The sequence below is a fragment of the Cervus canadensis genome, chromosome 7 (genome assembly GCF_019320065.1).
Source record: "Cervus canadensis isolate Bull #8, Minnesota chromosome 7, ASM1932006v1, whole genome shotgun sequence".
Lineage (NCBI taxonomy): Eukaryota > Metazoa > Chordata > Mammalia > Artiodactyla > Cervidae > Cervus > Cervus canadensis.
In genome coordinates this window covers 56,473,804-56,545,079 of record NC_057392.1, presented here as the reverse complement: position 1 = coordinate 56,545,079, position 71,276 = coordinate 56,473,804, and the positions used below count along the sequence as shown (strand labels likewise).

At 41.6% G+C, this 71,276-nt stretch overlaps 3 protein-coding genes across 5 annotated transcripts; 1 reads left to right on the top strand and 2 right to left on the bottom strand.

The window, feature by feature from the left end:
• Window positions 1-20,396: 20,396 nt before the first annotated feature.
• CRYGS (crystallin gamma S) lies at window positions 20,397-27,401 on the bottom strand. The gene is made up of 3 exons (XM_043473479.1): window positions 25,849-27,401; window positions 21,141-21,383; window positions 20,397-20,743 (listed from the first exon to the last, which is right to left on the bottom strand). Exons 1-3 carry the CDS (start codon window positions 25,867-25,869, stop codon window positions 20,471-20,473), a joined length of 537 nt encoding a protein of 178 aa, XP_043329414.1. The 5' UTR covers window positions 25,870-27,401; the 3' UTR covers window positions 20,397-20,470.
• Window positions 27,402-27,552: 151 nt separating this feature from the next.
• Window positions 27,553-51,296, bottom strand: TBCCD1 (TBCC domain containing 1). 3 transcript variants are annotated; one of them, XM_043473476.1, is made up of 8 exons: window positions 51,161-51,296; window positions 48,257-48,635; window positions 43,168-43,323; window positions 40,369-40,735; window positions 38,427-38,613; window positions 37,792-38,289; window positions 32,298-32,448; window positions 27,553-28,287 (listed from the first exon to the last, which is right to left on the bottom strand). In XM_043473476.1, the coding sequence occupies exons 2-7, from the start codon at window positions 48,590-48,592 to the stop codon at window positions 32,319-32,321; spliced, it is 1,674 nt and encodes a 557-aa protein (XP_043329411.1). In that variant the 5' UTR covers window positions 48,593-48,635; window positions 51,161-51,296; the 3' UTR covers window positions 27,553-28,287; window positions 32,298-32,318. The 3 variants fall into 3 exon arrangements, with proteins under 3 accessions (XP_043329411.1, XP_043329412.1, XP_043329410.1); XM_043473477.1 differs by lacking the exon at window positions 51,161-51,296 and adding an exon at window positions 50,565-50,700; XM_043473475.1 differs by lacking the exon at window positions 51,161-51,296 and adding an exon at window positions 50,409-50,544.
• Window positions 51,297-51,336: 40 nt separating this feature from the next.
• On the top strand, window positions 51,337-70,863 carry DNAJB11 (DnaJ heat shock protein family (Hsp40) member B11). Its single transcript, XM_043473478.1, has 11 exons — window positions 51,337-51,472; window positions 54,800-55,256; window positions 58,730-58,886; window positions 62,843-62,940; window positions 64,677-64,809; window positions 66,542-66,684; window positions 67,450-67,532; window positions 68,395-68,452; window positions 69,426-69,537; window positions 69,767-69,926; window positions 70,398-70,863. The coding sequence occupies exons 2-11, from the start codon at window positions 55,189-55,191 to the stop codon at window positions 70,460-70,462; spliced, it is 1,077 nt and encodes a 358-aa protein (XP_043329413.1). The 5' UTR covers window positions 51,337-51,472; window positions 54,800-55,188; the 3' UTR covers window positions 70,463-70,863.
• The last annotated feature ends 413 nt before the right edge of the window (window positions 70,864-71,276 follow it).

Genomic DNA, 71,276 nt, shown 5'->3' with positions numbered 1-71,276 from the left:
AGTCTTGCAGCTTCCACCCTCTTGGTCTTGTGGAATTATGCTCTGAGGGAAGTCAACTGCCATGTAAGAAGTTCGACTGCCCTGAGTTTTACATGCTGTGGGGAAGCACAGCTAACCTCGCTGGAGAAACCACATACAGCCCAGGCCACCCCAGCCATTCCCAAACTAGGTCCCAGACGTGAGTGACACCATTTTGGATGTCAAGCCCAATCAAGCCTTTGGATGACTCCAACTCCAACTGCAACCTGACTGCAACCCTACAGGAGACTCTCCCAGGGAGCCCAATCAACCCACAGAGCAATGAGAAAGTGCAGTCAATTGTTGTTGGAAATCACTAAATTTGTTACACAATGATGGATTCTTTTTTTAAAATTAGTTTATTTGGCTGCGTCGGGTCTTAGTTGCAGCACTCAGGATCTTCATTGTGTCATGCGGAAACTTCTCGATGTACCACTTGGACCCACTAGTTGTGGCTCACTGACTCAGTTGCTCTGAGGCATGTGGGGTCTTAGTTCCCCAACCAGGATCGAACCCTGCATTGCAAGATTCTTTACCACTGAACCACCAGGGAAATCCCCACAGTGATAGATTCTAGAACATCTTCATTCTAAGTGCAGCTCAAACACCCCCTCCTGAGTGCAGAGACCCCTGAATGCTTGGACAAAATGAACTATCCTTTCTCATGTGCTCCCGAAGTTCTGTGTCCAGCAGAGGTTCAGGGTCTCCTGACACACAATTTAGGTGGGAAGGGTGAGGATCTGACCTCATCATTTACATGACGCTGCCTGTCACTGTTCACGGCAGAGCAGATGCTCAGAGGGTGTTTACTGAACTGAACTGTCTTCCTCTCCCTTTGTCCGGTCCCTTGCGGGAGTCAGGCAGCATCAGGAAGATACAGGCACAGGCCATCAAGGAAATCCCAGGGTACACAGTGTCAACCAGCGAGCTGGAAGGTGCCGAGTCAGTCTCGGGCAAGCTTCCCAACCAGAGCGAAGAAGAGCTTTTGAGGCCATTTTTAAAAAGCTGAGCTGAAGAGAGAGATGGAAGAGACAGAGGGGACTGCCGTTCCTCCTTCACTGACAACAGACAAACGCCTGTGGGCCGGAGCATCCCGTGTCAGGAGCACACCTCCCCAGCAACCTGGAAGCTTCCCACAGTTCACGAGGGCGGTGAGGGACAGCCAGGGGCATCCGCCACAGGCCAGCTGGGTTGAATGCTGCACACAAGTTCCCTGGACAATGCCACCCAGGCCTCTTAACTGTCGCTGAGCCCCAGCATCAGAAATCCACTGAAGCCCTCATGTGGACAGGAATAAATCTTCTATGTCATACTCTTCCCCCACCCTCCCATTCAAAACACGCTCCCAGATCTCCCTCTGATCACCTTAATTCCCCATCCATTAAACAACCCTCCCAGTATTCTTGGGCTTCCTATGTGATACTAGTGATAGAGAACCCACCTGCCAATAGAGGGTAAGAGATGCGGGTTCGATCCCTGGGTTGGGAAGATCCCCTGGAGAGGGAAATGGCAATTGACTCCAGAGTTCTTGCCTGGAGAATCCCAAGGACAGGGGAGCCTGGCGGACTACAGTCCATAGGCTGCAAAGAGTCAGACATGACTTAGCACCCAGTATTCTTAGCCATTTCCTGCCAAACAATTTTAAGTATGTTTTTAAATTGCAGCTGTCACACTCTGCAGATGGCAAAAGTCTTTATTATAGGACAGAATTCTAATTAAAAAAAAATTTTTTTTTCACTGTGCTGTGCAGCATGGGGGACTTAATTCCCTGACCCAGGGGTTGAACCCTTGCCTCCTTCATTGGAAGTGCAGAATCTTAACCACTGGACCACCAAGAAAGCCCCTATCATAGGACAGAACTCTAATTGATCTACCTTATCCTCTACGTGCCACATGGTGAGGATATTTCTAAGGATTCAGTCTGTTACACTGATGGTTCTCCATCTTGGCTGCACATTAGGATCCTTTGAAGAAGGATCCTAGGAAAGCTTTGAAAAGTGTATTAGTACTTCTGCCTGGGTTCCATCCCCAAACAACGAAATCAGAATCTCTGGGCACAGGGTCTAGGCATAAATATTTAAAAAAAAATTCCCCAAGTGATTCTAATGTGCAGATGAGCTGAGAACCATTGTTCCAACAGAACATAGACATCGATAATGTCTGGGGTTTCAGGCAAAAACAGGCAGTTTCTCGCCCCGTCCTATCTCTCATTTTGGTTACAAATGATCTTTTCGTAAAATATTATCTAGGACAGGAGGAACACCAGAAAAACACATAGTTGTCAAATTCATAACTAAATTCAGACCAGGCACATTTCATGAGTCCGACTCTGTCACTGAATGTGGATTTGTGGGTTTTGCTTTTTTTTTTTCTTGGTGACAACCCTGAAACCTGTAGCATGAGGAAATATCATGCTATTGAGTAAGAACTTTCTCTCATGTATGACTGCAACTGCATAAAAAATTGTGCCTTTAAAGGCCTGGAAATGAAAGAACAAAATGATCATAATTATAGCATTGGATGATTTCTTTTCTTTCAAACTTCTTTTGTGTTGACCATCACACTTGGAAAACTTAAAAAATAGAAGTAAAATATATGTTTAAATACTTGGATTTACTTTCGAAGAGACTGCTTTTGGCCGTCAACAAAAAGACAGGTCACTATGCAACTTGGACAAGTTCCCCGCCCCAGACCTCGGTCTTCTGTCTGCAGATTGTACCAGGAGAGCAGCAAGGCCTCTGGCAGCACCGCGTGCTGATTCCAGGCTCCCACAGTGCTGTTTCTATGAGACCAGTTTAACAAATGTTATCCAATATGCTTCCCTCAGTGATGAGTCGGGGCCAAGCGGGCTCTGAGCCGAGCTGTTTCACCTCCTCACCTCCAGAACGCGCTTGCCCACGGTTCTGCCCTTGCCTCTGCCTACAGGGTGCCTTTCCCTTGCCAACTTCCTCCCTGTGGTCCCCTTCGCCCACTCACAACTGCAGGCCTCCTTCCGGGCCGCCTCTACACGATGAGCGGTTTGCCAGTTAATATACATCAATCTGCCACCTCCGAACAGCTTGGAGAGCCCCATCTGTTCTCTGGAGAATTCTAGCTAGAGGGACCACCCACCACCCACCACCAGCAGCTCATAGGCCAGCACAAGAGGGTTTCTGTGAGTGCTGGGCAGGGCGTCCTCCTCTGAGCACAGTGAGGCTTGGCTAGGAAGAATGAGAGGCAAGCACATCCTTTCACCTGGCTGGGCTTAACGGCCTAACACTGCACCTGATGAGGACCTCCTTCTCACTGTTGGAGGCTTTGTGGGTCTAGTTCCACCCCGAGCCACCCTCCCCTGGAGAGATCTGAGGGCTGAAGACCACAGGGCCCTGGATGCCAGCCCAGGGTTCAAGGAAGAGTCATCCAGCAGGGATCTGGGTTTCTTGTCTCTTACATAGCGTCACATGGTAACTGCTGCCACTCATCGGTCCCTGTGCACTAGCTGCTCCAAACTCCTCATCCCATGGAATGCCTCAATAACCCTGAATGGAGGGACTGTTATCATAACCATGTTTTTAGATAAGGAAACTGAAGCTTAGTCAAGGTAAGTAACTTCCTCCAAACACGTAGTTAAGTGATAAGACTGTGTGAAGTATTGGCTCTGAACTCAAACTACGTGGATATGAATTCTGGCTCTGTCACTTATAAAGTATGTAACTTTGGGCAAATTGCTCTGAACATCAGCTTGTGCTTCTATTAAATGGCATAGTAAGCCCCCATTTATCAGGTCTAATGAAAAGAGCTTCGTTCATAGTCTGGGCTCAAGAAATGCAAATTATATCATTTTTAGCTGGATCTGAACCCTGATTCCTCTCCCAGGTGCTCAAAAATGACCTTCCCATAGGTGTTGAGTTTGTCTGATTTGCTCCTGGACACAGGCTCTGGAGACCTGGACTCCATGAGCCACCATTGCCCTTGAAAGCCCAGCCTTGAGAAAATGAATAACTGAACAGGCCTTACTGAGCAAATCTTATTTTAAAGGCCACCAGCTCCATAGCCTTATACTTGTAGAGGCACCAACTCTCTTCTGTTATCAGAGATCAGTTGCCCTGAGTCAAAGGGATGAGGTGGGATGGGGAAAGTAAATGGAACATTTAGAAGAAATACAAGGAGACCACCCATCCAAACACACCTCAGTGAGAGGGTGGAATAGTTTCAGAGCCTCTTGAAATAGGCAGTCTTACATCCCACCCCTTCTGCCTTCTGCTACCCAATCAAATAGAGACAGGAAGAATGCTTACAAAGTAAATACAAGACCACTTAATCTATAATATATATATAGCATCTGAACACCCAGTTGACCCCTCTGCCATTGAGACTGGAATAATCTAAAGGGTGGATTTTGGTTGCATTTCTCCTGCCCCAACATTTGGGTAGGAATGGATAGCAGCAGTGGCCACAGGGAGTATTCTTGACTTTGTGAACTTATAAATTTGCTCTGCTGAATTATAGAAAACCACCCAGAAGGACTGAAAGTTGTGTGTATTTTCTGTGACTTCAGCATCCAGGCCACAAATAAACAATTGAAATATTGGTGACATCCCTGTGGAAGGAACCTCGGAGGTATACCCTCCCGTCATGTCCTTCTGCAGGCCACTGGCTTATTGAATCCAGAGAAGAGGCAAGTTTATTTCTTTGTGACTAAGCACTATTGTGCACACAGTTTGCAGCCACTTGGGAGCTGGTGGCAAGCCAGCTCCCACATGGCAGCACTGGGGGACCATTGAGGAAACCCTTCCCTTTAACCTTTAACTCCTGTGCCCACAGCCTGGGGCTTTTGGGAGAACAAGGTTGTATGGGTATAAAACTCATACTGAAAGGACTTCTTTCTTCTTTTCTGTCACACTTCACTCTGAGCAAGACTCGCTGGCTTGTGACTAGTAGGTGCCCTAGAGAGAGATACAGGCCTCCTTTTTATCCCTCTGGTGGAAGGTCATCCTTTTCCTCTCAGCTCTCTGGACATTTCTTCCACTAGGCGGCCACTCAGGCGAGAATCCCTCCTCTCAGAGGTCAGGCAATTTTCCCTTCTTGCTCCTTTGGAGTAACCGGCCCTCCCTTGGCAGTAGCTGAACTCACTTGCTTCCTGGGAAGGCTTGTGAGTCCAGCCCGGCTGCCACGAGGTCCCGGGCCCTGTGTGGAATGCTAGGCTGTTCCGTTAGCCTCTGTCCACCTCCCTGTTCCATTTTCCCACTCAGCCTTCAAACCCTTCCACCTGCCATGTTCCCACATGTGGATCGGGAAAGCTGATCTGTGGGGGAGAGGTGGTTGGAAAGAGCTAGAGACAGAGAGAGAGAGAGAACTAAATACAAGAGACACAGAAAGCGTGCTCCTGCCTGGCTTGCCTTTGGTCCTCCAGGTCTTCATTCCAGGTTTTCCAGAATGCTGCTATAATCATATGATGCCTTTTTTAAAAAAAACTTGAGTTACCTAAATTTGCTTTCTATTTATTGTCCCCCAAAGAGTTCTAACATATATCTCAAGCTCCCCACCCCACCTCACGAATGTTCTGCATGTCTGTGCCTCTCTTCTCTGAAAGCTCCCCACCGGCAGGGTAAGTTGACCCCACCCCCTTCCCAAGGCTGCTGTACACAACTTGTGTGGGTTAAACGTCTCAGCAGCCCTCTGCCCATTTCCTTTCCCCAGGCTCTCAGGGCAGGGGCTGAGTTTCTCATCGGACCAGGGACCAGGTATCTTGCATTCATCCAGGTATCTTCAGATGCCTGGAACACTGCCTGGCATAAGGCACATGCTTATTAATGTTGGATGAAAGAGTGAATCAGTGAAAGAATGATTTGTCAGTGCACCAAAATTCGTGTTGTATAAAACTCTCTAAAATAGCTCTGGAAATTTCCATTCTAACTTAAGTCTTAGGCATGCCATTTGGTCCAAGAAACATTGGACTGGCAAGGATGCTGCCCAGAAGGGTGACTGCCAGAAGCCCATTAAACAGGGCTTAGTAACTGTTCTGTTTTGAGAACATTCCCATGCCCCTTCTCCTGGAAATAGACACCATCTCCCTGGACAAAAAGGTGAGCACATGCCCCTGTTCTGGCCAAAAGGTGTCTTTGCCTGGCCTATAGTACTCTTGTTCCCCCCTATAATACAAAGGGTCTGCTTCCTGAGGACAGATGGAGGCCAACATGCCCACTGAACCAGACAAATGCAGAGAAGAGGGACTGATGGAGAGCTGGACATAACCTTGGACCCTGGAGCTGGTAATTCTGTCCTCTTCCTGCCCTGGGAGCTGCCCTTGAGGCCTTACCACCTTGTTCAGGCCAATCTAAGTTGGATTTCTGAACCTGAGAACATAAAAAACCCTGATTAATCCAATATTAATCCTCCTGCAGTAGTCTGGACCTGATTACCAAGGTTTTCCCCCCAAAGACTGTAGCGCTAGCCCTTCCTTCCTACCTGTCTGGCCAGGAGTCATTTGTAGACTTTACCTTCCTTCTGGCCAAGACTGATGTCTGGAGCCCAGGTGACCAAAACAAAGAGACCTCTGGGTTAGGTTTAAACATATCCTTTATTATTAATCTCCTAGAATCAGGATTAAGAGAAAAAAGCAATGTACAGGAAAGTGTGTAAAATAATGATTGATATACTGAAGCTGGGGTGGACGTGGTTATAAAATCAAAGAATGCACATACAAGGGGCTTCCCAGGTGGCGCTAATGGTAAAGAATCTGCCTGCCAAAGCAGGAGACGTTAGAGACATGGGATCGATCCATGGGTCAAGAAGATCCCCTCGAGTAGGAAATGGCAAAGAATTGGACACATCTGAACACGCATAAGCCCTGATGCGCATACTAAGGTCATAAGTACCATCTGTATGTAAACTCTGTTAAGGACAGGAATTTTCAACTTCTTCTTAGTCACTGCTCTATCCCCAATACCTAGAACAGGCTCTCGATGAGTATATCTTAATTGAGCAAGTAGGACAAAATGAAAGGAATATCCCTGAGGAGAGAGATGAGAACATGGAATGGGTGGTGGCCTGTTGGTGGGGAGAGCAGGGGTGTCAGGATAGAGGAGGGCTGAGAGGAGACAGAACGCTGTTCTGTACTGTGTATAGCTTTTACACAGATGGACTCCCTTAAAGAGTACATTTAAAGGGGTAAGACCAGGAAAGCAGGACACCGTGGGGCTAAAAACAGACTGGAAAAAACAGGAAATCTGGATGAGCATCTCTTACCGTCCTCCATGACAGCAGAGGAAAAAAGCTAACTGGAGGATTAGCAGTCCACTGTCTTTACACAGCAGCCCTGTGGGGCTGACCCGCGCTGGCTATAAAGATGGCCGCCTTGAGTGTTCTCTTACATGAGCAAATGAGGCTCCCATAAATAGCACAGCCAAGTCCTTTGAACACTGAGGCAGTAGCCCTTCGTTTTGACAGCCAGCCCTTGACATCTTGTCAACCTCATGGGAAGTCATGGCTGCCTATTCTCCGCTAAGCTGGTTTTACTGACACCTTTGGAAACAGTAGGCACTCTTGGATAAGGAAAAGCTTTCTTTGTTTAATTTGGGCCAATTCCTATTACAATCAACATTTCTTCTATTTCTAGAAGAATATTCCCAAAAGTTTGATTTCAGGGATCCCTTCAAAAGGTGGGCAGCATATGAAAGACAGAATTAATATCCTATATCTTTGACGGAGAATTTAGTAGTTAGTATTTTGACAGAGAAGTATACATTTACATAAAACATCTCATTTAAATCTTATTTCAGCTTAGGAAGGTGAAAAACTCAAGAGATGGATGAAGGTGAGAGTTGTACAACAATGTGAATATCCTTAGTGCCACTGAACTGTGCAGTTAAACATGGTTAAAATAATATGTTTCATATCAAGTGACTTTTGCCATAATAATAATAATAATAACATTGGCCTACAGAAAATGTCTCTCAGATACTTCATAAATTTTAACCTAAAAAAGAGTCAGTGAAAATATCTTAAAAAGAGGGACAAACATGTGTCTTTGAAGGTAAAAAAAAGTCAACTATAAAAATTAAATAAATAACAGCTTTATGCAGAAGATGGGATCGCCTCATTTTATAGAAATTGGGGTTTAGAAAAGCAAGTGGGAAGCAAGGGTTCCAACCAGGCCAGTCTCTAAAACACATATGTACTCCTCACCATTGCCTCCCCACATCTGTAGAGTACCTGCAGTTTACAAAGCAACTCTCAGAAACTATCCCATTTAATTCTCAAAACAATCCAGGAATTATTTTAATTTCCATTTGCTTTGGACTGAACGTCTATATGTTTCCCCTGTAAATTCATATATTGAAGCCTAATCTCCAATGTGGTGGTATTTGAAGGTAGGGCCTTTAGGTTGTGAGGATTCATTATAAAAAAAAAAATTCAAAAAATGGACAAAATACCTAAGTAGACATTTCTCCAAAGAAGACATACAGATGGCCAACAGGCACATGAAAATAAGCTCCAAGTCACTAATCATTAAAGAAATGCAAATCAAAACCACAATCAGTTATCACTTCACACTGGTCAGAATGACCATATATATGACTATTATATACATAACTGAAAAAAAGAAAGTTTCTCATCCGTGTGTCTCCAAAGACACCAGGTTCTTTTTCCAAGAATTACACAAAGTCTTGTTAAAATCTGCAAGCTAAGTCACTTCATTTGTGTCTCACTCTTTGTGACCCTTGGACCATAGCCTGCCAGGCTCCTCTGTGCATGGGATTATCCCAGCAAAAATACTGGAGTTGGTTGCCATGCCCTCCTACAGGGGATCTTCCCAATCCATGGATTCAATCTGTATCTCTTATGTCTCCTGCATTGGCAGGTGGGTTCTTTACCACTAGCACCACCCGGGAAGCCCAACCTAGAAACATTTAATTACCTGTGGCTTATACAAATCACTTAGATTTCAATTGAGTCAAGGCTTAAGATATTATTAAAATGATCTGTCCCAACAAACTATAAAACACAAAATTAGGTTGTGAGAGTGGAGCCCTCAGGAACAGGATTGCAGACTTCCTCTCTGCTCTCTGCCTGTGAGGACACAAGACGGCCATCTGCATCCCGGGAAGCAAGCTCTCACCAGACACCAGATCTGCCCATGCCTTGACCTTGGACTTCCCAGCTTCCAGAACTGTGAGAAATAAATGTCTGCTACTTAGGCTACCCAGTCTATGGTTATTTGTTATAGCAGCCCCAACTGACTAGAACACCATTTCACAGAGGGAGAAACTGGAGTTTAGAGAGGGGAATACAGAGGTGGTGTGGTGTAAGACAGAGAGTGCTGGTCTGGGGAAAAAGACCTGGATCCTACTCCCAGCTGTGCTCTGTTGAACTTGGTGAACTTGGGCAAGGCATACATCCTCTCTGGCCCACAGTTTCCTCCTCTGCCAGGCAGGGCGATGGACTAGATGCTCTAGCATCCGCAGCAGCTCAGATAGTCTTTGATCCCAGGAAACCTCTTGGTGTTCCTTGTGAAGAAATTAGAACTTGAGTTTCGAAGGGGGAGCCAACCAAAACTGACATACACAACTGGCTCTGGTGGGATGTTGGCATTTGTTCCTATGCTGCAGTTCACACTTCTAAGTTTCTACAGTTGCAATGTCTTAATCATAACGACACTGCTTCTAGACTGCCATTAGTATTCCCATCAGAATTGGAAATGCCAAATTGCTAACAGCACCCTGGGGGCTTTGAATCACATGTTATCATCGCTTTAGATAATTTTTTAAATCATATTTAAGTTTATTAAAATATCAACCTTTTTTTCCAGTTAGAAACAGGGAAGTCTGTGCCAGTGTTTATATAAGGGCAGGAAAAAAAAATTCTGTCCCCCTGAAAGAAGCCAGCCCACAGCTCCACTGAGCGGATTAAAACATCTGGGAAACCCACCTCTGCCTGTCTGCCTGTCTGAGGCTTCCCTTTGCTGGAGGGTATTGCCAGCAGCAGTGACAGGTCAGTGCTCAGTTAAAGCAGAAGGTGGAACCAGTGCAAGTAGAGGCCCGGGGCCCCTATCTGTGGTTCAAATCTGGAAGCTATGGTGTCTTGCCTGGTAAGGAAGTGGGTAGGACAGAAAGGGAATGGGCAGCCTGGGTTTGAATCTGGGCTCCATCACTTGTGGCTCTGTGAGCCTGGAACAGTTACTTCAACCCTCTGAGCTTTAACTTGCTCATCCATAACTTCTCATTTAGCATTTCTGGCTGAGAATCACTGCAATGATGGAACAGGCTTAAGATGTAGAGAAAAGCAATGATGGAAGAGGCTTAAAATGTGGAGAAAAGCCATGGTGGAACAGGCTTAAGATGTGGAGAAAATGATGACAGCTAGGTAGGCAGTTTCTCTATTCCCATTTAGTAGATGAGGAAATTGAGGCACAGAAAGAGTAAATAATTTACCAGAATTTGAATCTGTGTCATCTATCCCTAGAGCCTACAGTTAGCCATTATACTTGGCCATATGTCTAAATTCAAAAAGTTCTCATTTATAGCTACATAGCTCCACTGACATGTCACCTCCTGGGAATGCTGCTGTGTCCTTAGGGTTTTTTTCACAGAATACCTTTCATCACTTTGGTAAGGTTGTCCTGGTGCAAGATATGGCCTTCAGCATTGTAAGTCCTGAAACCAACTTATATCAGTGCAATAAAGATGGGACAGTAATTTATGAGTAATAACAACTGGAGGACACAGAACTCTTAGCCCTTATGCCCAACACATTAGTTAGAAGCCAGGTCAGAATCAGATTCAAGTTTGGAAAACATGGACTCAGATGAGGATAGCTGTAAGACTCATGTCTGACAGCTGTCAGCTAGAGAATCCAGCCATCAAAAGCCCGCCTCCTCCACCTCCTGTCCTTGGGAAGGTACCCCAGGCTTCCTCTTCCAAAGTCAGCACTAGGACATTCTCACCTACTCACCCAACCTTGTCCCTGAGACTCGACTTTTCTTGGGTTCCATGGCTCACCAAACCCCTCCTGTTTGTTAACTCATCCCTGCTCAATAAGGGGCTTCCCAGGTGACACTAGTGGTAAAAAACTCGCCTGCCAATGCAGGAGACCTAAGAAACGCAGGTTGGATCCCTGGATTGGGAAAATCCCCTGGAGGAGAGCATGGCAACCCACTCCAGTATTCTTGCCTAGAGAATCCCAGGGACAGAGTAGCCTGACAGGCTACAGCCCTTAGGGTTGCAAAGAGTAGGACACGACTGAAGCAATTTAGCATGCACTCCTGCAATTAAAATTTCCACTAGGATACAATAAAACTCGGAGGATGAGGAGTCTTTCTGTTTTCCAAAGATGGCTTTAAACATCTCTGCTGTTATGCTTGGTAAGTTATGCCTAAGTTTAGGTCTTCAGGAGAAATCTTTCTTCCTAGCCCAGCAGTACTGGCAACGTACACAAAACATCTGACACATAGTAGGTGCACAATAAATGTCCATGTAACAACAGACATCCACCCTGGTGATATATGGATGAGATACAGCCTCCGACCTCAAGGAGTTCATGGTCTAAGGAGGAGAGAAATGTGGAGAGACAACTGTGACTGAGGATACAGAGGACTGGGGCAGTGGTCAGGGTGGAGAGTTGCAGGAGCTCAGATGAGAGCGTGTAACCAAATGGGAAGAGGTGATGTCAGCAGAGGAGACCCTCCCTTCCCTCCGCCAGCTTGTTCCCACACCCCTACCCCTACCCCAGGAAACATCAGAGCTGATAGCAAGGATGAGGAGGAGACTTATCTGGGAAAGGTAGGGAGGGTGATTCCTGGCAGGAAAGAGCAGGCTGCCTTTGAAGGATTATCAGTGATTCACCGATTGACCGATTCACCATGAGTGCTGTGGGTTGGAGGTGTGGATGAGGGAGCCTGGGGGAGTGGAAAGAGATGAGGCCTGTGCACCCCTCTGTGGTCCCGGGGTCTCCCCAAGCCCCTTCCTCTGCTTGGCTGGATGGCCCTGCACAATCACTGCGCAACAGCACCCCAGGCCTGTGGCACAGGGTGCTGCCTCTCGGGGATGTGGGCCACGGCCTGGGAAGTCTGGATTTGGTTCAGAACACTCCAGACCTGAGAAATTCACTAGGAGGGTTTAAATCGAGGAAGTGACACCATCACAACTGTGGTTTTGAAAGAACACTTTGAACACAGGGAGGCTGATGGACGGGTGAGGAGTGAGAGAAGCCTGGAGGCCTGGGGTGGGGAGAGGGGAGGATGAGCAGAGGCACAAGTGTGTGTGTGGGGTGAGGGGTGTGGGAGGGTCAGAAGGGGGGCCTTGGAGGAATCCAAGGAAGTTAGGATTTTGTGATCGAGCAGAAATGGGAGGGAGGAGACAAGGACACAATGAAAGCTGGAGCCTGTGGCTTAGGAGACATAGATGCAGGAGTCTTTATGTGGAGAGAGAGGAAGGTGAATCCACCCCTGACCAGAACAAAATGTCAGGGACCCCTGATGTTGTGGAGACAGGAAGAAACCTGTGGGAAGTGGGGAGGGGGCTGAGCAAGCCTGGCCCTGCGGTCTTTCTTGTTCCCACCGAGTAGGAGGTAGAGGTATCTGGAGAGACCGGGTGTGTGGGGAGCCTGGAGAGTGGTGAGGAGGAAACAGCTGCTGTGGGGGGGTGAGCGAGGCAGCCGATCAGGACGCCGGGGAGGACTGCCAAGCACGGGTTGTTTTCTCCTGGCCTGACAGCTGCCATCAGGCAGGGGACCAGATGGAACAATGAGGTAAGATCCTCCCGGCACAGGAGCTATGCTCTGGGGGCAGAGCAGGTGCTTTTAGACATAGAATTGTGCCCTCTGTGCCACTAGAGGGCCACCAGTGCAGAGACAACATTTGCCGATGAGGAGGCCCCAGGCCGGCCTCCCCAGCTACCAGCAGGAGCAGGCCTAGAGCGAGAGTGCAAAGGGAGGCCCATACACCCAGATGGCTAAACATGGAGACACTGAACAAAGCTGCTCCCTCAACCCGCCTGCCTTCCCAGTGGGACCTCGCAACCTATTCCCCAGCACCACCCCTGCCTCCCAGAGACTAAAAGTGGTGAGCTCTCCCCTGGGTTAGCCTGGCCACCTGTGGACCTGTGAGCCAGGATAGGGCATTAGCTGGACCTGGGCCCAGGACTACCAATTGGTGACTAGACCCTCAGAATGGATAGGGACGGACCTAATCAAGGTCCCCAGGGAGCTGAGGTAGGCAGGTTCCCCTCTCTGAGTCTGAGTGTCATTTTGCCAAACCAGGAATTCCAGGCAATTCTAAGTACCTCCCCAAACCACATCACCCGAGTGTTAGAAAAGTGAAAGAGTTATCTTATAGAAACTGCTTTGGCTAAATGCCTTCTTTGGGTGATAGGAAGTGATTGTCAACAAGGCAGGCCTTCTGGAAGCAACCCAATTTCCTTCAGCTGGTAAATGATAAAGCAAAATGTGGTATATCCATACAGTAGAACACCACTCCGTAACTTAAAAAATAGACTACTAATATGCAACAAGTCAGATATATCTCAAAAGCATCATGTTAAGAGAAGAATCCAGGCACAGAAGGCTCCAGGCTGTGTGATCCACCTTCATGACCTTCTGGAAGGGGAGTTATGGGGAGACAAGACAGTGGTTCCAGAGCAAGAAGGGTGGAGAGGAATGGCTTCAATAGGGCAGAGGGGAATTTGACTGGGTGATGAAAGTGGTCTATATCTTGATTGCTCAGGTGGTTACACAACTGTAGACACTTATCAAAACTCATTAAGCCAAATACTTTAAAAGGGTGAATTTAATGAAGCATGTTGTTTCTAAGTCATGTCTGACTCTGTGCTCTTTGTGACTCCATGGACTGCAGCATGCCAGGCTTCCCTGTCTGTTACCATCTCCTGGAGTTTGCTCAAATTCATGTCCTTTGCATCAGTGATGCCATCTAACCATCTCTCCAGGCAAGAATACTGGAGTGGGTAACCATTCCTTTCTCCAGGGAGTCTTCTGACTCAGGGATCAAACCTGCATCTCCCGCACTGCAGGCAGATTCTTTACTGTCTGAGCCACCAGAGAAGCCCTTAAGGAAGCTACCCTTCCCAAACAAGTAAATTAAAAAATGAATCAGACCCTGTTTCTCTGGTTTCCCAGGAAAGAGACTGTGATTTTCTCCCTCTTCCCTGGTCTAGTGGATCCATTTCAGCCTAAGTGACCCTCTCCTGTAATTACCATTATCCAATTGGTTACCAAACCAGAGAAAGATAGATAGAGACAGAGACAGAGATTTAGACAGAAATGCAGAAAACAGTTTGTATGTTGGAGTTTGTGATACGTAGGATCTTTCTGGGGCTTCCCAGGTAGTGCTAGTGGTAAAGAACCCTCCTGCCAATGCAGGAGACATAAGAGACGCAGGTTCGATCCCTGGGCCAAGGAAGATCCCTTGGAGAAGCGCACAGCAACCCACTCCACTATTTTTGCCTGGAGAATTCCACGGACAGAGGAACCTGGTAGGCTACATTCCATGGGGTCACACAGGATGGGACACGGCTGAAACAACTTAGCACACAGGATACTCTAAAGTGTGGGCCCCAAGGCAGAGAAAGTGTCCTCTTTCCAGGGTGTGAGAACAGGAAGAGACTGCCACAGGCTCAGAGCATCTCCTTTGATAAGTCTGGGTACCTCAGCTTCTACCATGTGATAGGTTCTCATTCAACACAACCCTTTGATAGGAAGCCTTCCATAAGCATTGCATTTTGCTGAAATTTTAATGTAAACTTTTAAAAGACTCCTGTAAGTAGCCACTTTAAAGTTAATATTCTCCCCCTAATTTACTTGTTTTGCACATTTGAAATTTTTCATGAACTGGATTTGCTTAAAAGGATAAGCCTGAAGGATAACGCATCAAACCTCCACTTTGCTTGACAGATCTGTCAGATTGTCCTGTTGTGGCGGGGCCCAATTGGAAACCAGAAAAATGAAAGGCAGAAAGGAAGAGAAGATACCACAAAACAAGGCCTAAACAGAAAGCATCTCTATGTGTCTTTCTGATGCATGCTCACTGACACTCGCACATCCCTCCCCAGCCCAGCAGTCCTGTGGTCACCTGGATTTCACTCAATCACAGAAGCCACCTACTCTGAAAGTATGCGTCCTTCTTATGATGACCTTTACAAAGTTGTCATATCATGGGAGAGACTTTTGGCATGAGCACCTGTTATACCAAAGGGCTGCTGCTGACCATGGGGGCCCAAGAGGTCTATAATGACCCCTACAGTCACATAGTCCTTCAGAGACTCAGTGTATTCACACGTAAAGTGGGAATACTAATACTGTCTTTTTTTCTCATAACCGTGATGAGGGGTACATGTGGAGTTGCATGTGAAAAGGCCCTATCAACTCTGGAATAGCACCTATATAGTACCGATATGCCTGTGAGCCTGAGACCCAACCAGCTCCGTCTCCACGGCAAGGACCCCTGGCTTTTAGAGGAGCCCTCCAAAGCTTGTTAGTGGTTGAGATGCTTTTGTTTCTAATTTATAACCAACCTGCAGGAAGCCTCCTGCCCCTCCCTGGCTCACCGGAACACACAATCTAAAGATTTCTCTTGCTGTCCTGAGTGCTGGACCCTGCAGAACTAGCCTAGTCAGGGTCATCAAGTTCCCCCTGAGCTCCACGCAGCATGTGGTGTGTGCTAAGTGCAGAGGTCAGCACCCCAGACAGGCCCCCATTGTCCAGGCCCACGGGTCAGCGCGCGGGCTAATGTGGCCTGTTCAGGGAGGCGGGGCATGAACAATGGGAACAAATCTCTGCCCATTGCCCTCCCAGGGGACAAAGTGCTGGCAGGCTTTCCCTTGGAGCTCATCAATTCCAGAACCATTCAACCAGGTTGCTGAGCCCCGGAGGCTGCTGACTCACAAAGGGCCACTGGGCTGCTGGGGAAACAGGAAACCATTCACCAAAGAGAAAGGAAATGAGATGGTTTACAGAGGTAAGAGAAGACCAAGGGGGCATCACAAGGCCTGGAAGAAATGAAGTGAGAGAGATCACCTTCCCCTTTCTGTGCAAGTAGCTGCTCCCCTCAAGGGCAGGAGTTCTCTGCTCTCCTGTAATCCTCCCCCACCCCCAAACCCCTCTACCTTCCTCCCTCCTCTGTACCTGTTCACCAGGCACCATCTCGTAGACACTCACAGACACCTAAGTCACTGATCATTAAAGTGGGGAGGGACTGAAGAGACCACCAGCCCAAGGGCTCCAACCTTTTCAGCACCAACCACTCCTCTTACATCTGCTCCTGCAGGGATTCCATATTTGGGAGGATTTTAGAATAACTGCCTTTACTGAGTACTTGCTCCTTTGGATCATTCACTGAATTAAGAATTTCCCTTTATTATCACTTCTAGTGCCAGCAAAACCCCTGGGAAGTGGGTGTAATTATCTCTATTTTACATACAAGAAAACAGAGACTAAGAGATTTGTTTTTGCCTGAAATCCTATAGCTAGAAAATAGAGTTTTGAACCGAGGTCTGTGTGGCTTCAAGTCCCCAGAGACTTCTAGCATTTAAGAAGAAATAGCTCAGGCCCTGAGCTATTTGCCCTGCTGGGTGTATACTCAGGCAAAATGAAACTATATGTCCACTTAAAAATTTGTGCAGGAACGTTTATAGCAACATAATTCAAATGTTCATCAGCTGGTAAATGGATAAACAAAATGTGGGATATCCACACAATGGAATATTATTTGGTCATAAAAAGAATGAAGGATGATACAACATGAATGAATTCTGAAAACATTTGGTTAAGGGAGAGAAGTCAGTCACAACAGACCATTTACTATATGAGTTCGTTTTTGTAAAATGTCCAGAATAGGCAAATACATGGATAGAGACAGCAGATTGGTGACTGCCAAGGCTGAGGGGTTGGGGTGGGCAATGGCAGTGATCCCTAAAGAGTGCACGGTTCTTTCTGAGGTGACAAAAATGCTCTGAAATTGACTGTGGAGATGGTTGCTTATGGCTGTGAACGCATTAAAAACCACTAAGTTGTACATTTTCAACAGGTGAATTGTATGGTGTGTGGATTATATCTCTATAAAGCTATTTAAAAGGAAATAGCTCATGTTATGACTGAAAAGGCACCCTGGTTCTATGTTGTAAAGGTTGAGAGGCAGAAGTTGCATGGTACAGTGGAAGAACCAGAACTTGGGAACCAGTAACCTTGGACAAGTTGTTCATCCTCTCTGAGCCCAAGTTCCTTGTCTGTAAACTGGGGTCAATAAGCCCATCTCTCCCATTGTTATAGTCTACAGCAAGGCCCCCAGCCCCTCTAGGTACACAGTTTTCTGATTTTGAAGTTTGGGGCTTGAGTGAGGAGGCAGAGGGAGGAGGTGCCCGTGGACACAGAGGTTTCCCCTGCATAGAAGGGATCCTTCTCTCCGGATAAAATGGCTAGTCAGGCAAAGGGCTGAAAAGAAAGCTTGGTGATTCACTGTTCTCTGTTGCCTATGAGACCCCAAATAGGACAGACTGAGGAGAAAGTGAGAAAACAAAATGTGTGTGTGTGTGTGTGTGTGTGTGTGTGAGCTCTCTGGATAACCCTGCTGGGCCTGGGGACTAGTGGGACTCAGAACTAGGAGGGAGGTGGGTGTGAGAACTAAGGGACAGCCAGACTCCTGTGGAAGGTGGCTCTTTTTCAAAGCAACAGGATGGGTTGGATGATTCTGATATATTTCTTCCCAACTAGGAAGCATCTGCCAAAATGCCAAGATGCTTTTCTGAAAAGAACTGGGGTATTAGAGTTATGAAAAAGCTAAACAAGTAAAACAACAAAACCCAGAAAACAGAGCAACTTGACAACAGAGGTCTAACACTTAATGTCTTGGGGAAAGGTACCAGGTCAAGCACCAAGGTGGGAAGTGTACTCAATCTTTGTCATTCACAGATTCTGTACGTGTGAATTTGCCCACTCACTTCAATGCATGTGTAACTCCCAAATCACTGCTCACGGTGCTTTTGAGGTCACTCCCAGACATGAACACAGCAGCGAAAAATTTGTCACCCAGTGTGTACATTCCCAGTTGAGGTGGAATAAATGTTCTGCCTTCTTGTTTCAGCTCTTGTACTATAAACAGGAGTTCTTTTTGCAGTGTTTAGTGCTATGTTTTTGTATTATTTCCTTCTTGGTTCATGATTCTGCTGTATGGAACCACCCCAGGGGCAGTGCTAATATCCAGTCCAGTGTTCCCAAACATAAGAAAGCTGTGATGTGCCTTACAGAGAAAATAATGAATCAATAATGTATATTACAAGAAACACATATTTTAAAAGGTTATATAATGATTGACAAGAATGTTGTGACCAAAGGCTCACAGGAACCCAACCCTGTATTTCCTTTAGGAAAAAGTAGTTCAGTGTTTGCTATTCAGTGTTCATACTCTTTATAGCTACTATAAATAATAGATGCTACGTATTTTTCATGTATTATCTCATTTTAATGCCCACAAACTGTTATATCTTACAAATAAGGAAATTGAGGTTATGCATATTAGACTGTGTGACTTAAGAGTTAACACATGCAAGTAGAAGGATTGGAATCCATTTCTGACTCTTCAGCAAGGAAAGGAATTGTCAATGAGGAATGTTCAGGATGGAAGCAGAGCTGAAATAGTCTAAGAATGCTTTTGTCCAGTTTTCTTGAAATCCCCCATTTCAGAGCAACAATATAATAAAAGGTAGAGGGAGATAATAATTCTAAATAATATTGGTGTTCTTCTGAGTGTGCTTGAACTAGGGCAGGTGGGGGGTTTGGGGGGAGGGAGACACTAGCTTCTCACTCTAATGCCAAAATATTGTACCGGAACTGAGATTGATTGATAAGAACGTAAAGTGTTCTTGACCTCTAATATCAATTGCTAGTAAAATTCCTTTTAAGTGCAAGCTGATGGATGTCTCTATAGCTGGGGAGAATGGTTGCAATTGCTTTCTGGATTAGGGCATGAACCAAAAGGCATCTAACATCTAGAAATGATAATTCAGTTTCATCTGTCAAAAGCCATCTTCTGCTTCTCTGAGGCTGTGGTTAGTCATCCTGACACTTGTTTTCCTATCCTGCCGCCAGAGCTGCTTTTCTGGCTGTTTTAACAGACTGTGGCCGACTCACCATGGAATGGAACGTGGCAGCAGTTGATATGAGAGGAGAGACTGGCCCTCACTCACTGTTACCACCACCTCAGTTTCCTGGGCAGAAAAGGAGGAGCAGTATCTCTGAACCACTTCCTGAAAGTATGCCTCTAAAAATGAGTGTCCGTGGTCGTTAGTCATCAGCTAGTCCTCAGCCTCCAGAGAATGTTGATGTTTGATGGGACCTGAGCGAGCATTTGGTTCAGCTTGCTGGTTTATGGAGACCAGAAAAGTCAGCTTCAGGTCGGGAGGCCCAGAGCTCTCTGCAGCTCAGTGCTTATCCTCCCATTCCTCTACCCCAGTTTATCCAAACCCCTCAAAACAGACAAAATGACAAAAGGCAGGGGAAGTTAACAAAATGAAATTTTTAAGAGAATTACCACACAGGGCTTCCCAAGTGGTTCAGTGGTAAAGAACCTGCCTGCCAATGCAGGAGACATAGGAGATGCAGGTTTGATTCCTGGGTTAGGAATATACCCTGGAGGAGGAAATAGCAACCCACTCCAGTATTCTTGCCATGGACAAGAGGAGTCTGGTGGGCTATTGTCCACGGGGCCACAAAGAGTTGGACATGACTGAGTGACTAACACACACACACACACACACACACACACACACACACACACACACACGGCGTTCTATTATTTTCAAATAACAGCCCTGTTTTCACTGGCTATTTCTGATAGGTGTGCTGGCTCTTCAGGCAGAACTTTGGGAGGCCCTGTCCTTCCTAGCTTTTCAATATCTCGCGGTCTTACATTATGCACAGAGATCCCCAGCCAGTGTGTTGAATGAAAGAGTTAGAAATAAAAAGGACAAGGGCTTTGGAAATATAAATGTCCTGTACCAAATCCAGGTTCCTCCACTCACCAGATGGTAAATTTGGGCAACTTTTGAACTTCTCTAGGCCTCAATTTATTTATTTGTGAAATGCAAATAGACACTGCGCCCCTCACTCCCACTTATAGGGCTATTGTGAAGAGAAATGGGAAAATGAAGGCACACAATAAATGGCAGCTCTGATGACTGTATCTGGTGAATTAACATAGACCTTAAGCAACAAGGGCCTCCACGTGGCAGTATGATTTTCTATCCTTTTAATGCAACCCTATTTTGTTTGGCACAAAGATACAGAAGGGTAACCTGAAGGGCGAGTTGCTTTGTGTGACTGCGTGCTGTGGTGGGCATTACTTGACTGGTCCCTGTTTAAGGTGTTTAAGGAGAGGCGTCACAGTAAAGAGCGGATGCATGCCAATTGTTTTATTTATAATGCTTGTTTGGATGACAAGGCCAGCCAGCGTTTGGCCGCGTCTGTATCATCACTCCACAATGCGGCGGAAAGACTGGACAGCTGGGGAAGCTGCACCCCAGTCGACGGGCTTCCGGTACTCCTTCTTGTCCAGCAGGTACTGCCTGCCGCGGTAGTTGGGCAGCTCATAGAAGATCCAGGCGCCCTCCAGCACCTTACAGGAGTGGACCTCCCGCATGTGGAACTGCTCCATGATGGAAGGGCAGTCTTCCGTGGTCTCGTACATCTGACCATTAAAATCCCCTTTCTCAAAGATCTGAATCTTATACTGGCCTCCACTAGACTGAAAAACAAAAACATAACAGAAAACAAGGGGGAAAGAACAGCAAGTGTTACGGAAATCAACAGCAGGCTAGGAACTCAGAGAAGAGAGCATTTCAGGACCCGCCATCTTGAAAGCGAGATGATCTGAACTCCCATCCCCACCGTGTACTGACTAAAACAGTTGACGTCCAATAAGGAAAACTTTATTCCTTAAAATATATAAGGGGTAAAGAAAAGTGGAAATAAATCGTGTCGTCTTACGATGAACTGATCTAACATTTGACTGAAGCCTCATCAGCCAACAAGACACAACCACCCATTAAGAGGTAGGAAAATCTTAAGAAAACTCCTTTACATAAAAGCCTAAAAGGGGTGGAAGGGGAAGGGGAGAGAGAGTCCACCAGCTCCAGACTCACCAGGTGAACAGCCCTGCAGGAGCTGAGGCGGTCGTTGAGGCCCATCCAGTGCTGGTACTCGGGATACTCGCCCCGGGGTAGGATGTACATGTACCCAGCAAAATTGGGCCTTTCATACACAGCCCAGGTGCCTCCTTCCACTCTGATGGAGTTGCAGCGGCTCAGGTACATGTGGAAATCCGCACAGTCACAATCGCTGTCATAGTGGCGGCCTTGAAAGTTTTTATCTTCAAAGAAAGTAATCTGGAGTATAGGGCAAACAAAGCAAAGAACTGCGGGGTGAGGTGGCTGCGCTTACAGAAAAATGAAAATTAAGGGCATATCTCCCCCTTTAAGAATTCCTTTTCCCTTCATTTTGAGGAGAAAAAGATACAGTTCTACTGTACCTCACACATTTGCCTTCTGGCAGACAACTTTAGCTGTCAGCAATAGGAATGAGGACTTTATGAGGGCTTAAGATGAAGCCAAACAAGAGTGCTCTACTATAAGCCATCCTTTTCAGACTCGTTCATGGCTTCTTCCTCACTCTACTTATCACATTCTGTAATACGTTTTTCACTTTTTTATCTGTCTCTCCCACCGAGACTTCTTTCAAGGGCAAGGATCAAGCCTTATTTAAGCTATGGATTCCTGTGCCAGAACTGGACAAAACCCTCAACAAAGGCTGGAAGAAGATGAGTGAGTTCCAAATACAGAAATTCATTTTAGATGATATAGAGGAAATATATAAAGAGAAACAAAACATAAACTTTAGCTTAAGAACTTTAGATAATATAGAATATACAGATATGAATATATATGTTCTGTACTATTATTTTGTTGCCAATAGAGTCATTGCAAAGTAACAAAACAAGGCAAGAATGTCCTTTGCTTCAAGCTCTTATCAAGTTGCACCACAATCCTCAGGGTAAACCTCCAAGGCCTGTGACAGCACTGGGAAATATGCAGCCCTGGGAAACAGGGAAATACTACGCCTGGCTGGAGAGCTGCAGCTCTACCATCAGCCCTGCTATTTTAATCAAGCCATTGCTCCAGACTGCGGCTTCTCATTGGTCAAATAAAAGGACTGGACTGGAATCGAAGCCCTGGCTGTAAAATAAAACTTCTCTCTTTGAACTAGGCAGTCGAGTTCCCAGGAAGTCCCAGGGCTTCATGACGCAGTTTCTGAAAACCACGAGACCAAATGGACCACAGAGTTTGTCCCTTCTTATTCTATAATTCCACACCCATGATCATTGCTAGGTTGTAATTCCAACTGAAATCACAGGTGTCATTCCCTGATGTTGTGCCGCCACCTTGTGGCTAAATGTGCTTCATCGGTTTAGGAGGGAAAACCAGGTCAGCCATTTTAGATGACAGCAACAGAACCAGTTGAGTCTGGAGAGGACTTTGGAAGAGAGGATGTCTGGGGTGAGGGCTGAAGGATGAGGAGGGGTTTTCTAGAGGCAGAGGAAAAAGGACAGCTCGTTTAAAGGAATAAAGGAGTCAAAGAACATGGCCCACCATAGAGTAGGGACAAGTAGTTCACTAAGCCTGGTACAGACTGAGCACGTGGTGAAGAGTTAGGAATTAAAGCCAGAAGTGACCCAGGAGCCAGGCTGGAATAATGCTGTGGCTTGTGCCTAGAAATAGGTGACTGCTATGGTGGAGCTGAGAGCTGCTGAGGACCAACCAAAGGCAAGAGCAACACGAACGACACTGAGGGAAACAGTCACAAGAAATGAGGGTCTGGTGACTAGTCAGATGCAGGGAGTGAAGGAGAGGAAGAAACTAAGAATGACTTGCAACTGGGTGTAACGCCTCATTCTTTTCTGCCCCAGGTGAGTCTTTCTAGATGGTAACCTACTAGTAGTTTTTTCCTTCCACTGTAAACTTTCCCCTCCCTGCCCTTTCCATTTCTCTCTTCTCTTTCCTGTTCCCTAACAGCTTCCTTATCCTTTCCACCCCTAAATCATCTGCTCCACCCCCTTTTCCCCCTTTTCACATTCATCTCTTCCTGCTCCCTTTTCCATTTCAGCATAAGACAGGTTTAGAGTTATGTGGTACCCCAGTTTACGGATGAGAAAACAAAATTGCAACACCACTAGTTAAATCTAGGTAACACTGTCCACTGAAGAGTTGTTCTGAGGGTCTGATGGCACAGTGCCAATAAAGCAATTTTAATAGCTGCCTCATGACTGCCAATAAACTTTTGCTACATCAGTGACAGATAAAGAAGCTAAATGACTTGCCTAAGGTCACTAGCTAGTTACAAGTTGGTTGTGGACAGCAGTGCAAACTTCTGGCTAGCAGCCTGGTTACTTCATCTCCCTCTGCTGTCTTCCTGCCTGCACGGCCAGCTCTGTTCAACATAAGCCACTTACTCTTAGAAATGGAGCAAGACTGATCCTGAATCTGACGGGATTCTCCCAAAACCTGTGGCGAGCTCTTTAGGAAAATCAAGGTAACCCCTCTAAGAATGGATAGATTCTAAACTCCTTAATTCAACTGACCTTTGGTTTTTGGCCAACTATTCACCAAATAAGATGTTCTACAAGGGACATGCCAGGGGAAATTAATATCATCTTTCTTCCTTCATTGTTTCTCACACTTACTACCCTCTGCACACTTACCTGATGACTTCAGTATATGAACAGTAGAAATCTGTATAATTTTTTGCTTGCTGTCCACCTTCCCAGCAGACCAGCCAACCACCCCATGGTTGAAACAAAGCACTAGCATTGCCACAGTACCATTACTGAGCTCCAGGGCCAAGCTGTTCTTTTAGTCCGAGACCTTCCAAATCTTAGGACCCAGAGAATGGTGCACCTCTACTCAATTTCAGTTTGTAGAAGGACCATGAAATCCACTTTATAGTCAGCTGAGAGGTTGGACAAAAAAAGATGTTGCGAAGGCTAAGAAATGTGCAGATTTTCCTAAGTTATTACAAAATCCCTCTAATTGTCAAGTTAATTAAAAAAAAAAAAAAAGCCTACTAATCCAATACAAAAGAGGGAAAAATGTCTTGAGTATTCCACAGGTAACAAAAACAAACTTAGAAAAATTGCTTTTGCCTAGCTCATAATTCCTCTGATTAAACTGCTAGCAAGATAGTGAGAAAGGAAGAAGCAATAAGAGTAAGAGATAAATTACTCTCCCCTTTGACCTAGCAAGTTTTAACTAAGTGAATAAACCAGCTACAAGGAATAAGAGTACTCCCACGCTGGAAATCATTGAAAGTGGGGGTTATTCTATAATAGCCTTCCTTCCACGCATGTGGATAGCCCTCTAAAGACTTCAGATTCTCTTTAGTGGATTTTCATGGCATATTTTTCAAAAATCTCAGAGCACTAAAGACGTTGTCTCATTTTTCTCCCCAAACCTTCTGGATGCAAATATGACTATTAGTTCTATTTTCCAAATTGGAAAAAAAAAAAAAAAAATCAGGCAGGCACTAACCAATTACGGAACAAGTTAACAGGTGCCTCCTGAAAAAATACAATGGCAAGTGCCTGACATTGCCTATGAGGCTTTCATGCCAAGGTGGTAGTCTAAACCTAAACATGAGAAAACAATTAGAAAGATTCAGATTTCAGTACTTTTTATAAGACATCTGGGTTTGGAGTTTGAAAAATGTCAATATCTCAAAGAACAACAATAAAAATAGGCAGGGCTGTTCTATAATAAAGAGGCTAAAAAATGTTAAAGAAACTTGACAACCAAATGAAATGCATGGTCCTTGACTGGATCCCACATCAGCCAGCCATGAAGCGTTTTTGCAGGCAGCATCTGGAGAAAAGTGAATATAGTCTGAATTATAGGTATTGTGTTTTGCTAAGGATATTATGTTTATACAGGGAATGCCCTTGTTTTTAGGATAAGCCTAAAAACTTAAGGCAAAATATAATGAAGTCTGCTATTTATTTTCAAATGGTTTAGTAAAAAGAGAGACAGAGAAACCAGATATGGCAAAATGTAAACAATTGGAAATTTAAGTAAAGGACAAACAAGTATTCGTTCACCATTTCTTTCTTATTAAGATTCAATGGGTTTGAATATTTTCAAAGTAAAACATTGGGGGGAAAACCAGGCACCAGAGGCTTTGCTTTAGACCTACAGTCAGTGAAGAATTAAAAAGAGCAGGAAGATATATTCCCTTATTCCCAAAAAAAAAATCAATTTCCAGTCCAACAACTGTGAATCAAATATTTTAGAGGCAATTTTCCTGATCTAAGTCAGCAATTTATTTAGGGAACAGGATAAGAGTAGCTGCTGAATGAAGGGGAGATGTAAGATTTAATTCACCTGATTGGTCCACCCACTTTGGCCACTTAGAATATTAATGGTTGAGGCTAAATTTCACAAGACAAAATTTTAATTGAATACTGAAAGTTTTCTACTCCACATAATCCTTTTATCTGCATGTCTTAGTCCTGTGGAAATTCAAAGATCAGCTGCTAGAAGGCAGAAATCAGGATGATACTTACACATTACATACCTGTACAGTATTCAACATAGCACCACACATGAAGATAAAACCCTTAATAAATTATTTGGTAATTGCTGGAATTGAAAATATAATAAGCATCCCTTCATCTATTCTTCAATCATCCCAGCATTCTAACTATCACACTCACCTCCAGGTGAAGAAGCAAAAATGTTTCTTTCAATGTATCATTAGGTGAAAAGAAAGTGGGTAGGCTAGAAATCAGCTTGACCATTTACTTACTTTGGTTCCAGCTTTAGACATGTTTGGTGCATAGATTGGTTTCCCCAGTGCTGAAATCCAGGAATGGCTAGAGAGTTACAGGCACAGAGACATTTATACTGGGCTGGTTTCAAATCAAACATTTGCTTAGTCATGAGAATAGGATCCAAAAATTGAGTCAGTCATTTACAGGCTATTGATGGTTTCTAGAAAAACAATCGGGATTATGAAATAAAGGAAAGCTTCAGTACCCTCTTTAATGCTTACCAAGCCTTGCTGCATTAGACTCTGCTGAGTCAAGACACCAAAACCCAGCCAAATTTTTCAAAATTAAAAACAAAGAAGATCCTCTTACCTGGGCAATTTGGTTTTTTAGCAAGCAGCCACCTTGAAATCCCCAGTATCTTTTTTTTTTTTTCCACTTCAACAGAGCTTGTAGGAGATGAGTTGAAAAACCACGCTCTAATTCTAAACAGAAGTAAAACATGTTCCAAAGCAATAAAACTGACATGTCAACTAATGGCAGTGCATGATATTGTGTTTGGGGGAAAAGTCAATACAAGTGACATTTTAGGAATGGCTAGAAAAATTGTAATATAGACCATATATTAGGTACTACTATTGTGCCATTGTTAAAACTTCCTGAATTATATGTACTATGATTATGTACAAGAATGTCTGATTTTAGGAAATACATACCAACGTATTTAGGAGTTAAGGTCCCAGATGTGGGCAACCTATCCTTACACTGTTGAGCAAAAATAGAATAGTGACACTACGTAGAGGGTGGTAAAGTGAAGATGTGTGTGTGTGTTGGTCACTCAGTCGTGTCCGATTCTTTGTGACCCCATGGACTCCTCTGTCCATAGGATTCTCAAGGCAAGAATACTGGACTGGATTGCCATTTCCTTCTCCAAAAGTGAATGTAGCAAAATGTTAACAATTGGTCAACCCAGACAAAGGCATATGGGAATTCACACTCCTGCAACTGTCCTTTAAGTCTGAAATTTTTTTCAAAACACACATACACACAAAAGTTCTAGACCAGGAGAAAGGGTGCTACAGTGTGTAGCCCAAGCAGCAGCAAGTTACTGTGGAAATCCTGCATCACACGGTTTAGCTAAGCCCAACCTGCCGCCTGCTAGGTGGCCTTTCTCTGCCATGCTATCATCTTGGAGCCTGTGTAGAGAACAGTTTTTGGCATTTAATGTACCTCTGATTTTATGAATAAGAGTACATCTCACGTAAACTCAAACAACAAATCAAGTCTTCTCCATTTTAATTTTCCTGGTCAAATATACTCTTAAGTTCGACTTCCTGATCTTTCCACTAATGAAGACTCCAGCAGATATTATAAATGGGATGCCCCCAGATATATTATGGTTAGTTCAGAAAATGACAAATGTGCCTTGATATGAAGCGTGTTGGGTTATAAAGTATTAAGTTATGTGCCTAGTATTCTGAATTTTATAAACTTTAAAGAAAGTATCTAATTAATACCACTAATTTTATTAACCAATAGCAATTTCCAAAACACACTCATTACTCCAGTGTTTCTTTATTTGATAATGCTCTGCTTGGTTAAATTTCATCTTAAAATAAAAACTATAAGAACTCCAATTATAATTAAAACATTCTGAGGGTTAATTTTCACGTTAGAAATAAGAGATCAAGCCCTTTTGATATAATTACTAATTAAATGACCAAAGAGAATATGAAACAGCATTTATCAGCAATCAGATTATTTATTAAACTGTTTTCCTTTATCTTAAAGAACAACTCTCCTATCAAATGTAAACTTTATTTTGATATAACATCACAGAATGACTTTGGAAACCTTTCCTAAAGTTAAAACTTTATTTTTTAATCAAAAGGAGAAAATTACTTTTTAGAGTTTTATTGAAAATTTGAAGCAGAAAATGAAAAATAAAAATTCTACACAATTTCATTGCTGTATACGTTAAGGACTAAAATATCTTTCTATAAATGCTTTTCTGCTATATTTATACTTATACTCCAACAAATCATACTTTCATTTCAATTCTTTTTTAAAAGGCGTAGCAATTTCCATTTAAATACTTACAAAGAACTATAAAACTCTTATTTAACTCTAGAAAGGATGAAACCCTTTCATTATACAACTTAAAATGTAAGGTTTACTAAATCAATACTTAAGTCATTTTAAAAATATTAACATAATGTCTTCATCAACTTTTTCATTTTAGCATCATAAAATGAGCCTTCTGATATTCTATAAACAATATGTTTATAGAATAGAAGTTTAGACTAAAATTCAGTGTAAACAGTAACAAATGAAATTGGAAGGAAACGTAAAGAAAGGTCTTAAATAGGAAGAAAAGTCTCCAAAGTTTCGTAAGCAGCAAGAGCACCTTCCCCGTTCAGTTTCAACATGTGCACCATCTTCTGTTCATCCGCATATTGCCAGGACCCTGAAAATGACTGAAAAAAAAAACAAAAGAAAACAGAACTATAATCACTTAATTTTCTATCACCTTCAAGGAAAAACAGGAAAAAACCCTTTTCACAACATCACATAAATCAATCAGATGATAATTTAGACTGATAAAACATGTGAGTTAAAAGTTAACTACATTCCTTTTTTCTGAGGTTCACATACAGACATAAAGAAAAGAAACTCACAAATAGACAAGGTAGTAAGCAGTGGGGATTAGTCTAAAGTAAAATTTTATCCTCTTATAGTTCCCATTTCCTTTGTATAATCTTCATCAGATTTTCCATTCTTAATCTCACTATTAACTAAGTATTCTAAGTGACAGACTTTATTTTCTTGGGCTCCAAAATCAATGCAGATGGTGACTGTAGCCATGAAATGAAAAGACGTTTGGTCCTTGGAAGAAAAACTATGACAAACCTAGACAGCATATTAAAAAGCAGCCACATTACTTTGCTGACAAAGGTCCATCTAGTCAAAGGTATGGTTTTTCCAGTAGTCATGTATGAATGTGAGAGTTGGACCATAAAGAAAGCTGAGCACTGAAGAATTGATGCTTTTGAACTGTTGTGTTGGAGAAGACTCTTGAGAGTCCCTTGGACTGCAAGGAGATCCAACCAGTCAATCCTAAAGATCAGTCCTGGGTGTTCAGACTGATGCTGAAGCTGAAGCTCCAATACTTTGGCTACCTGATGCAAAGAAGTGACTCACTGGAAAAGACCCTGATGCTGGAAAAGACTGAAGGCAGGTGAAGAGGACAACAGAGGATAAGATGGTTGGATGGCATCACTGAGTCGATGGATGTGAGTTTGAGCAAGCTCTGAGAGTTGGTGATGGACAGGGAAGCCTGGCGTGCTGCAGTCCATGGGGCTGCAAAGAGTCAGACATGGCTGAGTGACTGAAGTACCGTAAAATTATTTTTTCATAAAAAGTAATACATACTGAAAATATAAACAATGTATAAACAGTAAAGAATATGCTACCCAGCTTTGGAAAACAGTTCAGCAGTTCCTCAAAAAATTAAACATATGGCCTTTCAATTCTACTCCTGTGTAATGTATAATGAAGATAAATAAAAACATATCTCTACACAAAAATTTATACACGATAGTACACACAGCAGCATTATTCACAACAGCTAACAAATGGAAGCAACTCAAATGTCTATCAGCTGATGAACAGATAAAGTATGGTATATCTATATAATGGAATATTAATAGTTGTTTAGTTGCTAAGTCGTGTCTGACTCTTTTGCAACCCCATGGACTGTAGCCCACCAGGCTCCTCTGTCCATGGAATTTCCCAGGCAAGAATACTGGATTGGGTTGCCATTTCCTTCTCTCGGGGATCTTTCTGACCCAGGGATCACCCGTGTCTCCCATGTCTCCTGCATAGCAGGTTGTTTCTTTACCACTGAGCCACCAGGGAAGCCCCAATGGAACAGTATCCAACCATAAAAAGGAATACTGACACATGCTATAACATAGATAAACCTTAAAAACATTATGCTAAGTGAAAGAAGCCAGACACAAATGCCACATGCTGTATGATTCCACTTATCAATATATGAAATGTCCAAAACTGACAAATCAAGTGACAAACAGTAGGATAGAGATTGCCTAGGAACAGGGGGCAGAGGAGATATCAGAGTTGGAGGATTTGGGCATGACCAAATAGAAAAGGAGTACGTCAAGGCTGTATATTGTCACCCTGCTGATTTAATTTATATGCAGAGTACATCATGAGAAACGCTGGGCTGGAAGAAGCACAAGCTGGAATCAAGATTGCCGGGAGAAATATCAATAACCTCAGATATGCAGATGACACCACCCTTATGGCAGAAAGTGAACAGGAACTAAAAAGCCTCTTGATGAAAGTGAAAGAGGAGAGTGAAAAAGTTGGCTTAAAGCTCAGTATTCAGAAAACTAAGATCATGGCATCTGGTCCCATCACTTCATGGGAAATAGATGGGGAAACAGTGGAAACTGACAGGCTTTATTTTTTGGGGCTCCAAAATCACTGCAGATGGTGACTGCAGCCATGAAATTAAAAGATGCTTACTCCTTGGAAGGAAAGTTATGACCAACCTAGATAGCATATTAAAAAGCAGAGACATTACTTTGCCAACAAAGGTCAGTCTGGTCAAGGCTATGGTTTTTCCAGTGGTCATGTATGGATGTGAGAGTTGGACTGTGAAGAAAGCTGAGCGCCGAAAAATTGATGCTTTTGAACTGTGGTGTTGGAGAAGACTCTTGAGAGTCCCTTGGACTGCAAGGAGATCCAACCAGTCCATCCTAAAGGAGATCAGTCCTGGGTGTTCATGGGAAGAACTGATGCTGAAGCTGAAACTCCAATACTTTGGCCAGCTCATACGAAGAGTTGACTCACTGGAAAAGACCCTAATGCTGGGAGGGATTGGGGGCAGGAGGAGAAGGGGACGACAGAGGATGAGATGGCTGGATGGCATTACCGACTCAATGGACATGAGTTTGAGTAAACTCTGGGAGTTGGTGATGGACAGGGAGGCCTGGCGTGCTGCGATTCATTGGGTCTCAAAGAGTGTAGGACATGACTGAGCAACTGAACTGAACTGAACTGATCCATGTATATGGGCTTTATTTCTAGGGTGACGAAAATGTTCTGGATTTGTTCATGGTGATGGCTGTACAAACTTGTGAATATAATGAAAGCTGCTGAATTCTTCACTTTAAAAAGTGAGTTTCATGGTATGTGAATTATATCTCAATGAAAATTAAGAATAAGTTTTCTCCTACCCTAGACATCAGTCTCATTCTTTAAAGACAAACACTCTAACAATTTCTTTATAACTTTTCAGAAATTTTAAAAGCATATAATTAGTATATAAATATGTGGGATTATCCCTCCTTTTTTTCTCAAACACACAAGGCAATATTTTACTCCCCTTCTCAGCTTTTACTTTCATTCCACTATAGATCATTCAGGGAGAACACCTGTAGATATACTCCACTCTTCTTAAAGATGCATTCCAAGCATGAATGAACAGGTTCATAGGCACCAGCCCTCTACTGAGAAGCATTTGGCTTGTTTCCGGCCTACAGCTGTTGCAAATAATGCTACAATGAACATTTCTTTTAAACAGATCTTTACATATATGTAAGCTAAATCTAAGATGTGAAATTACGAAGTCAAAGCATGTGTGCATTTTTAATTCTGATTTTGTCAAACTATCCTCCAAAAAGGTTGCACAAATTTACACTTTGCTCAGTGGTAAGTGAAATGTCTTAGTGTTGTACATTACATTTTTGATCTTTGCCAATGTGACAGATGAAAAATAGTATCTTACATTTCTAATTTTAAGTGATAGTGAGCATCTTTGTAAGTATCTTTCCATGAACTACCTACTTATGCCCTTTGTGTTTTTCTATTGTGAGTCTTTAAAGATACTTTCAAATAGCAAAATAAGCTAATTTCTATTAAAAAAAATACTATATATTTGGATTAAACAACTTCCAGTAAATGTGTCTGTATCTATGTCCTCTTCTATTGAATCTGTAGGTTTCCTAGAGTTTAGTATTCAAATCTTCATTTGATTTAATTCTAGTTATTTATTAATGCACAATTAACAAAGATTAGCTAAATTAAATGAATAGTATGTGGGCTTGCAGGATAGAGGTGAAATGTGTTAGAAAGCGTAATCCTTAAAGCCATATACAGGGAAGTACAGAACAGCTTTGGACTGTGCCAGCAAGAGACAAAAAAGACAAATTTGGCTATTCTATTTGCTGATAACGCTATAGATTCTGCTTGAATATTCTGGTTGGTCTTCTTAGTATAAAATGTCATAAATATGGGCATGTAAAATTCTGTATATGCTGGTGGGAGCAGTGGGGGAAAAAAACAATGGTTGGTAACATAATAGTCTGGGTGGTGTTTTTTTTTGTTTTTTGTTTTTTTTTTGGCACACTTGTAAGATTTCCTCCAAATAATTTACGTGGTTGCCATTGTAAATACCTACCAGTGTTTCGATGAGGAAGTCTTATCCTGCTGCTTGTTTGGAGCCTGCTGCAGGAGGCACAAGACTGTCCAGCTGCTGACGGTGTCCTGTATTAATCAACCACTCATAAAACTTGTTTTCCACCAGCACCTGAAACTGCTTCCTTTGATCCCTAAAATTGCAAAAACAATGCACTCATATTCATTTTATACCAAGTGGTTATAAAATGCTTTAAAAGGATAAATTTCAAATTATTTGTAGTTATTCACTTGTCCTCTCTGAATGACTGCTCTGTTCAGTTCTACATACTACATCACCACTACCACCACCAAAAAAAAAAAAAAAGATTGGTCAAATACAATTTTCTCTTTGTAAAAACTTGTCAGTAATTATATATTTTGTTCTACTGTGATTATTCACTCAACAGATATTTGCTGAGGACCAGTGATGGTGGGTAGTGTTCTGACTGATGAGACATGTAAAGAAAGAAGAAATAGCCTCTGTCCAGGCAGGTTTGCACCACAAGACTCTGGAAGGAGTGGTTCCCATTGTGATCTATGTAGTCTGTGCTCCTTGTGAACTGCATATTCTAGTAGGGAATACAGGTAATAAATAAAGTGTGTGTGTGTGAACTTAAGTGGTTAGGAAAACAGAGCAGAGTAGGGAAATTGAGAGTATTGGGAATGCTAATTGAGGAAGGATGGACAGGAGACACCTGAGAGCACACTTAAGCAGAAATCTGAATGAAGTGGTGGATTAAGCAAAATAAATATCTGGAGAAGAACATTCCAGGCAGAGGGAACAAAAAGTGCAAAGGCTCGAGAGTGAAAGAATATTTAACATGTTCAGGATAAGCAAGAGAAGAGAAGTTCCTGACAGTCAGGAGCTGGCTCAGCACCTAGGCTTAGCTAGGCCTAGATGTAGTCTGGATCTAGCCTGGCTGTGGTGCTCTTTTGTTAAACATAAATAATCCCACAGCACACCAATAGCAGACAAGATCATTGTGGGATGATGCTAGATCAAGACAAAAACAAAACCACTCCATAATCATATCTCAGGTCTGGATGAAAAACAAAAACATTTTGTGATCCAAACCACAAAAATGACCAAGCATTACCCTTTCCTGGCTAATGAGTGACTGCTATTTTTTTACAATTATATTTTTATCCCCTTTATTCCTCTCTTCTTTAATATAAAAATTATTATAATATCAAATCACAGAATTACCCTCACTTCCAGACTGCATCCAACTCACAACAGGACCTTCCCCCAAATCATCTATCACAGCCAAAATGCAATGATCAGTTCTTTTAAACATGCTTTTACGGAGATGTAACTAATTCTCTCCCTCCTTGCAATAAGTAATGATATCCAACTTTATTCTACAGATACATTCCTGGTAGTGTATGGCTGGATGGCAATGAGCAAGTAAGATCACAGTATGGTGGGAGAAGAGTGAATAAGGAAAAGAATGGCAGAAAAATGAGGCAGAAAGGGCCTGGTAGGTACCACAAAGGTTTTATATTGCATTTTATTTCAAGTATGACAGGGACTCATTAGAGGGGCCACAGTAAGGAAATGATATAACCTAATCACTTTGAAAGGATGATGTTGGGAGTTTCCTTTCAAATTAGTCAATAATTCCTCTGTCTCTCCATGTTCCCAAGGTGGAATTGTGTGCTCTTCCTTGTTTCTAGTGTTATCAAGGATCTTACCACTTGAAGACACTATGACTCACAGTTAACATGTATTACGTGCCTTACCATATTCCAGATTCTGCATATGTGTATAAGCTTTCTGTATGTGTGAGGAAATCTAGGCATCTAAATACCAGCAGCATCCAAACAACAGAATTGCTTTAAAAGAATGTTTTTCCAGTGATCCACTTTTATATCACATCATTATAATGATTATATTATATGTGATAATAGTTCACAGAAAACAGTAGAGACACTAAGAACCTAGGTTCTGGAACCAGGCTGACTAGATGCAAATCCTGATTCTTTGGGTAAACTACTTAAATTTCTCTGTTCCTTAATTTCCTCATCCGTGATAAGGAATTGTTAGGAAGAAGAAATGAGTTAATACAGAGAAGGTGCTTGGAACAGTACACGGCACATAGTAAGTGCTCAGTACATCTTACTTACTATTATGGTCATCAGCATTGTTTTGCTAAGCTGAACATGACTGATCCGTATTATTAGTACACTGGTGGCTCAATCAATGAGATACAAACCAAGTGGAATGTTTGTTACAGGTAACAGCAGTATTTTTACAGCGGATTCCCAGGTAAAGCATGAGTTGTGACTATTATTGATGTTTATATTTTTGGTAGCCAGCAACTGTTCTGAAGACGCTAAATGCAAACTTACTTACAAAACAAAAAGAGCCTCGCAGACTTAGAAAACAAACTTATGGTTGCCAGTGGGAGGGATGAGGGGAAGGGACAGTTAGGGAGTTTGGAATGGACCTGTACACACTGTTATATTTAAAATGGAATAACCAAAAAGGACCTACTGTATAGCACATGAAACTCTGCTCAATTTTTTATGTGGCAGCCTAGATGGGAGAGCAGTTTGGAGGAGAACGGATACATGTATATGTATGACTAAATCCCTTTGTTGTCCACCTGAAACTATCACAACATTGTTAATTTGCTATACCTCAATACAAAACAAAAAGGTTTTTTAAAAAAAGAATCTAAATGCAAGTGTGTAATATATCTTATATACTTCCTTCCTTAATCCATATGCCACAAAAATGCATCCAGAAAATTAGATGGCTGGATTGAGTCTTTTTTCAACAATTTCTCTTAGAATGAAGTCAACTCTAACAGGTCACGTCTCAGATATTGAGTAAACAATCTCACCTAGAAGATGTGTCTCTCAAACTCATCACTAAGAAGGGTGTCTTACACTCACACTACTACACAGGTACAGGACACACCACTACAGTGTCTTATACGTGCATCATTACTATAAGTTATCTTTATTAATGGACCTTTATATCAGTCTTATCAGGTAGAAAATACACTATATATATGTGATATAGCCAGGAGATAGATCAGATGACACCTTCAATGTCACACAATAAGTGGCATGGTCTGTACTAATTCCTGACTCAGAGTACTTTCCCCTACAATACAGACACAGCTGTCCAAAGAACAACACTAATTTTAACATGCAATAAAATCAAGAGATCTAATTAAAATAGGCACTTCTACTTACATATCAAGTCACAGCTCTGGATCATGAGAAATAGAAACATTTTTAGAATGGCTGCTATTTTCCCAGATAATGATAATCAGGAAAAAGAATAACAAACAAAAAACTAATAACAAGCAAATGGAATCCAATTATTAAAGTAAGAGTTTTTCTAAGTCTTAAGGATCAAGACATTATCAGGATATAGGACATTTCAAGCAAACAGCCTCCAAAAGAACTTGATACCCTCTTCTCAAACTAGCTCCAGCTCCCAAATGGACAATGTTGTAAAAGAAGCACCCCTCCACCTTGTGGTACTATAATGTTTCCTAGTTATCTTTCCTATCATCTCTAACAAAATTAAATACCAAAATATTGTACAGATAATAATTACTTCATTACTAAATAATTACTTAATAATTATTCTGAGCACCCACTACTTTTTAAGTTGTATATGCTATTCTGTCCAGAAGAAAAGTGATCAAAGGTGTCTAAACTGGAGTCCAATTTTTGAAGTCATCTTTAATTTTGTCTTTTTTAGAAAATCTTGTACCAAGTTCAGCCTCCTGTCAAAGTATTTCTGGTTTTCACCCCGTTTAGCTCCACTCTAGTCCAGTTTCTTAGTCTAGAATACCACCCTGACTTCCCTCTTTCAGATCTAATCAGAGGATCTTCATATGTGCCAATCACATTTCTTTATCTGCCATATCATCTAATAATGTGGTTTGCATATTGTAGGCATTCTATAAATGTTCCTGAATAAATGAAATGGCTTTCTGAACTTCATTCCATTGTTTAAAACCCTTTTATGCCTTCTACTACTTAATTCCACATAAATCTAACTCTTATTGACTGATATGCAAGATTCTACATATTCTGGCTTGATCTACTCATACCAGTTTAAACATCATTATCCACACCCAGAATCTTGTTTAAGCAACTGATTTCCAGGACACCTTGGGTCTGCTTCTGCTTCTACATCTGTCCCTCTAGTGCTGCTTAAAGTATTCTACCTAACCCTCAATTCCTATCCAACTCTGCTCATTTTTCAATGTGCAACACAAATTCTTTTTCCTCCATCAATCTTCTCCGACTACCCACACTCATGTTTTCTAAATCTTTATATATGCTTTATATATAGTGTGTCCCTGACTCCTAGAGTTTAAAGACAAGTACCCTTGAAATAAAATTTTATGGTGGACATAATAAACCATAACCATCTATCAAGCATGTTATTAAAAACAAGATACTTTAGTACCTACAAAGTAGGAAAGAAACAATTTCAGAATAAAAGACAGTATTCTAAGTTGACTAAATTTAGCACTACTTAAAAATACTGTACTTATTTTTCACATTTTACTATGAATTAGTAACTTTGACAAAAACTGGCACTACATGGACCAGCATTACGAGTCCACTTTTGGGAAGTCTGTCTGTAGAGTAGAGGAGCCAGGACCTGTATTTTTTAACAAGCTCTTCAGATGATCCTGACACACAACCATTTGAGAACCACCAATATACTGCAGAGAAGAAAATTAAAAACTAAAAGTAATCCATTTATGATTGACCTTATATATGGTCCTTCATTTAAGTCTTATATCTGTCAGTACTGAAGCTTCTTAAAAGGAGAGAGTCTATTTGGGAAGTACATACTGTTATATTTAAAATGGATAACTAACAAAAACCTATTGTATAGCACATGGAACTCTGCTCAATGTTATGTGGCAGCCTGGATAGGAGGGAATTTTAGGGGAGAATGGATACGTGTATTATGTATGGCTGAGTCCCTTCACTGTTCACCTGGAACTATCACAGCATTGTTAACTGGCTTTACCCCGATACAAAGTTTTTTTTGTGTTAAAAAATAAATAAATAAAATTTACTATACCAAAAAAAAGGAGGGAGTCTAATACTTGAGTATCCACTTGCTCCCATCCCCCAACCAAACAGTGCCTGGAATACTGACCTTAACAAAAGACACTCTTTGTCTTTTTTGTTTGTTTAGCACAATTATAAACATGTGCAGATTAATTTGGGGGGCTTCCCAGATGGCGCAGTCATAAAGAATCTACTTGCCAATGCAGGAGACGCAGGTTTGGGGGTCGGGAAGATCCCCTGGAGTAGGAAAACGCAACCCACTCCAGTAGTCTTGCCTGGAGAATTCCATGGACAGAGGAGCCTGGCGGGCTTCAGTCTATGGGTCACAAAAGAGCCAAACACGACTGAGAGACTGAGCATTCATGCAGATTAATTTGCTTTCCCGTGGAGTTTTACGTAAGACAAGTCACTACTTACTTCTAGAAAATACTCACTTTGTTAAACGAGCTTCCTTCACAGTTTTCTGCCAGACCTGTATCTTTTTTTCTCTTTGGCTCAGTGCTTTCTGATATGCAGATGGAAGACCCCCAGGTATCTCTGTTGTGTCCCCGTCCATTTCAAATGGAATAATAAACACGTAGAATTCACATGGTGGTAGGAGTCGGAAGACACTTGGGCTGCTGTTCTCTGGGCACACAATCATGGGATTATCCCAATAGTTAGGCACTGTAGCAAGGCCGGTCCTGGCCATGTGGTCCTCCAGCATTGGGTAATGGGTATGAAAAGGGGCAAAAGTTACTCTCTGGTTCCCAGAGAGAATAAGGGGGCGTGTAGGTGTCAGAATGTGAAAGATGCAACCTGTCGTCGACGAGATGGACAGACGATGGCAAACAGCAATGACTTTAACGCTGTCACAGCTGTGGAGGTGAAGAGCAGTCTGTACAGGGCCCAGGACAAAGGTGCTATTTCTGCACTTCTCAATTGTCACCGATCTGAAAAATGAGGTAAATTCCTCTGAATAAGATTAAAAAACATTTGACTACAATATTATTCTGTGATGACATATAAAAGAACCAACCCCATTCTAAAGAAGATGCCACGACGTCAGAACACTATGAAGACTGCTTACCGTAAGGGAGAGAGCAGATATATAAAAGACTCGTTACAACGATGGATCTTTACATGTGCCCCCACCAGAGTATCTGAGCTCTTGGCCAACGTTTGCTTGTAAACCTGGCTCATCACCACCATGCGGTGCATCCTTGGGGCCACGTGAGTATTACAGGCAATCTTCGCTCTCTTGGTTGTCCCTTCAACTATTTAAGGAAAATACAAACGAGATAGTTTCAAAGGAAAACCATCATCCAAATGAGCTTATACATATCTACATGTCCACATGTCTAAAATTAGATATATAACAGGTTTAAAAAAGTGTTAGATCTGGGTGTCAGGTAAAGAGGTGTATGCTATACTACTCTCTGTGCTTTTCTGTATGTTGCCAAATTTTAAATTTTTTGTCTTTTTAAAAAATGGTTACGTCTACAATCCATTCAAGATTGCCTATAGATCTAAGATTTTTTTCATGTCTTTGTGCCTAAGGCCATATGGCTAGTAAGTGGTAGAGTTGACGAAATTCAAATATCTTCCCCAACTCACCCTAATTTATCATCCCAACTCCAAAATATTCTTTTTAAATTGCCATAATACAAATTCTGAACTCCTCCTAAGTTACTTACCACATCATTCCATGCATTCTATTTAGGTTCATGTCTTTACTCCCAGGATCATTACTGAGAGTACATCTTCCTCTCAGACATGGTGCCTTGCACAAACTCACCCTCAAAAACTGTACAGGCTGCCCTCCTAACACAGTCTCACCATGACATCATTGCTTTCTCAGACTGTACTTCCGTGCAAGCCATCAGGGCCACTCTTAAAGAAAACTGCCAAATGTGGAGAGGTCACATAGTATGCTATTCTTTTAAAACAATTCTTATTGTTTTCTTTTATTAGAAAACTAATATATGGCTACTATAGAAAACTTTTAAATACTATAAGTAAAACAAGATGCAAATTATTTGTAATCCTACTGTCTAACACATTTTATAATCCTAAGAGGCCAGATGTCCTTTTTCCTCCTAGTACTTTCCCTAACAATGTTTAAAAACTTACTTGCACCTATATTTCTTTTATCAACAATTATATAGTATCTCCTGTTTATAGGAGCCATATATACCTGAGAATCTGACCTCATGCTAGAGCAATAACTTGGTTGCATATAAAATACTTGGATCATTATAGATGTTGCTCAACTGTTTTTTGAATTTTAGCATTACAGAAATTTGATACAAAACTGATCTTTTTTTTTTTTTTTACATTTGCATGGAAACTATTTTTTGTTTATCTCTGAAACTCAGAGATTTGGGAAGTATATTCTAGTTTTTTCCCATTAATTTTGCCTGGCATTTGCCTTAGTGGAGCACCTACTTCTGAGGCCCTCTTCTCTTAAAACTTATACCTGGGCCCCAAGAAGTCATACAGTACCTGAACCTATTCCTTTAGCCATCACTGGACTATCAGAAGTAGATACCTTTGCAACCAAAGTCAAATTCTCTCTACTATGAATTTAAATTTCTAATTAAGAAATAGCTAGTCTGCCTGTGTCTGTATAGCTAAAAGAACTTCATTTTTGCAACAACTCTATGAGGGTATAACTGCGGAATAGCCAATTTCTGCTAAGAGGCACAGAAATGGGAAAGCTTCAAGCAAATCTGCATGAGAGTGAAAGGGAAAATGAGGCAGAAAAGACAAAAGTAGAGCAAAGAAAGGACTAACTGAAGTTGGAGTTTCTGTTAGCTGCAACCAAAGCAAGCTGGACTAATGAATCAACTGAGATTGTTGCTGCCTTGAGAAAAAGTCATTTACAAAAGAGATGTTCCCTTTTTTCCCTTCTATAGTAGCAATACTCTTGAGGTCTTCCACAAAAGATGTGTGATCACTAATACACCAGAAAACACTAGGTTCCACAACCTGTCATTCAATTTAATATAGATTAAGATATTAATAAATACCTTGGTGAGCCCAAGCCAATTTCTTGCCAGACTTGAGGCAAGCAGATGTACCGAATGGATTCCCAGTCAAGCAGGTTCTCAACCAGGCTTCCAGCTTGTAGAAAGAAAAAGTCTTAGAGGTCTTTGAGAAGCCAGTTTCGGCATGCAGTGGTTGCCACAGTGCAAGTTCATAGAGCGGATATATCTTCCTGGCTCCACTCACTGTACCTTCGATAAGAAAGCTGAGCGCCACAACAGCTTCCCGAGAGACTAGACTACTGTGGGTTGAATGAAATGATGCAGTAAGTTGCTCTGGGTCTAAAAGCAGCTCAAGGAGATCTGACAGATGATCACAGACAAAAGCCTGATGACTGTAATCATTCCAGTTCTAAAAAATATCAAAAGAAAGCACTCTTAACAGAACAAAGAGATTCAGTGAGATCTGAAACCTTTATATTTTAATTGTTTTATGTTTATACTTTGCCTCATCCCCCCAAAAGGATTTAAGGTGACTATACAAAACTTATAAAGATTTTCTGTGCATGTGATAGGTATAAAGAGATTCTATCCTACCTAAGGTAATCCAAAAGTAACGCTAGTAGCTAAGCTTCAGTGTGTGCCAAGCATTGTTCAAGAAACTTTATCATTATTTAGTCCTAGTAGCAGTCTTAAATGAAATGCCATTACCATGCCCATGTCACAGATGAAGAAATGGAGATACAAAAAGAAACTTGCCCAAGGTCACACAGCTAGTAAATATTCCAAAAGTTTAGATCAAACATTTCATGAAGCATTAGGTTTTTTTAATTTACCGTCTCAAATCACAGAACTAATTTCAAAATCCAATGAAAAAAGGCAACTGATCTTACAGTAGTCAGATTTAAAAGAAGTTATTACTTTGGGAATAAGCTTTGAGTTGGCAGACGTTCTAATAACTTGGCTCATTCATTTGACAGATATTTTTTGAATACCTCTTATGTGATATGACCAGTGTTAAGTGATGAATTATACAAACTGAGTAATACATAGTTCCTGTCCTCAAGGAATTCAGCATCTGTGTAGTGAAATGGCAACATAAACTAAAACACAATGAGATAAGGCCTATAGCAGAGATCTGAAAGACGGTCTATGGGCAGGAGAGGAACAAGAACGTCATCTGGGGAAAACAAATCTCAGTGTAGTGCTGTTTGAATAGATTCTTGATTGACATTGGTAGTTTTGCAAACGGATCAGGAAACAAGGCATTCTAGCCCTAGGAACCTGCATCCGAAGGCCTATAGGAGTGAAATTATGTGCTATGTTGAGAGAAGTGAAAATTCTGGGTGGGGTGTAGGGAGCACGCTGGGAACTGGCAGGGGAAGGTAAAATGGTAGGCAGCATCCATTCAGCAAGAGCCTTGCATGAAATGCTAAGGTCTCTGGGTTTCACTGTGTGTGCCAGAGATTTTCAAACTATTTTGAAAATAACTATACCATTTTCTCTTTTGAATAAACTCTCTTTTGGATGCCAGAGAACACTTTAAAGCAGAGCTGCCCACAGCCTCACCTGCTCTTCCTCCCTCTTGCTGCATCTCCCTCTCCCATAGTAAGCAGGCTGGAGAGGACTCCAAAGAGTACAAGGGTGAAAGCAACAATGACAGTGAGAATTCACTGATGGAGTTCTGACAGGAGATGGATACAACTGATTTGTATTTTGGAAACTCCAGTGTAGTAGTAGGTGGACTATAGAGTAAAAGCAGGATGATCAAGTAGGATCTAATACCAGAAATAAAAGCAAAAAAACAAACAAAAAAAGACACACTAGGACCTATATAAGAAGAAGAAGAAAGACAAATTTTTAAAGTTATTTTGGAATCAGAATCAGTAAGGCTTGACAACTATGTAGGTATGGGCAGTGATAAAGAGAGCGTGGGTGGCTGGCTGGTAATAACTTTCACTGGCACAGGGAACACAAGTTAATTCAAGTGAAGGGAGATTTACTGCAGGGACACACAGTCATCTCCCAAATGGAAGTACAGGAAGGCCTCATCAGAACTGGAACTGGAAAGCCAGTTTGAACCTCTTCCTCTCCCAGGACTGTGTGCATATCTGTCCCATTCTCTTCTTTCTCTCTGATTCCCTCAGAGTTTCTAATCCGTCACAACTCCAGGTCACTCACAAATGTGGTAGCTGTGCTGGTCTCAGTGCCACATGAGCTACCAGCTCAAATACCCATCACCAGTTGGTAATTTCTTCAACCCCTAGGGGTATTGTTTGGGCCATGGTCACCATTTCAAATCAGATCAACTTCAAATTCATGCCAAGGAATGGGTTACTCTAGTCAAGTGTCCATCCCTGGTCCAGTCAGTTGCTGGGAGAGGCCATACACAAACTAAAGTCACCATATACTGGCGCTTACTGTGCAACAAGTCATGTGCTACATGTTACTGAATTCTCACAGCCACTCAGAAATAGGCATTATCATCACCGTGTAGAGAAAAGAAGCCAAGCAAGAGAAGTTAACTGACTTGCCTACAATCAAGTGAAATTGAATTCATCAACATTTGCAAAAATGTGAACATTAATTAAGAGTAAATGATTTGCCAGAAAATTATCTAAGTGATTTTTGTGTCATTGAAGGAACTGAAATCACTTCTCTATGTTATTAAGACTGCACATGTTGATTTTGTTTTATAAATAGGAAAAAAAGTAAAAAGCAAAACAAAACAACCCAGCAAATCTCTGGCTTATATAAGTTATTCAAAGTAATTTTTAATGAAGGCAATATATCTCCCTCGAAAATTGTCCCTTTCAGAGAAAGAGACCATAATTTAAACAGTACCTTATTATGACAACTGGATTTTTCAGTCAGGTCAGGAGACTGAGATCTGTGTTTGGGACTAGGCCACTCTTCTCCAATCAAAGATGTCCTCAAGGAGACCTTGTTTAACTGCTGTATATGTAAGAAGAGCAGAAACTGCAGGGTGTCCACTGAAAGCTGTCCAAGAAGAAAATAAATGATGAATACATGTCCTAAAATGACATCAACCACTAGTCTACAACTAAGTAGGTATAGTAAAAGAAATTCACAACAGTGTTTTGATCCTAAAAGGACAAATGCAAAAATGTTTCTAGCATTGGATACATATGTCTCTGGTACCCAGATGTAGGAGTGTCTAAAACTAGTTAAACTGGAGTCACTTATCTTCTCAGAAAGCTATGTAGCATCTATGGCCATTGAGAGTCTCTCCCAAAAGTCATGAAGCACATTCTTTTTAGAAGAATATTATTTCAGAAGTTTAAAATTATATTTAAAACATCTTAGTAATTTGAATTAAAAAGTAGAAAGAAAGGAAGGAAATTTAATCAAGACACAGAAGTTAGTTTAACATAACCATAAACTTATCAAGAAAGTTTAGGATATCAGGGCAACATCTGAAACTATGTAATTTTTTGGTGTATGGTATTCTGTGGAGGAGTAGGCCTCAGGTTCTCATCAAATTCTTTAAAAAGCACTTGATTAAAAAAAAAAAATACTACTGGCCTGACAAATGTTCCTAAATCATTTCTTATTTGAAGAAGGTATGGTTTGAAGCTCATGATTATCCTCATATACCCATTCCCATACACATACAATGGAGGCAAAAAAGTGAAGCAATACCTCTAGGACTACAGATTGCCAACATGGCTCAAAATCATGAAGCCTAAGGAACTTAATAATATGGATTCTCAGAACCACCCTAAACCTAGCTGTTCAAATCAGCAGTCAACATGGAACCTCATGAATCTTATGGATTTTTTTTTAAGTTTTTTTCTTAACTAAAGTTACTTTCTTAACTAAACACTTTGAGGTAACTGTAGTTTCACATGAAGCTGCAAGAACAAAAATGTGATGTACTCTTTACTCAATTTCCCATCTTGCAAAACTATCATGCCCTAGTATTGACAGGGTATTGACATGGATGCAGTCAGGGTAGAGAAACTTCCATCCACACACGGATCCTTCATGATGCCCTTTTATAGCAACACCTACTTCCCACCTTCCCTCACCCCTTCTTCAGCCCCTGGACACTTTTCTGTTCTCTATCTCCATAATTTTGTCATTTTAAGAATGTTACATAAATGGAATCGTAGTATGTCATCTTTTGGGACTGACTTTTTTCACTCAACATAATTTCCTGATTTTATACATATTAGTACTTCCATTTAATAATTATTTGTTATATTGTCATTACTTCTTCATATACCTGTCTCTCCATGAGACTATGAGATCTCTTTTTCATTTTTATGTCGCTAGTAACTAGCACAGAAACTAGTACATAGTAAGCACTCAAAAAACACTGGGGCTTCCTGAAGGTTTTATTCATCTCTGTATCCACAGCACTCACTACTGCACATAGTTCAGTTCAGTTCAGTCACTCAGAGGTGTCCGACTCTTTGCGACCCCATGAACCGCAGCACGCCAGGCCTCCCTGTCCATCACCAACTCCTGGAGTCCACCCAAACCCATGTCCATTGAGTCGGTGACGCCATTCAACCATCTCATCCTCTGTCGTCCCCTTCTCCTCTTGCCCCCAATCCCTCCCAGCATCAGGGTCTTTTCAAATGAGTCAGCTCTTCGCAACAGGTAGCCAAAGTATCGGAGTTTCAGCTTTAACATCAGTCCTTCCAATGAACACCCAGGACTGATCTCCTTTAGGATGGACTGGTTGGATCTCCTTGCAGTCCAAGGGACTCTCAACAGTCTTCCCCAACACCACAGTTCAAAAGCATCAATTCTTTAGCGCTCAGCTTTCTTTACAGTCCAACTCTCACATCCATACATGACCACTGGAAAAACCATAGCCTTGACTAGACGGACCTTTGTTGACAAAGTTATGTCTCTGCTTTTTAATATGCTGCACAGAGTAGGCACTCAATAAATGTTTGTGGGCTGATGCTGAAGCTGAAGCTCTGACACCCTGGCCAACTGATGCCAAAAGCTGACTCACTGGAAAAGACCCTGATGCTGGGCAAGATTGAGGGCATGAGAAGGGGGCAACAGAGGATGAGATGGTTGGATGGCACCACTGATGCAATGGACGTGAACTAGGGCAAACTCTGAGAGATAGCGAAGGAGAGGGAAGCCTGGAGTGCTGTAGTTCATGGGGTCACAAAGAGTTGGACATGATTTAGCGACTGAACAACAACTAATTATAATGCCCTTCTCCTCCTGGTTGCTTGCCAAACTTTTTTTCAATTTCCAAAACCTTGTTTAGATATTATTTCATGTGGTAGTCTCGCTAAATGCTAACTAAATACCTTCCCCTCCTTGAGCACACAATTAGATGGCATTTCCCAGCCTCCTTTGAAACTGGATATGGTATAACTGGGTTACAATCAATGGAATATGGGTGGATTTACACATACCACTTTCAAGCCTCACAAAGAATAGAAGTGAAGGACTCAGGCCCTAGTGGGCATGGCCGTAGCAAACTGTATTTTATTTGCAATTGCTCACTTCCTCATCTTCCAAGGGGCTTACATGGCTCTACCCATGGCCACAGGATTTCCCTACTTCCTGTGAGGTAGATTCCCTCCCATCTTAATATCAGGCATGGACATGTGACAAAGCTTTAGCCAATGGAACAAAAGTAGTTGCTGTTTATGTCACATCTGAGCAAAAGTTTTAAGAGGTGTCAAAACTTTTCTCCTGTTCTTTTGCTCTTCCCTTCTGTCATAAGACAGGCATGACCATCACAGAAGCTGTTTCTTCAGCCCGAGTCCCCAAATGGGCAGAAACACAGAGCCAGAGCCTGGAAAAGAGCCTTCACTAAGGTGCAAACTAAAAGTCAAATAAGCAAGAAATAAACTCCAGTTACTGTAAGCCACTGGAATTTCATTTTTGTTTGTTTTTAACTGCAGCAAAGCAGACTAGTATAATAGCGGCTCCAAAAGACAGAGGATGCCCAGATCCCTGAGTCATTGCTTAGACAACAGCAGCCTAGAGACTCATCCAACCAGATGCCTTATGTTGTGTGCCGCATGAATAAGAAATAAAATGTTACTGCACTAAGCCACTGAAATGCTGGACTCACTTGTTACTGTCATAAGCTTACTCTGATTAATATACTTTCCCTGTGAAGTCTTTCCTCATCACCAGAATTATTCTCTTCTCTATTCTGTTTCTGTACTTTATGCATACTTTTACTGTACATTCCATACTATTAAATAGTACTTTTTAAACTGAAGTAGAGTTGATTTACAATATTGTGTTAAATTTCATGTGTACAGCAAAGTGATTCGGTTACACACACACACACACACACAATTGATTCTTTTCCATTTTATATATATATATACATATTTGATTCTTTTCCATTATAGTCTATTACAAGATATTGAATATAGTTTCCTGTGCCATACAGCATACCCTTGTTGTTTATCTATTTTATACATGGTGTTGTGCATCTGTTAATCCCATACTCCTAATTTATCTCCCCACTTCCCCTTTGGTAACCACAAGTGTGTTTTCTATGTCCATGAGTCTGTTTCAGTTTTGCAAATAAGTTCATTTGTACTATTTTCTATATCCACACAGAAGTGGTATCATTTTTGTTTTTCTCTGTCTTACTTCATTCAGTATGATAATCTCTAGGTCCATCCATGTTGCTGCAAATGGCATGATTTCATTCTTTTCTATGATGAGTAATTAATATTTATATCTTCCTTATCCATTCATCTATTGACAGACACTTAAGTTTGCCTCCAAGTGTTAGCAACTGTAAACATACTGCTGTGAACACTGGGGTACATGCATCTTTTCAAATTAGAGTTTTCTTTGGATATAGGTCCAAGAGTGGGATTGCTGGATCATATGGTAGCTTTATTTTTATTTTAAGGAACCTCCATACTATTTTCCATAGTGGCTGTACCAATTTACATTCCCGTCAACAATTTGGAAGGTAGTCTCTTCTCCACACCCTCCCCAGCATTTATTATTTGCAGACTTTTTGATGATAGCCATTTTGAATGGTGTGACGTAATACCTCAAAGTGATTTTTTAAAAAAATTTTTTATTAGAGTTAGTTGATTTGGGCTTCCCTAGTGGCTCAGATGGAAAAGAACCTGCCTGCAATGCTGGAGATCCAGATTCGATCCCTGGGTTGGGAAGATCCCCTGGAGAAGGGAATGGCAACCCACTCCAGTATTCTTGCCTAGAGAATCCCATGGACAGAGGAGCCTGGTGGGCTACAGTCCATGGGGTCACCAAGAGTTGGACATGACTGAGTGACTAATACAGTAATAGTTGATTTACAATGTTTGTTAGTTTGAGGTGCATAGCAAAGTGAATCAGTTACACATATATCCACTTTTTTTTAGATTCTTTTCCCATATGGATCATTTCAGAGTACTGAGTAGAATTCAATGTGGTTTTTGATTTGCACTTCTCTAATAATTAGCACTGTTGGTCATCTGCATGTCTTCTTTGAAAAAATGTTTATTAAATAGCACCTTTTTAACACACACCAGCTTCCCCTACTAGTCTATGAGCTCCATGAAGGCAGAGCTGCTAGTCTAATCATCTTTGAATCCCAGCACATAGCAGATGCACACTTAAAAATAGGCAGGTGCTCTTACCATAACATGTCAACAGTTCATAAGCACTCAAATACCTCAATATTAGTTTTAATGTCAATGAAAATATTTCCCTCTTCCAATTACAGGGTTTCTATATCATTTCCACTTTGAGAGTAGATGAGTATGGATTTCTAAGTAAGGACTAATTCACTAAATACTGCCAAACTGGAAATGCTAAAACTTGAATGGTGCTTTGGGATCACATGGTCATTAAAATCTAAAACTGCACACTTTACAACTAGTACAAAAATTTTAAATAGTTTATTTCTCAAAGTAACTAAACACACACACATATACATATAAACTCATACCTGATTTCTTTGCTTTTCAACTTCATCCTCAGACACGCAGTTGGACAGAATCTCAGACCATTCCAGGCGCTCCTCTGGTGTCTTCAGTGCAAGACTATCAAACATTTCAAAGTAAAGCCATGCGAGATCCTTAGCCAACTGCAGCTTCCCACATGCAATGTGCCTCCACGTAGACCAAGACAGGCGTGGGTAACCTCCCTCTATGGTCCGTGTTCGCACATAGGTGGATATCTTCCTGAGATAGTGAAGACTGAACTTGGACGGAGGGGGAATCTGCAAGGCACCCACTATAAAGGGTTCTGCTTTCACCCAGAGGAGAACTCCGGACTGATCCATATTATCTCTAAGAACATCTGCGTGAAAAGGCTTCTTTGCATACCTAGGAAACAAAGTTTTTTTACAAACTAATTTGAAACAAAACTCATTTACACATTTTCTTGTAAGGTGACCTCTCCCTTAGCTGTTTTTAAATGTACTGCTGCTAAGTCGCTTCAGTGTGTCCGACTCTGTGCGACCCCATAGATGGGCTCCACCAGGCTCCCCCAGCCCTGAGATTCTCCGGGCAAGAACACTGGAATGGGTTGCCATTTCCCTCTCCAATGCATGAGACTGAAAAGTGAAAGTGAAGTTGCTCAGTCGTGTCTGACTCTTAGCGACCCCATGGACTGCAGCCCACCAGGCTCCTCTGTCCAGTTTAAAAAGTGAATCCAGTTTATCAAATAAAAGTAGAAAAGATTTTTGGCCAGATCTCATCATAATCTATTTGAGCAAGAAAAAAATGTGATAAAGCCGTCTGACTTGAATTGTTCAAAGTGGTTGTTCTAGGAAGAGTATAAATGCGTGAGGTATGAAATAGATGCCTGCTCAGGATAAAGAAAAGAAGAAATGGAAAAAAAGAGCCATCCTATCACCAGAAATCTTTCTCTACCCTGAGGGCAAACACTAATCAAAATAAGGGGAATAAAACTTCAAAGTCCAATCACTTACACATAGAGGATGAGATTGATTAAAGATTTGGATATGTGTCGACCATATGAGTGCAATATCAACCACTAGCACGAGGTGGCAGACAAGAATGCTCATGTAAACATAAGCCAAAAAAAACTGATCAAGCGAAATTAAAGCATCTTTATTCTCTGTTAACAGTTAACCTGCTCTGGCATATTCTACTGTCCTTAGTTCAGAAGCAATATTTTTAGATTTTGTTTGTTCATTGTTTGCTGTAACAACAATACACCACTTTTATGGAATATTTATTAAATATCTAAAACTGGAAGGGGAGGAAAGTATCCATAGTCCCACCACCAAAGGGAAACTGGTAATATTTTACTGTACTTCTTTCCTTTCTTTCTACACAGGTTTTTGAATGCTCATAGTTGTGATAATACTGTATATTTTGCATTTGTATTATAATTCTGTATTATTTTAAAAGCTGAAAAAATAAATATACTCCAGTTTATTGAACTGTTCTATTTTCAGACACCCTGCAAATTTAAAATTTTTTCACAAAAACAAGACAGCCAAAATAGTGATCATTGTTGAAGCTGAATGATGAGCACATGGGGGTTCACTTACCTATTCCACTTTTATATATGTTAAATTTTTTCACAATAAAAAGTTTAATGTTTTCACTTTTATAAATAATGCTATAATTACCATCTTTCTGCATATATTCTGGCTTGTGATTAATTCCCAGAGAAAATTTTCAAATGTGCACTTGTGAAATGAAGTAACTGACATTTCTCAAGTTCCTGCCATATATGTCCACTGCTTTCCAAAATGATTATATCAAATTTTCCATCAGTTGACCAAGGAATGGTTTTCACTGAGCACGCCTCAGCATTAACTTCACTTTAAAAACCTTCATTTTATGACTGGATGAAAAAAAGTTTTACTGCTATTTTTGTTTGGCACTTGATTCTAAGAAAACTATATTTGGCACTTGATTCTAAGAAAACTATGTTTCTTTGGGGAATGCTCTGTTCAAAAAATAACGGACATAAATTAAGTGCTTATTATGTGCTTGGTAGCATTCTAAGTATTTCATGCTCTTCACCTTCTTTCATCCTTACAACCACCTAGAGATACATATGATTATCCCCATTTTCAGATGAGAAAACTGGGTCTTAGAAAAGTTAAGGGAGTTACTTACCTAAAGTCACATACTTGAGTTGGCAGAGAACCCTGGACTAGAATTCAAGTCAGTCTGACTTCAGAACTGAGCTACTTACAAATATATATATCAATACTTTAGGAACCCAGTTTTACGGGAATCTGGAAAGTGGGAGTGAATCCAGAAGAGAATTACCAGAATGAGTTGTCTTAAATGGAGGGCCACGTAAGGGCCAGGTGAAGAATCATGGAAGCACGAACCCCAGAAAGGGTGTGAGAGGGTGGATGACAGGCTATCTTTGAAGTCTCTGAGTAAAATCAGACGATGCAAGTTCTGTGAGGAAGATCTTGGCCCGCTCCAGTGTAGTCCACCTGTCTCTAAAGCGAGCAATCAAAAGCTCACTGGAGACGAACCCGCTAGTCTAACCACGAAATTCGAGACGGCTAAATTCATAAACATAAACTGAAGCTCCTTTCCGCTTCAAAAGCTCCCCTGGGATGCCCTGGGATCCTGGTTTTTTAGGAGGGGAGACCGGCGTGAGGCCCAAGGCCGTCCTCCCGAGGCTTCGCCGCCACCTCATCCGCGGTCCGCGGTAGGACGCGGTCCAGGTTGGGACGCGGGATGTGCAGCCTGAGCGCGCCCGGATCAGACTTCGGGAACAGAGAAGCCCCAGCTGACAGGGTCTGTAGAGGACCCAAGACCTGGCGAGCGCAAAGGCTGCCTTTCCAGCCGGAGCCCGAAGCGAGATGGTCCCTCTCCTCCCTCCCTGGCGCGGGCCAGCGAGCGGTTACCTGCGAAGTCAAGGGGCCGTTCTACCGTGTGTCTCTGGGTGGGGCCGTGCCTTGCGCGCCAGACCGGCCCCGCGCTCGTCGCCCACCTCTGCGCAAGCGCGAGGCCTCGCACCACCGAGACTGGGGGCACGACATTGCTAGAGCGGCCCAGTACTTCTTCCGCGGTCTGGGAAACACTTGGCTGGCGCCAAGAGTCCTTGATGCTGGAACCTGGAACCGGATCTGGCTGCTTTCTGGAGTCGCGCCTTTCTACTCAGGGTAGTAGGAAGTTTTCTATTGCTCCACAGAGCTGTGGTCAGCAACTAGCTGCTGGTAAGGTCAGCACGCTTTCATCAGTAATAATAATGAAAGTGACAGTTAACTTTTATAGAATACTATGAACGGGGCACTGATTAAAGCACCTTAACTTATCTCAGTCTTCCTAAGAGTACTCTACGTACACTTGTTTTACAGCTGAAGAAACTAGGGCTTAGAGAGGTTAAAGTAACACAGCGACCGAGCAAAGCTACAAACCCAGGCTATCTGAAGCGGGAGCGACCAGGGTGAGCTCCTTAACTGTTAGCTTTTCCTCCATGTTACTGCCTTTAAGAAGTTTTTTTTTTTTGGATTTCACCTAGTATAAGAACATCACTCCTTTCTCTAAACTTTCATTTTATGATTTTTGGCCATTTCCTGCTTTCTTAGTTCGTTTATGGCCTCTAGGTGTGGGAGATACAAAGGTAAATAAGACCATAAAATGCAATTTAGCTCCTCTTGCAGGTGGCCTCTCTCCCTTAGTAGGCATCTTCCTGAAAGCAGTAACCTGATCTCCCTCTTAGCTCTGCACTGTGTCTGGCAGTGTTAGGCACTTGAGTTACAGTAGTGAACAAAACATAAAGCCCTTGCTTTCTTGGAGTGTATATTTTAATAGGTAGAATAAATGATGCATTAGGAAAAAATAAAATACTTTCATATGTAAGTGCTACGAAATTTGGGGAAAGGAGTGAATACGAAACCTGAGCTGAGACCTGAAGAATAAGAAGCCAGCACAGGAAGATCACAGTCAAAGCGACTTTTACACCGTAGCAGACTCTGTTCTAAGCTGCAGTCTTAAACAGCTGTTAAGAGAACAGTCCAGATTCATGCTCTCATGAAACTGGCATTCTACTATGTGTGAGTGTTAGGAGCAGGGATGAAAATAATAAAATAAAACAGGGCAGTGTAAGAACAGAGGTTCAACAGTTGCTAATTTTGTTTGCTTGGTCAAGGAAGTCTTCTATAAAGTGGTGACTTTAAGCTGTTATCTGAGTTTAAAAAGGAGTACCCACGTTAGGATCTGAGGGAAGAGTGTTTCAGGCAGAAAACAACTAGAATAAAGGCTCTAACCAGGAATGAGCTTGATGTATTAAAAAAAGATAAAGGAAACCATTTTGCTGAAAAAGGAGTATACTAGGTGAAGGTACAGATCATGTAAGTTTTTTGTTCTGTTTCCCCAGCTTTATTGAGAAATAATAAGTTTCTTTCTGGCCCCATGTGGCTATAGAGCACTTGAAACTTGGCTACTGGCACATTGGAATGATGCTGAGAGTCTGGGCGCGTTCATTTATACATGCCTCCCCATGTCCTGCTTCCTAGTTCTGACTTCTGCCTGCTGCCTGTTGTGATCACTTGATCACCGTAGCTGCATTGCCAATCATGGTTCAAATATTTATCTGTGAGGTTTGCTTTTTCTATTTAAGTTCCCATAAATTTTCATTTCATTACATTTATTCTGCAGATGATCATTGGCATGTTTGAACAGTATCATTCTCCCACTTCCCCAGCTCTTTATATTCTAGACTGAGAAGTTTTATTTTTGATTATTATCTTAATCTGACTTTATACACATTCCTTATTTTTTTAGATGTAACAGTACAAACTTTTAGGATTGTAAAGGAAGAGACTCTCGCCTTTGAGATGTTACTAGATTTTAGGACTAAGATATTTTCTAGGATTAACATTATTCTGAAAATTTGGGTAACTGCTTCAATTCCTTTCATCTCATCCTCTGTCACCCCTTCTCTTCCTGAGGATGAGATAGTTGGATGGCATCATCGATTCAATGGACATGAGTTTGAGCGAACTACTAGAGATAGTGAAGGACAGGAAAGCCTGGCCTGCTGCTGTCCATGGGGTTGCAAAGAGTCAGATACAGACACGACTGAGCCACTGAACAAATGTATTTCTTTATATTATCAATGTTTTAATATTGACTCAGCTAGACCAGTATTCCTCTTTAAACTTTTTAGGCACTAGTTACCCACTTAGAGAATAATTAGGTAGATGGTTTATTTAAAGTTATATATTTGTCTTTTGCTGCCTATTAATATTTTAATGTGTATGATACCCAGGTGATATACATACATATAATTGATATATTTTAAATCTCTTTAGACATTTCTTATGGGGGTTCCCTAGTGACTCAGTGGTAAAGAATCCGCCTGCCAATGCAGGAGACCTGGCTTTGATCCCTGGGTCAGGAAGATCCCCTGGAGAAGGAAATAGCAACCCACTCCAGTATTCTTGCCTGGGGAATCCCATGGACAGAGGAGCCTGGCAGGCTACAGTCCATGGGGTGACAAAGAGTTGGACACGACTTGGTGGCTAAACAAGGAAACATTATTATGCTATCTTATAGCTAGTATAAAGGCTGGGGATCTTATTGTAAGTGCAAGGGAAAGTCATTCGAGGCTTTTAAGCAGAGAAATTATATGATCTGACATGTGTGTAAAAAATCATGGCAGGGAAAAGGGTCGGGGTGAGAAAGAGATCCTAAGATATTAGGAGTGGAGGCAGGGAGACCAGTTAGGAAGCCCTTGCCTGGTGGGAGACGATGTGACTTGGCCGAGAGGTGGTGGAGATAATATAATAGTGGACAGATCCAAGAAATGGTTTAAAGGTAAAGATTCGTATAGGGGACACAGGAGAGAAATCCAGGAAGATACCTGAAGCTTTGCAGTCAACAACTAGGTGGCGATGTACTGAAATGAGCCAAGGGGCGGGTGGAAGGGGTCAGAGGGTCGGTTCTGTTATTATTATTTGGTTCTCTTAAGTGTAATAATATTTATTATTCTTTGCGTGCTTACTATGTGCCAAACCCTGCGCTAGACGGCTTACAGATTAAAATTTCACAATACTCTCAGTAAATGCTATGCCTCAGTTTTGTGGAAAAGAAGCTTAAGCTCAGGCTGGGGACAGGCGCATGTTCTCCCCGCTAGAAGTGGTGGAAGCTGAATTCGAAACTAAGTCAGTCTGCTTCCACGGACATCAGGCCTCTTCTTTGCGAAAGCAAGACAGTTTTCTCGTGAGTTTTGTTAGAAGGCAAAACTTGACCTAAGCGTCGCGTCCGTTGTACCGTTGACTTGCAGTCATTGTCCCCGCCCATCTCGCTCGCGTACCTCCTCCCGGGCGTCCAGCGCCTAGCTCTATATGAATGAAATTCCTAGACTCGTAACCAAGATAAAACCTCCTTCCCGCAATTGGCCAGTGCTGGGGGAAGAGCCTTGTGATTGGTAGAGAGTCCAAGGAGGCGGGCGGAGGGAAACTTCTCGTACCGTGGACGCCGGCTCTAGGAACGCGTCCTACATCACCAATCTTTACGTAATTTTATCCGACTGGCAGGTGCTTGGGCCGGACGGATTCCTGCGGCGGCGCGATTCTCTGACGTTTCCCCTTCTAATTGGCCGGGAGCTGCGGCTGCAGTTCAGAAGCCTAACTGGCCGCCCGCGCCGCCTCGGAGGTGAAGTGTACTGCACTGATTGGCTGTGAGGCGCCGGCCGCGTGTGATGTCCCGAGCAGCGATTGGCTCTGGCCCGCTAGGGGCTTCTCTCGCCGGGACTCGGGACTCCCGGGAAGTGGACTGGCAGAGGAGGGGGCAAGCTAGCTGTCGCTCCTAACTAAGTCGGAGACCCGAGCGTAAGGCGGCCTCTCAGGGCCGGGTGGGCTGGCGAGCCGACGCGGCGGCGGCGGCTGTGAGGAGTGCGGGGGTCCGGGGCCGGCACAGAGGGACTATGGCCCCGCAGAACCTGGGCACCTTCTGCCTGTTGCTGCTGTACCTCATCGGGACCGTGATCGCCGGGTGAGGAATTGGAATCTGCGGGCACGGGGCCATTAAGTCAGTCTTGGCTGGGAAGGAGGCTGGGGAGAGAAGGGGACATTGTCCGACGGGGGCAGTGGAAAGGGGCGTTGCTGTGGTGAGGCGGTGGAGAGGAGGAGTGGGTAGTGTGGGCTAGGCTAGTGGGATGGAGAGGAGGACAGTGGGTGACCGGGGTGATAGGGGCTTAGACCCAGAAGCCCTAGAGCTAGATTTGCCCAGAGAAGCGAGGGGTGGATGCAGTGCTAAACGCAACGTGGGATGGGGGGCTGCTGAGTTGGAGAAGGGGACGATACAGTGTCAAGTCTACAACGAGCCGTTGGCTGGCATTAAAGTGGGTGGGTTGTGATGCCAGGTAAAGTGAGGAAGTGGGGAGAATAGGTAGGGTAGCCATGCCGGCACTGAAAGAAATTGGATTGAGGGAGCAAGGCAGACCCTTTGAAGAGCCCTTATACCTTTCAGCTTCGTGAGATACTGAGCCTAAGCTGTCATCATGCCTCACTGTCTCTCCAGGGGGCATTCTTAGGGAGCTGAGTAGTATTACAAGAAGAGGGGAGAAACATTTTACCAGTAGATAGTCGACTGGAATTCTAGCCCGACCCAACTTATGAATTATGTGACTTTGAAAGAAAACCTAAATTCCCATCTTTGACATGAGGATGATAATGTGCCATCTGTTTGAAGGAAGCAGGACCTCCTGGACTCCAGAGATTCTCCAGCCTTTAAGATTCACTACCCTGTAGGCCCGGTGCCCACTGAATTTGATATGTCAGGCTCATGTTTTAGAATGTGGAAAACAGTAAATCCTTAGCTTCTGACAAATTTGTAAGTTACTTTGAAAGGAGACAGCACTACCTAGCAGAACTTGACACTTTAAGTGCTTGTTATTCTCTTAAAAGTTTTTTTACCCCCCATGTGCATATATGCTTAAACTTTGTTGGGTTTTTTTTTTCCTTGTGAAACATCTTATACTTCTAAAATAAAAATCTTCTTCTCCTAGGTAACACTTTATTGTATTTTTAACATTGTTTTTGTTAGCACTTTTTGCACTTAAAGCAATGTGTACCTTAAGTTGTTTGAACAAGATGTCAGTATAAATACTATTAATACTCAACTATAAAGTTAGTGAAAAAGTGAAAGTGCTAATCACTCAGTTCTGTCCAACTCTTTGGAACTCCATGGTTTGAAACCCACCAGGCTTCTCCGTCCTTGGAATTCTCCAGGCAAGAATATTGAAGTGGGTTGCCATTTCCTTCTCCAGGAGATCTTCCCGACCCAGCAATCAAATATAGGTCCCTTGCATTGCAAGCAGATTCTTTACCATCTGAGCCACCAGGGAAGCCCAACTATAAACTTAAGTCTTTCATAAAGGAGTTTCCTGGGAACTGTAATGTTGATACTGAACTGTGCCAGCCATCTCCCTGTGTTTTTCTCAGTTATTACTTAACCATTTTTATATTAAGTATATCCTAAGTAAGCCTCATTTTTTATATAGTTAGCTCTTTTGTTGTTAACATTAGTGAACCTTTTTCTAGTTTTGTCTCAAGAGATGCCAGGTTTTTGCATATTTGGGGGGAGGGGGATAAAGCACCTAAATAATCCTCATGGAATAATCCTTATCCCCTAGTCAGTGATAATTTTAAAAACTTACACATAAAATGATTATATGATTTCCCTAAAGTGTGACTTAGAGCTTATTAAATCATTTTTTTTAAGTCCTTTGGTATATTACGTGGATCTTGGTACCCTAATGCATTTTCCCCCCACTATATTTTAAAGTTATCATCACTCCTGCATGATCTCCATTGTGAATAACTTTACCATCCCTTGGTTGAGAGAGTGTATTTTCAGAAAAATTTTTGCTGGCTAAAGGGATAGACTTTTGAGAGCATACTTATTTAGTCATTTCATTCAGTGAATATTTATTGGTGTCTTCAATGGACTGGATATGGTCCCTGCCCTCAAGGTTTATTAGTCTGATTCTGTCTTCTCATTGGCCTTTACTGCAAAGATTTGCTCTACAGTTAATTTAGTTCTAGCATAGTTCCTGGCAAGGAGGACAGTGGCTCTCCACTTTGTCTCTTAACTCATGCCACGTGCATATTTGCAGCTGCTGAGACGTATAGGCACCGGCATATGGGTTCCAGCAGCTGGCTCTGATTAAGACTTGACCTAGACAAACTAGAATAACTCCTAGTAATGGAAACAGTGAGAGACTTTATTTTTTGGTCTCCAAAATCACTGCAGATGGTGACTGCAGCCTTGAAATTAAAAGATGCTTGCTCCTTGGAAGAAAAGCTATGACCAGCCTAGACAGCATATTAAAAAGCAGAAACATTACTTTGCCAACAAAGGTCCATCTAGTCAAGGCTATGGTTTTTCCAGTAGTCACGTATGGATGTGAGAGTTGGACTGTAAAGAAAGCTGAGTGCCAAAAGAATTGATGCTTTTGAACTGTGGTGTTGGAGAAGATGCTTGAGAGTCCCTTGGACAGCAAAGAGATCCAACCAGTCCATCCTCAAGGAAATCAGTCCTGAATATTCATTAGAAGGACTAATGCTGAAGCTGAAACTCCAATACTTTGGCCACCTGATGTGAAGAACTGACTGGAAAAGACCCTGATGCTGGGAAAGATTGAAGGCAGGAGGAGAAGTGGACGACAGAGGATGAGATAGTTGGATGGCATCACCAACTCGATGGACCTGAGTTTGAGCAAGCTCCAAGAGTTTGTGATGGACAGGGAAAACTGGCGTGCTGCAATCCATGGAGTCACAAAGAGTCGGACACAACTGAGCGACTGAACTGACTGAATGACTGCAAAATTGATATTTTCTCTTTTTTGGCGCAAAACTCCACAACTCATACATTCAAATGAATGTTATTCTCTCTTCAGGCTTCTCTTGTTTGGGCTTTGACTTAACTTCTGTGTTAACCTCGGAAGTTAATTTCAGTCACCTCATTTTTAACATTCCAAGTGTGCTGCTGTTAGAATGTTTATGTGATACAATCTTTTTGGATAGAGAAAATCATCCTTTGAGATTATTTTATCTTTGGAAGCAGTCAAGTCATTTGAAGTCAGTAATAGAGAACAACAAAGAGAGTCAATTTGATTATAGAGTTCTTGCTTGGAAATAATGTGTGACCATAAAATAAGAAAATGATTTTCTTGTCTAAAAGTAGTTCCCCTAACAGAAGAATGCCACAGATACTTTGAATAATCCTAGCATTGTTCAAAAAGTACATAGCCTCTCATTATGATTGCTTCAATGTATGAAACTCGTTACAAATTCTAGTGTGGTTTTTTTTTTAGTCATTCTTTTTGTATGTCACATGTGTACCTTCATTTTCCTACCTCTTTGCTCAGACACAAACCTAAATGTAAAGGAAAAAATTTCACTTTTAAAGATGTAATGTATAACCCTTTAATGCAGTATCTTCTCCCTCTCCTGCATCCCCAGGCGAGACTTCTATAAGATCTTGGGGGTGCCTCGCAGTGCCTCTATAAAGGATATTAAAAAGGCCTACAGGAAACTAGCCCTGCAGCTTCATCCTGACCGGAATCCAGATGATCCACGAGCACAGGAGAAATTCCAGGATCTGGGTGCTGCTTATGAGGTGAGTCAGGAAGAAGATAAAGTATAAATAAAACCAGGAGATACAGAAAAGACCGTGTAACACAGAGTAACACTCCCGTTTTTCAGGTAACTTTTTAAAAGAAATAGACAATAGATAAAAGTAGTGCTCAATGCTATATTGTACATTTATTTTAGAAGGTACTACTTCCTGCCCTTTTCATATCACTGTTTGTTTTCTTAAGGAGAGTAGTGTTAAAAAAGATGAATGAAAGAAGATAGAATTGGTAGATTAATTAGTAGATTGATCTTCGGTCAGTCTGTTTGGAAGTTGGGGCCAGAAGCAGAAACAAAATCTAAATGAGGATTGCAAATCCACCTGCCTGTATGGACCAGGCAGATAATATGCATGGCATGTATAAGATAAAACAGGAGAGTGGATATTCTACCTCCATTTTAGCAATCAGCAGGGATTGAAGAGGACTGTGACAGACTGAAGACTTCCTGACTCATTTCAAGGCAGCAGCGCCCAGCCAGTGTTTGCCGCATGTAGATGAAGCACTGTGTTGCAGATCATTTAATTTTTCTAGAGGAGTGGAATTCCTGATTTTTTTGGTAAATTTTATGGTTATAACATGTTGGGAACTAACTCAATTTAAAATTTTCTTTTATGTGCAGATCAAAGAAAACCTAACTATAGTTTGAATTTGCAACCTCTAATCTAGAGGTTAAAACATTTGATGTGTATCATTTCATTTAATCTTCATTAGGACAATGTGAAATATAGTAGAGCTGGGCATATTCTTAATCCCATTTTCTTTCTTTCATTTTCAACAACACAGAGGAGTATTTACTGTATCCTTAATAACCTTTTTTACTATTTGAAAAACCATTTTACACAACACCATGGTGAAAAAATTTTTACAAATAAGCAACTGATGATCTTTCATGTGTATTTAAGAGTTAGCTGCTTTGCATGTGTTGCAGTTCACCTTTTCCCTAGAAATAGGATAAGAGATCTGTGGTTATATTTTTTTTTCCAGCTTTTTTGAGATATAATTGACAAATGAAATTATAAGATATTTAAAGTGTACATTGTGGTGATTTGATATATGTATACATTGTGAAAGGATTTTGCTCGATCCATCACATCATTTATTTCTTTTTATAGTGAGGACGTTTAAGTTCTGCTTTCCTCACAACTTGTAGCTGTACAATAGAGTGTTATCAATTCTAGTCACCATTTATTCCCATTTTCTAAAAGGGCACAGAAAAAATAATTTGACTGCAGTAGTCAGGGAGCTACAGCTTCTGAATTCAGATTAAATCCCTGTATAGTGAGAAGATTGGAAACAAGTCTGAAAAATATTTTAGTGGGAAAAAACCACACAGAGGGGATTCCAAGGCCTCCTGGGTTAAAGAAGTGAATGAAGTAAAAGTGATTTATATGCACATGAAACTTAAAACTGATGGGGTTTCCCTTTCTTCTCTCAACACCTATAGGACCAAAATTCCTAACCTTAGGCTCACAAATAAACTTGAGAGGGTTGGTGGACTCTCTTAAATTACTGTATGTAACATTTTGTTTCTTGTTAATATGGATTCCATGTTTTGCACTTTATTTCCCGTGAATACTCCCATTGCTTGCTAGAAACCCAATAATCAAAAATATTTTCTGGGAGAACTGTTGCTAAGAATTTTCCATGCTCTTTATAGATTCTCCATGTTGTTTCACCATGACCTAGGCAGGCTATACATGCATCATTCAATGAGATTGCAATTTAACTCAGAACCTTTCTAGTCCCCAGTTCAAATTTTCTTTCTTCTTTGCGTCATTCACTTGATTGCCTGTCTTTGGTCCTTGGATAAATTAGTGTCCATAAATCAAAATCCCACTAAAGTTGAAGAGTCTATTGTGACTACGTCTGTCTTCTCTACTGAGCTGAGATTACTGCAGGCATTTTAATTAGTTGAGACTGGTTGATTGGCCAGTCAACTAAGAAATTCCTTTCTTTCTCTTAAAAATAAAAGTTTCCAAGACTGGAATAAAACTGCACTCTGTAGATAGAAGAGAAGTGAGGAGTAAGTGAATGATAATAGATAACTTTAAGAGTAGTTTTGGGGGAGTTATTACAGAAGCCTTCTATGTCCAAAAAGAAGCTGACTTAAAAATAGTCTTTGTTTGGGGGGTTTTGAAATGGAATTTCTTATGGATCCAGTGTGGAATTCATTTCTTTGACAAGGTAAGAACAGAGAAGTAGACTTGAAAGTGAAAATATTGAAAATCCCGATCCCATAATAATGAGGTGTTTTTTTGTTGTTGTTTTTTAAGTCAACTCTGCCCATTTCTATGTCCCCAAAGTAGCTTTTTTTCTTTTTTTAAAAAAAAGGATATTTATCCAACCCTTTATTTTTTACCTGCTCTATCATAGTGGCTTTAGTTGAGCACTCGAGTCACTTCTAGTCTAACTCATTTCTCTTTGATTTTAAGAATGCTCTCTTTCTTATACACAGACTTTCTTATACACTGACTTTCTTCTTATCCTTCTGAATGTATCTTAAATGTTAATAGAGTTTTTTACTGTAGCTCCTTACGCATCATTCAGGCCCTGAGCCAAAAATGTGTCCTATTTACATATGCCAATCAGATCTTCCCTTCCTTTTGCTGAGTCAACAAGCCCCATATACTTCCAACCTTTTTTTTTTTCCTGAGCCAACACAAGTATGAGTTTAGAATAACTTTTTCCTTCAGTCTGCTGTCTAAATAGAAATGTAAGAATACCAAAGAGCATGAAGTTGTTTAATTTTCAAACTTACGTTGTTGTTTAGTTGCTAAGTTCTGTCGGTCTCTTTGCGATGCCATGGGACTGTAGCCCACCAGGCTCCTCTGTCCATGGAATTCTCCAGACAGGAATTCTGGAGAGGGTTGCCATTTCCTTCTCCAGGGAGTCTTTCCAACCCAGGGATCAAGCCTGCATCTCCTGCTTAGCAGGCGGATTCTTTACCACTGAGCCACCTGGGAAGCCCCTTCGAAGTGCATATATTTCAGAATGCTGTCAGTAAATGGGAAGCTTTTTTTGGAAGGCAAATTTTGAATAACACTGAAGCTTATTTTGTTTTACATTCTTTATTCTAGATATGAAATGGTCCCAGTGAGAAAGCATATACTTATGACTGAGCATAGTTTTCTAAAACCATTAAAACTTTAGAAAGTCTTTTCTCAAGTTGTCAAATTAAGCTTGAGCATCCTTCGTAGAGCAGTGTCCCTTTTCACTCTTTGCAGTTCAGACTCAGGAGGTTATGAACTGTATGTGCCAGACAGTACTCTTCCACAAATGAATTTCTACATATATCAAAAGAATGAAAGGGGAATATGAAAATACTGTAGTGTAGACCTTTCTGGAGACCTGTCATTTGATTGCCTCAACTTGCCAGTCTCTTAATTTGTGTAGGGTAGTGTCGGGTAGAGCTTATGGTATAGATATGTGAGGCTGAGCAAAGTTGAAAGCTGTCCTTATTTTACTGCTTCTGTGACTAATGACAATCGCGTCAGTCGTGTCCCGAGTTTATAGTTTAGAGAGATAATACAGCATAGTGATTAGCAGTCTAAGTATGGAAGTCATACTACATGGGAAGTAAACCTGAGGAATTCATCTCACTCTTTCCTGTTACTGCCCTCACATTCATAGCTATGTTGCTAATCTTGTTAGTGCTAATCTGCATGATGTTTATGCAGCTAGGTGAGTTCTGATCAATTTAGATTAAAAACATGAGTTGAGATTGTGAAAAGTTACAAAATGAACACTGATCAAATAATTTATTCTGACAAAGAAAATAACTCTTAAACATGCCTTAATAACATACATAATGAAAACCACATTCCACTAAAATTTTACACATAGTATCAAGAGTTTAAAATTTTAAAAACATAAATGTGAATGCACCTTACCAAACCATTACCAACTCATAGTCGTTTCCTCCACTGGCTTTTGCCCCCAGGTTCTGTCAGATAGTGAGAAACGGAAACAGTATGATACATATGGTGAAGAGGGCTTGAAAGATGGGCATCAGAGCTCCCATGGAGACATTTTTTCACAGTAAGTAATTTATCCATCTGCAAGGTATGAGTGTCTGAGAGTGGATCACTTAGTGATTATTAAAGAATTATCCCTTGTTCAGAATCTTTTGATGAAGAGTACAACTCTTCATAGCATAGTGATTAGCAGCCTATCACTGGAGCCTATCAAGGACCAACTGATCCTTGACCAGAAGGTCACTCATCATCCTTTGTATGGGAATATACTTCTCTATTTTCACAAAGCTCCAGAAAAGACGGGTAGTACTTACAAGGATGTCCACTTGTTGGGGACTATGTTGGGGGTGATATATATTGGAAACCAGTTCATTTTGTCTCCTTGCTGTCTTCATATCTGCAAAGCACTTAATGAGCAAGGTGATTCTTGTAAGAGAGAGAAATGCCTGCTCCTATACCCAGAGCTGCCTCTTCATCCTGTCGACAAGAAAGGGATGATTGTGATCATCAGCATTGGTGGAAGGAGTCAGGACAGAGACTCCATCTCCTGTTGCTCCTGGCTTTCTGAGAATGCTGAGTGGCTGGATAATAAATACCTTCCCACTCTTTGAGGCCCACTTTATTGAACATTTGAATTGTCATGTGCTCTGATGATGCATAAATAGGGGGTCTTGATCAGGGATTTTGAATCAAATTATAAATAAAAACATTTGAATATGCATTTCTGTCGGGGGAGGATGCAATGCTTTCTTCAGATTCTTAAAAGAGTTTTGAGAACTCAAAAAAAGTAAGAATCACAGTTGCCATGTTTAGTGTTTGGGGGTGACGGTAGATTTTCAGGACCTGTGAAGATATGTGAGTAATACGGTTAGGAAATCCTGCTCTTCCCCAGGATTGATTTGGCTGCTTTAGCCTACCAGGGAAGTTTCCCGTCCGAACCTCTTGGCAGTTAGAAGTGATACCCAGAGACGCCAGAAAGAGAAAAGGCTCTGCCCATGCCCCTTTTGCACCAAAAGCCTCCCCCTCTGCTTTTATTCAAGATTCAGGGAATCTGTTCACCAAGACTGGGGGTTTTTTGTCTTTTTTTTTTCTGGAGGGAGGGGTTGAGGGGTTGTATAGTTGTCATCACTATGCTAACATCTGAGACTTCTTAACCAAAATTTAAGATTATAATTAGAACCCCTATGGAGTTAAAGGTCACTGTTTATATTAATCTTAAAGTGATGCTTCTGTTATTTAACACAAATTAATTTTGATCATATGAGACCAGACTTCCTTTTCTTTCAGATCCACAGTTTTACTGAGGCTGATGCTTTTTTAGTTTAATTATGTATCCAAGATTTTTGTACAAAGCAGTAGCTTCTTTCACCAAAGTTAGTATCTAAAAAGCATATAAAGGTGAACACTACAAGAGTCCAAAATTACCGTTGGGTTCAGCAATACATTGGCTTATGTATACTATACCCTGTCTCAATATCTCCATTATATTCTAATATTTGTCAGTATTAAGAGATTATTTTTTCATTGTTTAAGAATTCATTGGCATACTTTATACACTGTACTGTATGTCTAGAAGATATTAAAAAGTAGTTTTTTTGTGTTGGGGCAATATATATGTACTATATATTTATACTATAATTACTATATAAGTTGTATATGATGTTATTACTTCACTGTATTAAAAATATCTTTCAGTTTTGCTCATTGGTAGGTCACAATATTTTATCAGTGTGAAGAAAACTAAAATTGTGAGAGGTGAATTCTGATTTCTTTTCCTGATGATTTTACACTTACCAATAGCTTCTTTGGAGATTTTGGTTTCATGTTCGGAGGAACCCCTCGTCAGCAAGACAGAAATATTCCAAGAGGAAGTGATATTATTGTAGATCTCGAAGTCACTTTGGAAGAAGTGTATGCAGGAAATTTTGTAGAAGTAAGTCCAAATTATGCATCTATTCATATTAACTCTAGAATGTGTTCTTATGACTAAAACTAAGAGGTTTCTGGGTACCTTCCCTGTCTTTTAGGAAGGGGGGCAGTGCATAGAATTGAATTAATCATAATCCTTGGTTCATGATATGCTGTAATTGTTTCATGAACTCATCTCTCAGCCCAAGAACTTAATAAAACAATAAACCAGGACTTATATCTACCTACATGCTATTCCCTATTCCAACCCCCCACCTCCCTTCCAAGGTGACTACCTTATATCCTGAGTTTCGTCTCTACTGCCACTGTTTATTTGTTCTATTATATGTGTATGTATACCTGAATAGTATTTCGTTCACTCACATGGTTTCTGACTTTTGAAAACAACATCAGACTGTGCATTATCTTCTGAGACTGGCCTTTTTTTTACTTACTCTTAATATTGTCAGGATTCACCCATGTTGTTGCTTACAGCTATAATTCTGCTGAATAGAATTTCACTGCCACCGCATTGGATCAATAGGCATGTAGGTTGTTTCCAGTTTTCTTCCAATTCCAAACAGTGCTTTTAGGAAGCCTTATACCTGTATTCAGGTACAGAGATTAATTTCCCATGTTCCCTTGCAGGCCTGTTGTCCTTAGTCATTGGCTATACATAATGTACACATCACTTTATTATAGTTAGCATGCTCCTAAACAAATTCCTTGTTAATCTAATTGTTGTAAAGAATGTATGTATGTGACCTTGCTATTTAAATGCCCCCATGGTCTATTCTTTTTAAGAAAAATATTTACTGTAAGAGAGCATAGTGGTTAGAAGTACAGACTTTGGAGCTACACTGCCTGATTTAGGGTCCTGGCTCTGCCGTACATTGGTTGTGTGACCTTGGTCATACTACTGAGCCTTTCTGTGCTTTCATTCCATTCTCTGTAAAATGGAGATGATAGCGGCATCTATGTCGTAAAGAGTTCATAAATATATGTGATTAGGGCCTTGCTTGGCACATAGTAAGTGCCATAACTGTTAGCTGTAATTACTTCTATTGTTTATTCTGTTGAACTGGGCTTCATATGTTCGTAGGCTTTGAGGGATTTTCCTCCAAGCATTTGCCCCATTCAGCTGCATAGACATGCATTTATTTCATCATATATTTTTAGTTTTCCTTTGATTTGGAGGGATCAGAATGTTTGATTGCAGTCAGCTACAAGGAGATGCTCATTGTGTCTCTTCTTACAGGCTGAGTATCTAGATTGAGGCAGCATCGGAAAACACTGCCAGATTGAATTGCCTGAAACAAGGAAGTGTTTTCATGAGGTTAATCATGGCTAATCTTGGAGTGGGAGCCGCATGCCAGCTTTTGAAGGCTGTGGTTGTTCTTCAGGGCTCCTGCTTTACACAGCTCAGATTTCTCAAGAAATAGTAATTCTGTGGACTGTGTTAACTCAGTAGTATTTCTTTGTGGCTTAGAAAAAGTGATCCTATACACACTGTCTTCTAGCTCTTCTTTCTTAGCCTTCTCTCTCTCCTCCAGCTTTAGAATTTGAGTCCGTTAAAGATCCATTTACTACAGTCCTGTGTGGGGGCTGACTTGTAACTCCTCCAGGACTTCTCTCAGCTGTGGGTCTCCCTGATGGATGGCTTGGGAGAGAAGGGGAGGTTCCAGCCCAGATCTGGTGAGGAAACTGAAACCTGGGGGAGGCAAAAGAGAAGCTTATGCTGTGTCTGCACTTCCTAGGTGGTTAGAAACAAACCCGTGGCGAGGCAGGCCCCTGGCAAACGGAAGTGCAACTGCAGGCAGGAGATGCGGACCACCCAGCTGGGCCCCGGGCGCTTCCAGATGACCCAGGAGGTGGTCTGCGACGAGTGCCCGAATGTCAAGTGAGTGGAAGCACCTTCTTCGCTCTGCCGAGGGACACTTTAATCATCTCACTGCCCTAATAAAATGCCAGTGGTCCATACCTAGATTTTTTTTCCTTCCCTCTCTTCCTCATGTCCTGCCAGAGGACAGAGCAAGGAAATTTACATTTTTGTTTCTTCTTAAAGTATCTCTTCTGAATATCTTCTTTTATGTGTATAAGCTAATCAGCTTTATTTCTGAATGTTCTTAAAGCTGTTGATATTCCATTTTTTTCTACTTGGAATATTTAGAGCAGTCTTATATGTCCAGCTAAGTTTCAGATTAGAGACATACTGTTTGCTGATTACATTATGAACACAACTATTTAATTGAACCTTCAGTTGTATATATTAAATCTAGCTCATTTATTTGTGGGATCAGGGGAAAAAATCAAATAGGATAAACTCACCTGTTAAATTTTCTGATAAACATGACACTGTCCTTTCAGGTGGACATTTATGTAAGTGTGAGTGGTTTTCTCTGTTATTGATCCTCATGTTAAAGCAGCCAGCCAACTGTAGGCCCTTTTGGAATCAGTGGTTGCATGATTACGTGATATATAGAAGCTTTGCCCTGGCATTTGGCAGGTGGAAGGTGTAAATGGATATCAAGTGGCTTTATCATCTAGAGATACAGGCTAGTCTTCCAAGAAAAAGAAGATTGAGTAGATAAAACTTGAATTGTCTGTGTCTAGGATTTGGTTTATATTTTTATTTGTTTTTCCTTTTAAATTCTCTTTGTCTCAGACTAGTGAATGAAGAGCGAACACTGGAGGTAGAAATCGAACCTGGGGTGAGGGACGGCATGGAGTACCCCTTTATTGGAGAAGGTGAAACATTGACATTGGTGTTTTATTATCATAGCTTTCTGCTCTCTGAGTGCTTATGAATACCTCCCACCTCACCCCATACTTCATGGCCACATAGTAAATGCATGCATCATTTCCAACATACTTCCATTGTTTTTTAGGACACAGGAAGCCTTTTTTGACCATCTTTAAGCTCTAGCATTACTGTGTATCCTTTGAATACGATGGCCAAAAGTTACTGTCCAGTAGCCTAAGTTGGGCTTCCCAGGTGGCGCTAGTGATGAAGAACCTGCTTGCCAATGCAGGAGGCATAAGAGACATGGGTTTGATCCCTGGGTCAGGAAGATCCCCTGGAGGAGGGCATAGCAACCCACCTCAGTATTCTTGCCTGCAGAATCCCATGAACAGAGGAGCCTGGAGGGCTATGGTCCATGGGGTCACAGAGAATCAGACACGACTGAGCGACTTAGCATGCACACACAGCCTAAATTATATCAAAGTTTAAGATGTTCAGAACTTAATGGATTAATTTGAACTCCACAATAAAAGAAGAGACGTAACTCTAATTGGCATTAATGAGATGCTCTCAGACCTCATTTTGGGGTTAAATTTAAAACTCTAGAAGAAAAAATAGCTTTAAAACATAAGGTTCAGAAATCAGTGAATCATTCTTTGTTTAGGAAATAGGTCAACTTATTTACTGCTGTGCCTGAGGCACAGGTGAGCCTCACTAATAATTTGAAATTTGATATAACCAGATAGACTGCACTCACAGATAGGCTTAACAGTCAAAGCCCAAGTTAGTGGCTTTAAAAACTTCTTTCAGCTACCAAACAGATTTGCAGTGTTCCGCTTACAGTGTGTGGTAATCTCTTCTGACTAGGTGAGCCTCACGTGGATGGAGAGCCAGGAGACCTGCGGTTCCGAATCAAAGTTGTCAAGTAAGTCATCTCAGTTTGGAAGCCTTCTTTGGGTTGGAGCCTCTTATTGAGCCTAAATATTTATTTACTCAGGACTGAAAGATGTTGGGAGGAGAGCATTGATAAGACAAGTAAGGAGCTATGAAAGAGAAGCAGAGAAGGAAGCCAGAGCTAGTAACTGAGGAAATGCGCCCCGTGCAATAATGGGAGACTTTTCCATAGAAAGGACCTACTGTGACGTCATCTGCAGCTGCTGGGCAGCGTCCCTGGTTGCCTCTCCTCAACTTGCAGGGCTCCTTACATAAGAATTTTGCCTGGAACTCAGGCTTTCTTGTTTACCACTTTGGAGACCAGTGATGCCTCTGCGTCTAAGGATTCACTGAAACAGGATTCCCACCCAGATATGGAGAAATGGGTCCCCAGTGCCAAAGACTTTTTTCTCTCTCATGGCACTCCTTAATCTCAGTGGTCTTTCCCCAGTGTTCTTTACCTGCCTTGTCTTTCTGATCACTTCCCGGGAAAATGGGATATGTTCTGTTCCCTGAATGAACCTAGTCCCTTCTCAAGTCCGTATCTTTGCCAGGATTCGCTCTTGTCCTGTCCCCAGCCTCCCATACACCCTCATCTACAGCTTCAGAGCCGACTGGGCCTTATAAACCCAGCTCTGGAATCCCCACCCAGCCACCGATCTCTGACGCCCTTCTCCCCCAGGTCCACGGCCAGAAGGTGTCCTTCTCTTTTTTCCGTAATCTGATTACTTGTATTTTAATTATATGCTTTTGCTGTTGCTGATCATAAGCTCCTGAAGATGAGGGTTTAATAAATCCTACTAACTTTACAGTCTCTATTAATACTACACACAAAGGGATATCTTAAGAGATGCTTATTGTTTGAAAAAGTGGCATCCATCCTTTTCCATGATTTTTCTAAAAACTTTTTGAACTCTTGCAGAAAAAGACTGGAAGTTACTGATCTTTACCTTGTTCTCTTCCAGGCACTCGATATTTGAAAGGCGAGGAGATGACTTATACACAAATGTGACAATCTCACTCGTAGAGTCTCTGGTGGGCTTCGATATGGACATTACTCACTTGGATGGTCACAAGGTAAGCAAACTAGTTCTTTTTAAAGTCCTGTCCTTTTAAAGCCGCCTTGTGGCTGGTGTTGAGGTTACTTCAGTCCTTTGGAGCCACGGAGACATGTTTCGCTTGCCCCTTCATCCTGATGCTCTGCTGAGCTGTCTGACATGAGCTCTGGGTACCAGTGCTCACTGGAAGCTGTGTTGTGCTTCGAGAGTACCAGTCCTTCTCTAGTCCATCCCCTTTTGCTTTCCAGGTACATATTTCCCGGGATAAGATCACCAGACCCGGAGCCAAGCTATGGAAGAAAGGGGAAGGGCTCCCCAACTTTGACAACAACAACATCAAGGGCTCTTTGATAATCACCTTCGATGTGGATTTTCCAAAAGAACAGTTGTCAGAGGAAGCAAGAGAAGGTGAGGGTATAATGTTTACTGTTCAGGGAAAGATGAGGTCTGCTTTAGAAGGATCAGAGGCTTAGAGGGTGAAGGCTGCAATGGTTGCTTGCGAAGAGGGCCCAGGTGATGGGTCATAAGAAAAAAGGAAAAGGTAAAGGAAAAAGGAAAGAGGTCAGAAGTGGAAAGAGGACAAAGAAGAAGGGATGGAAGACCGCTGAAGAGCTTTCTGTCCATTCCAGTTGCCTCTTCTCATGGGATTTTGTGGGCTGTGTGTGTTGTATGTCTGCCTGAGACACAAAGAGAAGGGATCACCTGGATGTGCGTATATGGGTATCCCCACGTGATGAAGTTGGACGTGGGCTTAAAGAAGTTGGACTTGTTTAATTCAGATCCATGCTTGTCATAGGGCCTTTTGTGGAGCCTCCCTGTGAAACATGCTCTTTAAGCTGCATTTTTGTTAATGGAGTCATTTGTTCATTCTTTCCCCAGGTATCAAACAGCTACTGAAACAAGGATCAGTGCAGAAGGTTTACAATGGACTGCAAGGATATTAAGATTGAATAAAATTGGACTTTGTTTTAAAATAAGTGAATCAGCGATATTTATTATCTGCAGGGGTTTTTTTTGTGTGTGTATTTTTGTTTTCATTTTCAATATGCAAGTTTGGTTTAATTTTTTTTCTTCTAATGATCGTCATGAAATGAGTAAGCGGGCTTAAGAATTTGTCCATTTGTGTTGAGAAAAGAATGACCAGCAAAAGGTTTAATAATACCTCTCCCTTTGGGATATATGTCTGGTGCTGCCGCCCGAGTTTCAAGAATTAAAGCTGCAAGAGGACTCCAGAAGCAAAAAGACACTATACAAAGGGTTGGAGTTAATTGTTAGCTGTTTCATTTGAAATACCAACTGGAGAAGTCTGTTTTTAAATACATTCTGTTGTTGATTTTTTTCTTGACTCCTGTTTCTTGTTGGTTCAGCTCCCCTGTTGCCTCTCCCATCTCAGCCTTTTTCCTTGTCATTTTTCCTCAACCAGCCTCATTTCCCTCCCTGGGACCTGTGTGCTTGTTGGATTCTCCTCCCATGAAGCAAGATGAACGCACAAGCCTGTGAGAGAGTGGTGAAGATCAAGTCCCCATACCCAATTAAACATACATGGCACTTTCTAGAGAGGAGCCTGAAGAAATTAGAGATGGGAGTGGATGAAACAAGGACCTAATTATCCTTGAGAAAGTATATTTCTTCTCGTTTTAAGTAGAGAATAGTAAAATCTGACATGGAAACTTTACTGTTTAGAAAGCACTTTTCATGTGTCCAATATCAGTTGACATCATGTTTAACAGGTCTTCGGCTTGTGTTGGGAACTAGAAT

Excerpts from the sequence above, each read along its gene's own strand:
- DNAJB11 (XM_043473478.1), top strand. The coding sequence starts at position 55,189 with ATGGCCCCGCAGAACCTGGGCACCTTCTGCCTGTTGCTGCTGTACCTC. Across the intron at positions 64,810-66,541 it reads ATGCAGGAAATTTTGTAGAA|GTGGTTAGAAACAAACCCGT; the intron begins GTAAGTCCAAAT and ends TGCACTTCCTAG. Across the intron at positions 66,685-67,449 it reads GACGAGTGCCCGAATGTCAA|ACTAGTGAATGAAGAGCGAA; the intron begins GTGAGTGGAAGC and ends TCTTTGTCTCAG.
- TBCCD1 (XM_043473476.1), bottom strand. The coding sequence starts at position 48,592 with ATGGATCAGTCCGGAGTTCTCCTCTGGGTGAAAGCAGAACCCTTTATA. Across the intron at positions 43,324-48,256 it reads TTGAAAAGCAAAGAAATCAG|CTTTCAGTGGACACCCTGCA; the intron begins GTATGAGTTTAT and ends CTTCTTGGACAG. Across the intron at positions 40,736-43,167 it reads AATCCAGTTGTCATAATAAG|AACTGGAATGATTACAGTCA; the intron begins GTACTGTTTAAA and ends GATATTTTTTAG.
- CRYGS (XM_043473479.1), bottom strand. The coding sequence starts at position 25,869 with ATGTCTAAAGCTGGAACCAAA. Across the intron at positions 21,384-25,848 it reads TGTCTAAAGCTGGAACCAAA|ATTACTTTCTTTGAAGATAA; the intron begins GTAAGTAAATGG and ends CCTATACTCCAG. Across the intron at positions 20,744-21,140 it reads CCTGCAGGGCTGTTCACCTG|TCTAGTGGAGGCCAGTATAA; the intron begins GTGAGTCTGGAG and ends TTTGTTTTTCAG.